The 63569-nt window shown below is 42.2% G+C and overlaps 1 protein-coding gene, 1 long non-coding RNA gene and 1 pseudogene across 3 annotated transcripts; 2 read left to right on the forward strand and 1 right to left on the reverse strand.

Moving 5' to 3' along the window:
• Positions 1-7112: 7112 nt before the first annotated feature.
• LOC115546974 (tripartite motif-containing protein 35-like) lies at positions 7113-9119 on the forward strand (annotated as a pseudogene).
• A 3712-nt stretch (positions 9120-12831) lies between these two features.
• LOC115546977 (uncharacterized) lies at positions 12832-25440 on the reverse strand. The gene is made up of 4 exons (XM_030360858.1): positions 25319-25440; positions 16680-17428; positions 13732-13892; positions 12832-13404 (listed from the first exon to the last, which is right to left on the reverse strand). The coding sequence occupies exons 2-4, from the start codon at positions 17395-17397 to the stop codon at positions 13258-13260; spliced, it is 1026 nt and encodes a 341-aa protein (XP_030216718.1). The 5' UTR covers positions 17398-17428; positions 25319-25440; the 3' UTR covers positions 12832-13257.
• LOC115546989 (uncharacterized) lies at positions 20376-21398 on the forward strand. 2 transcript variants are annotated; one of them, XR_003977318.1, is made up of 3 exons: positions 20376-20928; positions 21025-21089; positions 21214-21398. It is a non-coding gene; the product is annotated as an uncharacterized LOC115546989 (long non-coding RNA). The 2 variants fall into 2 exon arrangements; XR_003977319.1 differs by having other exon boundaries at positions 21036-21089.
• Positions 25441-63569: the final 38129 nt, after the last annotated feature.

A 63569-nucleotide genomic window follows, 5' to 3' on the forward strand; every position in this document is an offset into this window, starting at 1 on the left:
CCATTTACTGAAGGGAAATGTAAAGAATTAGCTTTTTACACTTAAATGCAGCAATTCATTCAACGTATATAACATGTGTTCCTTAAATGTATGTGAATTAAGTAATACTAACTTAAATGCCTCTTGTATTGCTAAATCTTTTTACTTAAGTATAATCAACTTTGTCTTCCAACTGAAATAACTTATTACATTCTAGTTGTGACAACTTAAAATTAATTTTGTCTGCTCAATTCATTTGAGGAAACCGATTGCCTTAAACCAATCAAGTTAAATGAACACAATGAATTCACCAATCTCTGATCCAACTTAAATTATTTATTAAGCTGAATGCTGAACATTCATAACATTTCCATGTTCATTTCAAGTAGTCATTTAAACAGCTTTACTAATTATTATTATTTTTAAACATGCCATTTCTTTATGGCAATATAACACGAGAAACACACTAAACTAAACGCATAGTCCCTTGAAAGGAAGAATGTTAGGCAAAACAGCTTTATACTCAAGGCCGTCCCGTCCATCGAAACATGTTAACACGGCTCAACAACGGTACAGCCAGCGGGACTCGAGTATGAGGGGCCGTTTAGGACATAACTAATTGAGACACTCTCACACACATACCTATGAAACACTCTTACACTCACTACTGAAACGCTCACACACTCACTAGTGAAACACTCACACATACATACATACTCTTCTGAAACACTTACACATACATATGAGAAACACACACGCATACATACATACCTCTGTGGCATATACACATACATATGAAATGCTTACATTCATACAAGTGAAACATTTATACGTATCTATCTGAAACACTCATGCAAGCACATATTTGTATAAATGTTTCAAATGTATGAATACGTTTTTCAGTTATATGTATGTATGCTCTTACATGAGGATGTGCAAGCGTTTCACATGTAGTATTCATACCAGTAATTTCAGTAGTGACGGTGAGAGCGTTTCAATAGTGAATGCATGAGTGTTTCATAGGTATGTGTGCATGAAATTCCAAGGTCAAGGTCGGCATTTAAACCGGAAGGCGGGAACAAAGAGTGCATTTTTGAACAGCCAGAGCGCGCCAATCTGAGTCACGCTCTTCACCGTTGGCTTAGATTGGCTGAAATGTCACGCTCTTCACCGTTGGCTTAGAAACCGGCACTCTTTGTTCCCGCCTTCCGGTTTAAATGCCGACCTTGACCTTGGAATTTCATGCACACATACCTATGAAACACTCTTACATTCACTATTGAAACGCTCTCACCGTCACTACTGAAATTACTGGTATGAATACTACATGTGAAACGCTTGCACATCCTCATGTAAGAGCATACATACATACAAATGAAAAACGTATTCATACATTTGAAACATTTATACAAATATGTGCTTGCATGAGTGTTTCAGATAGATACGTATAAATGTTTCACTTGTATGAATGTAAGCATTTCATATGCATGTGTATATGCCACAGAGGTATGTATGTATGCGTGTGTGTTTCTCATATGTATGTGTAAGTGTTTCAGAAGAGTATGTATGTATGTGTGAGTGTTTCACTAGTGAGTGTGTGAGCGTTTCAGTAGTGAGTGTAAGAGTGTTTCATAGGTATGTGTGTGAGAGTGTCTCAATTAGTTATGTCCTAAACGGCCCCTCATACTCGAGCGGACAATAAAACTTCCTGCACACTTGCTAAGTATCACTAATTAGAAAAAAATCACAAAGCTTCAGTCCCTCTGAACCTTGACCGAAAGGTTGTGATTTTTGGAATTTTTAAGAACTATTTATCAGGAACAATAATAAAAAAAAAAGATCTTGATAATTTACTCCAGCTCATTTCTCAATGCCTGCAACTTTGGCTTGAGCCGCTTTCTACGACGTCTTTCTGTTGGTGTCGGGTCAGCCATCTCTTCTTCGTTCGTTACCAGACTCCGTCTGCATTGTGGGATATAGTGTTCCAATACCCGTACTGTCCGTAGGCCGATATATGCTCTGTTATAGACGTAACGCGTAAGCACGTAAGATACATAACCCCCCCTTGCGCGGTAAAATATCCCCCCTTACGTGCTTAAGTGCATCGCTCAAAATTCCTGACTATGCAACAAAACACTACGGCCCTACGCAGCTCGCAAAGACTGTGATTGGCCAGCTAACCACATCCTTTCAGGAGTCTCACATTTCCGGTTTTACAGCATAATAGCGCCATTTTTAAAAGGCCGTGACAGAAGCGAATGAAGAATTTTGAAGAAGGAGAAGAAGAAAACACAAGAACGAATTATGATAATTATAAATATAAACAAGCCAGCGATTTCCACATCCACGCCCACAGATTCGTTCGTTGCTCCCCCTACTGTTCTGGCGGAGAATCCCCTTGCAACACGTGCAATCCTTAAAGAACCTTAAAGGCACCCAGTGCAACTTTATGTAAACATTCAATGAAAAATAAACATTCAATTTCTAGTCTTTTTTACACGTAGTAAGTTTCAATAACTCCATACCATTACATATCGACATTCAAGGAGCAAAGATGAGACGTCGTTGTATGGTGAGAACTGATAGAAAATCGTAAACAACAACAATCGCCGGTGGGGAGAAGGCATTTTTCCATTGACTAGAAGCCTGCTTTATTTATTGTAGGTTACAAAAAATAAAGAAAATGGCGGCATTGTTGTTATCGATTTTCTATCAGTTCTAGACAGTGCGGATAGTATATTGTAGACAGTGCGGATAGTATACTTCCTTTAAGTATACTCATGGAAGTACGGGTATAGGAATACGGCTGGTTTACTTTGGCGGTAGCACGCATTCGGAAACGTCTTCCGTACTACACAATGCGTACTGAGCATTCGGACGCGCTATATTTTTTGGCGTACTACAAAATGCATACTATATAGTAGTCAAGTATGAGTATTCGGATTCAGCCGTTTTTGATAAATGGGTTTCCCAAATATAAAGAGCTAGCGCCTGTTAAAAGACACACAAGCTGTTTGAGACACAATCAAAAAAAGTCGAACGAAAATGTGTGTCATAAGCTTATTTATTTATGCCAATATTCTGTGATTAACTTTAAATCTTTACACTGTGATCATTGAAATTATGTCACAGTAATTATTTGTTTTAATTGGGCATTGCATAATCATCAGAAATAATTATAAATAATAGAGATAGCAATAAAAACTAATTAAACAAAGTGTAGCTTATATAGTCTAATGAAAATGATATAGCTACACTTAAGTTAAATAAGTCAATGGAACACACTGGAATAAATAAGTTAGACTTAAAATGTTCCATATTTGAGCAGCACTCAAAACAAAAGAGTTATTACATCAATTATTGATTCTTAAGTTCTGTTCATTCAGGTGAATGAGTAACCCCAACGATTTTTGAGATTTAAGTTACGTCTACTTAGTTCTTTTAGTAAGATGTACTGTTAGGTGACAGATATTTTTTCGCGCCCTCCCTGTATTGATATAGCCTACTATTGCGAACCTGCTAATATTTATTTATTTAGATTAATAATATTTGCGGAGATAACATCTGCAACAATTTAAAACAATTTCCAAGTTCAGTTTATTAACTCAATTTGTAACATTTAAACAAGACTGCTAAGTCTATGTGAATCTCAAAACAGAGAAACAAGAGCATATCATTCACTGGGGCTTGCATTTAATTAAAAATATTTTTAAACAGTAAACCTTGGTCACTTGTCAGCTTCATCAGCTTATACCCTTTCAATTTTTTTTATATATTCATGCATCGATTGTTGGGAGCTATTGTTGACAGGGGGGGGGGGTGTGTATGGGGCGACCGATTTTTTTTTTTTTTTTTTTTGCCTCTAGGGGGCCCCCCCCCGTGGCCCGGGGCCCCCAAACAATTGCGGGGCCCCAGGCAGTTGCCTGGTATGCCTAATGGGATGCGGCGCCTCTGCCCCCCCCCCCCACACCTTTTATAAGCTGAGGGCGTTTTCATGAGTCTCATAGCATTAGAACATGCGGTACTTGTTGATTAGCTCAGTTGTTATGGCAATGAATACGCCCTCAGCTGATAAAATAATGCCAGCGTTTTATTTCAACTGAAAATTAGCACCCATGTCAACTTTTTCTGCTCCTTGCACCTTATCATGCTTATCAGGCTACGCAGCATTACAAGCCCCTTCCGACTAAAACATGAAGCAATTCAAGAGGAGGCATAAATAGAATCGCCTTGTGGTCAACTGTCATTTAATAGTCTTCTGACAGATTATGTCAAGGTTAGCAAGTCTTTTTGAGGACTTAGCAAGTCCTCAAATCTAATATTCTACCTTTTTTTTTACACAAGCAATGAGAGAATAGATGCTGTACACTAATGAACAGGCACAAATGGGCTAGTGAAATCGAGCGCAAGCTTCCTGCAGGAATCTCTAACCTCTGATAACCTCTCATAATCCGTCAGATGACAATTAAATGACAGTTGACCACAAGGCAATTCTATCAATGCCTCCTCTTGAATTGCTTCATGTTTTTGTCGGCAGGGGCTTGTAATGCTGCGTAGCCTGATAAGCATGATAAGGTGCAAGGAGCAGAAAAAGTTGACATGGGTGCTAATTTTCTGTTGAAAAAAAACGCTGGCATTATTTTATCAGCTGAGGGCGTATTCACTCATGAAAACGCCCTCAGCTTATAAACGAGCAGCAGACGGGACTGTGTCTTATTTATTTATTTATTTATTTAAATTAGTTACTTCTTTTATTTTAAATAAACATCATACCAAGGGTCAGAAGTTGTACAAGAATTTTGATAGTACAAAGTCATGACAGAGGGACTTGGTGTCTTTATTCATGCTTGAAAGATGCATGAATATATATATATATTTTAAAGGGAATAAGCTGATGAAGCTGACAAGTGACCAATGTTTACTATTTAAAAATATTTTTAATTAAATGCAAACCCCAGTGAATCATATGCTCTTGTTTCTCTGTTTTGAGATTCACACAGACTTAGCAGTCTTGTTTAAATGTTACAAATTTAATAAACTGAACTTGGAAATTGTTTGAAGTTGTTGCAGATGTTATCTCCGCTAATTTTATTAATCTAAATAAATAAGTATTAGCAGGTTCTCAATAGTAGGCTATTTCAATACAGGGAGGGCGCAGAAATGTATTTAAATTTATGTGTGTGTACTTTTAACATGTTTGGTTGGGAAAATAAATATGTTGTAAATTCAAATCAGAGCGTCTTCCGTGTCTGGAATGGATGTATTCTTGAGTCTATAAGCTAACAATAGCTACGTTTCCATCTAAAAGGTGATGTGAATCTTTAGAAAGTTCGCAAAAAAGTAATTCGAATGAGGTGCGTTTCCATCAAGTGGTTGGAGCGGAATAGGGTGATGACGTTACATGTTGATGTCGGCAGGGTTGCTATGGCCGTTCGTTATGCGGAAATCGGAAAGACTGTCAGTCCTGTTGTTCAAAGTTCGCTACGTCACAGCTGTTTTGAAAAGCGTGTTTCCATCTCCCATTTTGCGAATTTACTCTCTTTCGCATTTCTCAAAAACCACGTCAAGCGAGCGGATAAACCTTTTTGCGAATTAGAGGATTTTTATGCAAATTTTGGTGTTTCCATCATCGTTTACTGATTCGATACCTCAAAGTTCGCATAAAATCATGGGGATGGAAACGCACCTATTAACATAATAATAAGATTACCTTGTTTGAATTGTGAAATGGGTTTGGCTAAATAAAAATGTTTGTTTGTCTATACTACTAGGTACTTATACTATGTTGACTGAGTTAAATAGAATTGCATTATTAAAAATAAACTAAAATATGATTTTATTTGACTAAAACTAGACTAAAATAGTGATGGATAAATCTGACTAAAATAAGACTAAAATGCTCAGACTTTTAGTCAACTGAAACTTGACTAGACTGAAAAGAGTAAGAACTTGACTAAAACTAATAAAAACTAAAATTAGAGCTAAAATGAAAGCTTGACACAAAGACTAGACTAAAAAACAACCGCCAAAAACAACTATAGTAGGGTATGTATTCTATTTTTTTCACATGGGGCTTCGTCCACGTCACTTGACTGTCATGGTTGCTATGGTGGTTGCTATGGACCGTCCCCTCTAATCCTTACATGGCTCTAAAAACCACGCGGCAAAGGAGCTGCCGTCAATTGTATTGTTTTTGTCGTAAACTAGGGTCCGATGGATAAAAAATAGACAGATATTCCAAGGTATCCTTAAAAGGCACGTTAGATGTTTTAATTTTCTGCAGTTTAGACTTCGTCCATCACCTATTTTTGAAAGCAAAACACCAAGCTCATTGATTTAATGAGGCAGGGTTATTTGAAACAATTAATTAAATATGTGTGTGAGGTCAGTCCTCCTGAGTTTGCTTCCTATTTATGTCTAGTGTACACCCCTACTGTCCACAAGCACCCCCCCCCCTCCCCATATGGATTTAGAGAATTGTTGCCACGTCCCAGTGGTGGAGGTATCATAGATATGAAAGAGGGCATTAAATTATACTACAATGATCAATTAGGAGGCCGGAGCCCTAAAGGAAGTGATGCAATAGGTGACTGAGTCGAGAACAAGTAAGCTATACCTTGGGTCTTTTATGTATCAAAGGGGGTCTCAAAGGCCGCATACGCTTCAACCTGTGGCTCCAGCCCTACAGGAAATGACTCAGCAAGTGCTCCATCTCGTTGCACCTCACCCAGAGGCTCGCTTGCAAGATTCTGGCCTGAAGTTCTTCCCAGACCTACACCCTAGCCATCCAACATGCATATCTGAGAATCGGGCCTCTCTTTAATAATGACAAAAAGCACACCTTAAGCCACAAATGTACACCTCCGTCTAGAAACTAACCTCTGTCTTATGTACATTGACTGTACTGTTGGAGGTCAGGGGGCGGTCGATAGCAACCACCATAGCAACCATGACGGTCAAGTGACTGGATGCAGCCCCGGTGAAAAAAATAGAATACCACCCTACACACTCAGGAGATTAATGATATTTAAATTATTATGACCATGAAGTCTTTATTTGCATGGGTGTACATTTCGTTCTGTGTAGCATGGAAAAATCTGAGAAACACTCCCATTCAGAATGCATTGGTTTACATTTCGTTCTTTGGAGCACGGTTATTTTTATTTATTTATTCATAAATAAACACAAGGCCTCACATAGCTGTCTGATCAGTCATTTTGGATTCACTCTGTGACTACAATGGCGTACACATCCTCCCTAGTTGACGATCTGTCCTGCTCGGTTTGCTGTGACATCTTTTAAGACCCTGTTATCCTAACGTGTAGTCACAGTTTCTGCAAAGGCTGTCTACAGACATGGTGGACGCAAAACCAGGAACAGAACTGTCCACTTTGCAAGAGGAGATCTTCAAAGACCGAACCACCCAGGAACATCGCTCTGAAGAACCTGTTGGAGGCCTTTCAGCGGGAGAACGCGGATCTCTGCCCTCTGCACGGTGAGAAACTCAAGCTCTTCTGTCTCGATGACCTGGAGACGGCGTGTCTCATCTGTCGAGATTCGGAAAAACACGCCAACCACAGAATCCTTCCTGTGGACGAAGCTGCCCCGAGCCGCAGAGAAGAAATTCAGAAATTACTAAAACCCGAGAAGGAGTAGTTAAACGACTTTGTTGAGACCAAGAGAAAGTGTGAGGACATAGCAGCGCACATTGATGTCCAGACCGCGCACACCGAGAGACAGATTCAAAAGGAGTTTGAGAAGCTTCACCAGTTTCTCAAAGATGAAGAGAAGTCCAGGATCACTGCGCTGAGAGGCGAAAAGAAGTTGAAAGGTCAGAAGATGAAGAAGGAGATTGAGGAGCTGTCGAAGCAGATAGAAACCATTTCGCACACAGTCACTGAGACGGAGCAGCAGCTGGGGGCTGGAGACATTTCCTTCCTGAAGAAGTTCAAGGCTACAAGAGAGAAAGTAGCCCAGCCCCCACCCTCGCCAGCTCTACCCGAGGGAGCGCTGCTGGACGTGGCCAAACACCTGGGCAACCTGGCCTACGCAGCCTGGAAGAAGCTGGAGGAGAACGTCTCCTACTCTCCTGTGATCCTGGACCCCAACACCGCTGGCCCTGATCTCCACCTGTCTGAGGACCTGACCAGCGTGAGACGTGGAGCGAGACAGCAGCTCCCTGAGAACCCAGAGAGGCTGAAGTATGGCATGCTGGGATCTGAGTCACTGAGTCACTTACCTGTGAGGTAGAGGTGGAAGACAGCGCTCAGTGGGAGCTGGGTGTAAAAAAAATTCTTTGCCGCAGCAGCGTTGTTCATTATTGTAAGATAGGATTACATAACGGTAGATACAGATCAGAATCATCACATCAATATGGAGAACGGGTTGATCTCCCAGCGAAGCAGAAGTTACAGAGGATCAGAATGAAGTGGGGTCCGACCACTGAAATATCCTTCAGTGATCCTAAAACCAACCAGACATTCCACTCATGGAAGAAGACCATATCATTGGAGAAATCGAAGGTTTTACCATTCATCAATTCCACTGATACAGTTCCTTTGAAGGTTTCCCCAGGGAAGGAGCTGTAACAGTGGGTTCTGGAGTTAGGAACCATGTGAGTTTACCTGTACTGCTCTTTATTTCTGTGTTGTAAACCATATTCTGTATTGTCCTTGTTGATCCGTAAGCAATGGAAAAAAGAACAAGGATTTGAATAATGCAAATAATAATGTTAAGACATGCATGTTTTCTTGTCAGGTGGTCAGAGATTAATGTTGTGGTTTCCTAATTATGTAAGATCATGTTATAGTTTTAATTTGTAAAATTATGGATTATTACTTAATAAATTTAACAGGATTACGTATTGCGTGAATGTGGGACATAACCAAGTATTAGTATTAGTTTCTAAATCGATCAGGGTGATTGTTGGGGGAGCTTCACAGGTAATTGGAAGGCCTGATTGTCAGTTTGATTTTGAAATCAATAATGTTTCTTTTGGTATGTGAACAGGATTGAGAGATTATTTAAAAATAAATGGGGTCAAATGGTGTTTGCAAATGTGATCACGTACATCCTACAGTTACATACAGCGGCCACTAAGGGGCAGCAAAACATTTGTGATGAGGGCGTGTTGGTTCGGAGTCCTCTCCCCAGAGAGCTTAACTGACCTGGGACCTTTCTGACTTAGTTAAAGTAATAGGCTCAGTTAGGCATTGTCACCATAGCCTACTTTTAAACGGCATTAATACATATATGCTAAAAGGCTACCGACCATCTCTTTCCAAAGGTCATTTCACCATGGGTGCAGGTACTCTTAAGATAAGTTAAGATAATCCTTCATTAGTCCCACAGTGGGGAAATTGGCAGGGTTGCAGCAGCAAGGAGGATAGTGCAAATAACCGATAACAGTAGTGCAAAATAAAATAAGAAAATACAAATACAAAATATAACCGCAAGCGGTGATTAACTCTGAGCAAAATGAAAAGTCCAGAACACACAAATGGAAGATATATAAATATAACACATTGTCATATTTAAGTAAAGATGTTCCAGTTATAAACCTGAACTGCAGCCTCATTCACATGGTCAAAATGTCTATTGATAAGCACACAACATCCAGAAAACTCCAAGCACACATTTCTCAAGTGAATGAAGGGCTTTCTTAAATGAAAATACCTGAAAAATCTTTGAGATTCTGGGGAAATAAAATTTGTTGTCAAGAACACTAGCGGAATAAATATAAGTATGACAGAGTTCATTATGAAGGAAAAATGGTTAACGAAGAAGTTCCCCTTAATGCCATACTGTGTCTTGGCAGTCAGATTCTTGGAAACTAATGAGCCTGATGAATTTCAGGTGCTGTTCAAAGTTGTGTTCTTAAACGAGTGGCAATGACGCTCTATACAGGATTCAAACTATCAACCTAAGGATCACCTGTACACAGGATTATCCCTCTGAGCCACTGACATTCTTGTACTGCATCAAGCCTCATTCACATGGTGAATATGTCGATTGATTGGCACACAACATCGAGAAAACTCCTAGCACACAGTGACTTCTTTCAGACTGGATCAAAGCTTCGTGGGTGTGTTTCAAATGTGTCTGGAGCAGACAAATTACAGCAGTCAATCCGTTGTGTTCTTCTCTGCCTCACAGGGTCTGGCAAAAAGTGTGTGTGAGCACGTAGTGATCCCGAAAGACTATTGGATATGTTTATATTGAACCTCCTGACCAATCATTCATAACGGTACACAATTATTTCACTAAGTGGGCGTGGCCTATCAGCGTTTACGCTGGACAATGGAAAGCGTTCCTGTCCCGGGTCACACTTGTTAGTCTGTGACCTGGTGAAGAAAACCTTGTCTGCCCCTCATTGAATATCAAGACTAAAAAGCCTTCATCTTGTGTACCTCGGCCATAGCAGTGTGTTATTTGCTTTAGCCACGTGAATATGCGAGTAGCGGGTCGTAGCTGTTCGTATAACAGTTGATGTCATGAAGCCGGACGTTTGATTCTACATTTTATAGGAGCTTACTTCGCTGCTGCCCAGTATTTATGTGCAATCTTAATAGAGTACACCGTTTTATTCCGTAACCTGAAATCTTTTTCTTATATTTTAATTTGTTTAATTGAAAAGTTGTGAAGGGTGATGCATTGTGGGGTGGGTGATGGAAGGGCCCCAGATGCAGTTCATCGTCTTGAACTTTTTTAAGTTGTCGGGGAAAGGTTTTAGTACTTTTTCTGAACGGTTCCATCTACTCCTGTGATCAAGAGAAGCAGAATCTGGTCCTGGTGATGGGACGAGTGCTCATCAACACACACACACACACACACACACACACACACACACACACACACACACACACACACACACACACACACACACACACACACACACACACACACACACACACACACACACACACACACACCAATATTGTAAATGATACCTGCAAAATAACATTGCTTTTAAAAACCTCCTTGTTGCGTGTAGTTGTTGTGTTGTAAATTATAAGATTTATTTTCCAGACAAACTATATATTCAATAAGTGCTACCAAGTTGTGCATCTAGTAAAGGACATGTTTGAATTTGATTGTGTGCTTCAGAAGGTTTTTTGTAGGACGTAAGATGCCGACATATGGTGTAGGGGAAGGGGAACTGAGGAATCTTTTGAGACGATTGCTGTTTTTCTGGAGAGTAATAGTTGGACTTCTATTTATGTACAGGTATATGAGCTTTCGAATTCATATTTTGAATGCCATTAGGTATTGCCCTATTAATTCTGAATAAATAAATCGTGTAGAGTACAAATACAACACGACTGATTTTTGTTTTTGTGCAGTTGGTCTCTCTTGGGGTCCCTAGATACGGAAAAGGATAGGGCCACATGTGATTATTTTTTCGGAGTTCTGAATTGTTACTCTCAGAAAAACGATTTCTAACTTAAATCAGATTTCTGTTATTAAAAAAAGTTTTAAAACAACACTACATCCTACAGTGACATACAGCGGCCACTAAGGGGCAGCAACCCATTTGTGACGAGAGCGGTGTGGGCTTTTATTATCGTCTTTGTGTGTGTGGCTGCGTAAACTGCATAGGGCTATTATAGCCTCGACAACAACAAGGACAGCATATTGTTTCTAGGAAAGAAAAATGTGTTTAGTTTTTGATAGCATTTCTGGTCTGTTTGACTATGAGGTCGGTTGAGGTCAAACGGTGGAGACCAATGCCCCTCCAGTAGATCTGCTCTGGCGCCAACAGTGGGACCTAGGAGTTAGGAACCATGTGAGTACTGCTCTTTATTTCTGTGTTGTGAACCATATTCTGTATTGTCCTTGTTGATCCGTAAGCAATGGAAAAACACCCCCACCCTCCTCTTTGACCCGCCTTTCTCCCCCTCATTTGCATTAAAGCTAAAGACACCGAAACGGTGCACTTGGGGAAAGCTCAAAGTGCGACTGGCTCGTAGTGGCTGTAATTCTGCACAACGGCTGAATTTCGGGAACGTCTTCAAATACTGTATTAGAGGCCCACTAATATCTATATTAAAGCATCCATAAAGAAGCATGCCGTGGGACCTTTACCTGGTTATCTAGGGGCCCTTTAATGTCTTGTTTCAACAGGGAGAGGTGAACGCAAACCAAACTGTTATAAAGACTTCCAATGGTTTTTATTCCCGCTCTCTTAATGTGTTGCCTATATGTGGTGTTGTTTATTTTTTCCCCTTTTGTTTGATTGTCTGGACTGTCTGTATGTATTCCTTTCTTATTTGTAAAGCGTATTTGAGTAGGTACTTAGAAAAGTGCTATAAAAAACGGATACATTTTTTTTTTATTATTATTCATGAGCCACATTTACAACATAGGCCTATGCATATTAAGACAGACGTTCAATACCATCTTTAGTGTCGCAGCTCAGAAGGTGTTTTAAGGACAGCTTTGGCTACTAGGTTAAGTGTGAAATAAAATGTCTCATTACCAAAAGGTGTTTCCTGGCAGGTGTTTCTGTAATGAAAAGGCATTGCCTTTTCATTACAGAAACGATTCAAAAGGAGGTTACATTTTGAATTTGTTTAAATTAGGACAATAAAATAAAAAGGCAGCAACAATTCAGTGTGAAATGCAGTAGTGACATCTCTACCAGTAAGTTATAATGGTTCAGAATTGTTTTATTTTCTATTTGATCGTCCAAATGGATTACGGCATCTTCATTAAGCTGTTCCATCATCAATACATTCCAATGGGAATTTATGAGATCCTTAATAACCAGAATAAGACAAACTATTTATTATGGCGTGTGGTTTTGTCTTCAGCCATTTAAAACCTGATTAACGATGGAAGTCGGAAGAAAAGTCGATCAAAATTCTTGTTTTATTGTTTCTTTATTGTTATTATTATTGTTTCTGCTTGGTTGCCTTAACAACCATAACATTTTATGACATTGACATATTTAGCCATGTTCACCCTTTACTATTAAACACTGCACACCCCATAATATCATATTGTGTAATCATAGTGCACCATTTTTAGTTTGCTTATGGCATTGATTATGGCATTGATTCATGAGTTAAAGTAGACATTTGTTTCAGATCATTTAGATCCAAAAAGTATAGAGCTGTTTTCTTAAAACGAGTCAAACTGAGCAAAGTCTCAAACAACCATCTGGTTTTATGTTGATGTCGTTGTTGCGTCCCTGAACAGTCAGCGAGCTTACGTTTCAGGCCAAAAAAAAGAAACAAAAAGAGTAGAGAAGGATGTGTGATAAAAGAGGAGAGCGGCCTACATGTAGGAATCGGTCCACTCCTTGATGGCCTTGTGGCAGTCGTATTGCTGTTTATTATTCGCCCCGCATGTGTTGTGCAGCCAGCGATTGAAGCGCACCTCGTCCTTCCCCAGCACATTGTAATGACCCACCACCATGGAGGCCTGAGACAGACAGACAGACAGACAGACAGACAGACAGAGACACAGAGAGAGGATACAACAAACATGTTATCAGACCATCCTATCAGGCAGTAACTGAGCTGATTGGTGACCGTGTCCCCAGCAGCAGGGCTAACATATAGTCTCCCCTCATTGTTAATTCTAAAGGCATAAATACATGTCCCTCATAGTATTGACAACATGCCTCTAACGGCCCCCTGACTGAACACACACCGCCTCAGAGCGGTGTGTGTAGCTCCTGCACTTTCAAAGCCCCTTGAATTCCCAACCCGTCCCTTGGCCTCAGAGTGGTGTGTGTAGCTCCTGCACCTTTTCAAAGCCCTTCGACGCCAGCCTCTGTCCGAGAATTCTTCCGATGCCGGGCAGAGCGTCTGACCTCTTCCTGCCCAATGGCTCAGACACGAGGTCAGCGTGTTTCTTTGTGGTCGTCGCCATGTTCACTAGGAGGTCGTGGTGAGGGGTCACCCGATCTGAATCAAAATATGACAGATTAATACATAATATTCATTATTAAAACCAACTTGACTTCATCTGTTAATATGCCTTCACCTATGTGGACACATTAGTGCCATCTAGCACTAATGTGATAAAACATGCATTAGGGCGCATTATATTATTTCACAAGCGTAGATATTAACTGCGAGCGTGCAAATTATCTCTGCACGCGCGCACTCAGAGCACTGAGAAGCTGCGAGCGGAGCCCAATAAATGTTCTCCTGCTGGACCCCAGTCACAAAGACCTAAGTCACAGGGCACATCAGACTAAAGAATCCCAAATTCTCCTAAGAGCACGCAAAGCGATGATCAAGGAAAATAAATCGTGTCTGTAACTTCTGACTCAACCCGTATTACAGATTAATAGATAATATTCATCATTAAAACCAACTTGACTTCATCTGCATACCTTCACCAGGTAGAGATTCAACCATAGACTTCAAACCAAACCACTAGTAGATTCACAAACCTGCCAGGTCAGAATCAAAGCGTTGGCATTTTAAGGTTGGGCCTTTCTGGTATGAACGTTTAAATATGACTCACATCAAATAGTTTAGCTTAATAAAAAAAAGTCCCCGCACCCACAGATAAACCCTAGAACCGAGATCCACCAGATCAACCAGATCAACCACGTTTAACAAGCCTGTCACTACACAACAATGGGACACACAAGCCCTAATTATATATAGCAGATATATAAGCTTCTTTTGTCAAAAAAGACATCTTTTGTACAGTTTTTAATGTTGATAGATCATTTAAATCTATTATGCAGCCTCACTTTTTGACTTATCCATGTCAAAACACATAGGGTGAACTCAGCTAACAGCCCTACACATAACACAAAGCTTATTTTCTCCAGAAAAAAACCCTTTGATTTCATAAGATTTTAAATGTTAAATGCTATAAATCGATTATGCAGCTTGGCCTTCTGACCTACAAAACACATCTGGTGAACTGAACTTACTGCCCCACACATAACACAAAGCTTATTTTCTCAAAAACCCCACCCTTTAATTGGATACTATTTTTTCATGTTAAAAAAGGCTATAAATCTATTATGCGGCTTCAGGGGCGGATTTAGAAAAATATTCATGGGGTGGCAAGAGGGGGACAGGAGATTTTGAGGGGTGGCACCCTATGGCAGAAGTATATACAGTATGCCGATTTAATTAAAGCCATATCAATCAATATTTACTTGGAAAGCCCCCACATTTAGATATTTTGACTCAATAACATTATATTTAATTGATTGTGGGATGAGTAAAGCCTTACATTTAAACATAAAAGGTTTCAGACAAAATTTAATAAATTATTACTGAATAATTACAAAATCAACCTGCCTTACAACAAACACCTGCACTATTACACCAGCAGGGGCATGGGGCTAAAAATATATGCAAAGAGAGCTGCAATATGTACTTTAGTTAACAATAAGTCGGTATTTGTCCATGAGATATTCCTATCAGATGTCAATCATCAGTCCAACTTGAGTGCAAATATCACTTTATTCACCGATTCCAATAATTTACATACAATGCCACCCTCAAAGCGCGGTGACATAGAATAACTCCCAAAGTAGAGTGTATTACCTGCATGCTTGGAAGAGCCAAATGGGGATTCAGGGGAAGTGCTATCAAAGATTTCCCTGTCTTTCTTTTTTTATATCTGACTGTGGTAGGAGTAGCGAGAAGTCAGTGTAGCGTTTTCGCGGCGAGATTTTGTAGAAGATATACAATGTCCTCGTTTATGGCGCCCCCTAATGGCGAAATTTTCCGAAATTTTTATGGAACGACATTAAGGTTAGCACCAACAGGTGTGTAAAATTTGAACTCGATCCGATGTCTAATTTTTTATTTTTTGGGATTTTTTATTTTCCACGTCTAATTTAGCTAATAAACCAATATTCAAAACGCTACTGTTTCGTCGTCGAAGGTCGGATCCAAAAAAAGTTCAATAATTTCTTTGCGTGTGCGTCTGAAGATGTCGTGTGCAAAGTTTGGTGTTGATTGGTCAAGAAATGTGGGAGGAGTAGGGAAAACACAGTTTTGCGGTTTTCGCGATTTAGCGAAAAATATTCATTGACGCAAATGGGCGTGGCCTAGGCCAAAAGATGCAGCAGACTCCAGTGAATATGTGGGTACAAGGTTTTGACTGTGGGAGGTTCGGTGTGGGAGTTATAGCCCCAAACGCGTTTTCCCTTGGTATAGCGCCACCTAGTGACCGGCGTGTCTGGATTTTGTCGTCTGCGTAGTCCGAAGAGATCTGGATCTAGTCATGCAATTTGCGTCTCTGCACCATTTACGCTTTGGGCTGTGGTACCACTTTTAGGGAGGTACAAATAATAAAAATAAACACTACAAAAACAATAGGGATCCAACCTGTTGGCTTGGACCCCTAAAAATCCTTACAAAAACAATAGGGATCCAACCTGTTGGCTTGGACCCCTAAAAATCCTTACAAAAACAATAGGGATCCAAGTATACTTTTTCTAAGTACACATACGTACAATTTACAATACACTTACAATAAAGTACACTTTTTATAAGTACAATGCAATACCACTTTAAGTATTTCAGAATTAGTGTACTTTTTTTTCAGTACATTAAAGTGGAACTTAATGACATTTATTGCGAAGTACACTTTTGAAAAGTACATACGTTAAACATACTTTAATTTAAGCACAAAAAGAAAAAGTTTACTTGTAATAACTTTTGTATACTTCAATTATATTTGCAATACACTAAAGTATACAACTTCTTCACCTGGGGGGGTTTGGCCCGGGGAAGTCCCCTGGCTCGAGGCGGCACCCAGAGCCCATGCATGGGGGGACACGGTGTCGGAGTGGGCCGCCGTGATCCAGGCTTCCTGGCCGTCAGCCTCCTCAGCCACAGCCAACCAAGGCAGCCTACCCTCACGAGGGTAGCGGGGGTTAAGGCCCGGGGGCTTGGCCTCAGCAGGGGGAGGGAGGACGATCCTCTCATTGCTGCCACCAGCTGGGGCAGCCAACCAGGGGTGCCTATCCCTAAGATTGTAGCGGGGGTTAAGGCCCGGGGGCTTGGCCTCAGTAGGGGGGGTTTGGCCCGGGGAAGTCCCCTGGCTCGAGGCGGCACCCAGAGCCCATGCATGGGGGGACACGGTGTCGGAGTGGGCCGCCGTGATCCAGGCTTCCTGGCCGTCAGCCTCCTCAGCCACAGCCAACCAAGGCAGCCTACCCTCACGAGGGTAGCGGGGGTTAAGGCCCGGGGGCTTGGCCTCAGCAGGGGGAGGGAGGACGATCCTCTCATTGCTGCCACCAGCTGGGGCAGCCCACCAGGGGAGCCTATCCCTAAGATTGTAGCGGGGGTTAAGGCCCGGGGGCTGGGCCTCAGTAGGGGGGGCGGGGACAAGCCTGGTCATCTCGGTGTAGGACTCCCTGTCCGCCATCATGATGGAAGCAGGGGTCAGTTGAGTCCGCAAAGAAAACAATGTCTTCCTGTCCATCGTCGCTGTTCGATAATCTCTCTATGAGTCTCTGTAATAAAAATATATTTAATTTATATTCATTAATGGAGTCTTTACCACATACATAGATTGGACCACTGCTTGGGTCTGAAGCATACTCATCCAATTTTGATTTCTGGTAGCCTACAAGAAACTAAGTCTGTGAGTGATGGCGTATTGAGAAAAAAAATTGAAAAGAGAATAATACAGCATGAGTTGTACGCTCCTATCACGGTGTCTCATTAAGTTTACAACAACATTACTTGCATTGGAAGTCAATAAAGACACCGAATAATTTGGTATAAGTCACGGTTCAACACTGAAAAGTTGAACCAACCACGAGTGTGAGTACAGCGCATACCGAACCGTGTACTAACATAAACGTCAGTAGCCACTAGCTAGTAAGAGAGTGAGCTAATGCAGTCGTTAAAACACCTCCAGCAGCAGCATTGCTTCAGATATCACCCTCATTAAGTGCGATGGCGTGAAAACATGCAGCAAGAACGTTCCACAAATGTACCGATCTGTTTATATTCATGCGGTATTACGGTTATGGCTTTCGACTTTATGGTTATGGGGACAGAAGGTTACGACAATTAACGATAAATCAATCAGTGTTTTCACCGTGAAAAACCATTTACAATAACATACATAATTGTTTAGCATTATCGATCAGTTAGATGACTTTCTAAAATTACATTGAACTTTGAGAGGAGGCAAGGGCCTTTTGGTGTTTGGAGAGCGAGGTGAGAGAGGCCGTGGAGGGCCCGAGGTCCACGACGCTCCGAGCAAGGTTTAACCTTATTTCAATCGAGCAAAATGTGGCATCTTTTACACTTCGATAAATGTATAATTGACATGTAATAATGTGCCATGGACGGATTTATAATAGCATTGACATAAAATGGGACCACTTTAGTACTTAGAGCTATAGTTCATCATGACTTACCTCTACTTGGCGTCAAAGGGCGAATGAAAACTTTAGAACTTGAGCAGATACTTGATTGACACGAGACATTATGACGAGTCCAGCTTCCCGAAGCTATCATTGAGCGCATTATGACCTCACAGTAATTTGTGTGTGTTTTAATACAAAGCCTGCCTACAGGATACCCCAGATCTTAAAACAAAAATATCACAAAACAATGATGCTTTGCATCATTGCGTATGCATGCTGCTGATACAGAAAATTGCCCCAGGTATCATGTGACCGTGTGAGGATTAAACCAACCCGAGATTGACATTAGTGAATCACACATATGAATGCATGCGTTCACATGCATGTGCATATGAACATTGCACAGTATAATATTCAACCTTTCCACATTCAATCATCATAAAATATCTGATTGCCTAAACTACTACGCTACTACGCATTACAATGAATGGTTTGGCAGCAGGTGAGTAGTTAATACTTACCACCACTTGGGTAGGTTTATGAAAATATCAACGTCCGGTTGGGGGGAGGGGGGGTGGTGGGGTGTTTATGACAGCACTTCCGGTTGGTGTTGTTATATCAATGACTTATTGCTATGCTGTGTATTTTAATATAGGGGTCTACGTTCTCCTCTCCTTATGGGTCGGCTAGAGTGCGAGCCTGCTAGGTGTAGTGTGAAGCGTTTTAATGGCATGCCTCTTCCTCTCTTTTAGTGTGTTAGTGTTAGTGTTTAGTGTTTCAGGCAATGTTTATGTGTATGGTGTTGTTCTATGCCCCTCTGGCTAGCGTCGCCAATAACCGGAGGGTTACATGTTTACCATCTGGTAGACAACCACATCCTCCATAAGCCAGCCTAAGTGTGTGTGTGTGTGTGTGTGGGTGTGGGTGTGGGTGTGGGTGTGTGTGTGTGTGTGTGTGTGTATGTGAGGTGTTCACCATAAGAGGGTCCGTTTGTGGATCACTTAGACAACATATTAGGAGTTACGACTCCTAATGGGGTATGGTGTTGTTCTATGCCCCCTCTGGCTAGCGTCGCCAATAGCCAGAGGGTTACATGTTTACATCTGGTAGACAACCATAAGCCATCCTAAGTGAATTTGTGTGTGTGTGTGTGTGTGTGTGTGTGTGTGTGTGTGTGTGTGTGTGGGTGTGTGTCTGTGTGTGTGTCTGTGTGTGTGTCTGTGTGTGTGTCTGTGTGTGTGTGTGTGTGTGTGTGTGTGTGTGTGTGTGTGTGTGTGTGTGTGTGCGTGCGTGTGTGTGTGTGTGTTTTGATATAATAAAGCGTTGAATATTATTATACGTAACCTCTTAATACACATATATATATATGTATATATATATATATATATATATATATATATAGTGGGCGTCGTATTATAGGGATGAGAATACGGTAAACAAGCCCATAATCTCCTGTATAGTAATATGCCTACATATAAATAAAGCATATCAGGGTTAAAAAGTGGTGTTCACCATAGGAGGGTTCGTTTGTGGATCACTTAGAAAACATATTAGGAGTTATCATGATACTATTATCTGATGTTCTAATAATTTCATTTATTATAAGGGGGTCTACGTTCTCCTCTCCTTATGGAGTCAACTAGAGTGCGAACCTGCTAGGGTCGTGTGAGGCGTTTTAATGGGATGCCTCATCCTCTATTTGCATGTGTTGTCTTAAGGCACTTAAGGCACTTAAGACACAGCTTTCAGGCAATGTTTATGTGTATGGTGTTGTTCTATGCCCCTCTGGCTAGCGTCGCCAACAGCCGGAGGGTTACATGTTTACATCTGGTAGACAACCATAAGCCATCCTAGGTGAAAGTGTGTGTGTGTGTGTGTGTGTGTGTGTGTGTGTGTGTGTGTGTGTGTGTGTGTGTGTGTGTGTGTGTGTGTGTGTGTGTGTGTGTGTGTGTGGGTGTGTGTGTTTTGATATTATAAAGTGTTGAATATTATTATATGTAGCCTCTTAATACATACCTATATATATATATATATATATATATATATATATATATATATATATATATATATAGTGGTCGTCGTATTATAGGGATGGGGATACGGTAAACAACCCCATAATCTCCTGTATAGTAATATGCTATATATATACATATAAATAAGCATATCAGGGTTAAAAAGAGGTGTTCACCATATGAGGGTCCGTTTGTGGATCACGTAGACAACATATTAGGAGTTATCATGATACTATTAAAGGATGTTCTATTAATTGCGTTTATTATAAGATATATGTATTAACCTACGTATCATTAGTAGATAGTCTATTGTGTGAATGAGTAGGCGTAGGCCAATGGTATCTAGGCATGCGCACTAACGGCGTGTCTATTGGTCAGGAGGTCATAACACTGGGGGGTAGGTGTGTCGGGTATTCTGTGGATCACCTATAGGGGATATATATCGAACCAGTGCAGAATGAAGATAACCCTGATCCTCCAAACACCCTGATCCTCCAAACACCCTGATCCTCCAAACGTCTGAGCGCTAGGCTAAGCTAGTAGACTCGTCATAGCGGCTGCAGAAGAAAGGAGAAGAAAGAAAAACAGCTACTACAACCTGCACAACTATGCCTACTGACTGTAAGTATTCATATGAGTGTAATATGTTATTATTATTATTATTATATCATGACTATGACCATGTGTATACGCGGCCCATATCTGATTGATACATAGTTTTTCCGTAGTGATTTCTGACGTCGGCTATGAGAGCGTGAAAAGGCATCAGGTTCCACGCGCACGTAAGATGATTTTATAGCAACGTATAATATATAGATCCCTCACACTCTCTATCATTATTATTATTATCGGCTATAAATATATGCACATAGAATAACCGCTAAACCGTATGTTTCTGTCGTGTAGCAGGTGCTGATATTCGGTTGAATAATCAAAGATCGATACTCGGTGATCGGACCAATGTGGGGGCCAGCAGTAGTTATGGTGAGTTATTAGTACACACGCTATTATCATACATGTATTACATCTATTTTATTGGGCATTTAATAATGAATAAAAAAAATAATAAAAAAAACCAGAACTGCAAGCAGTTATGCAGGGGTCCAAGAAGTGTGCATTTCGCCGGCACAACGCGAAGCATGTGTTCAAAACGCTTCCCTGAACCTGTGGATACAAAGGATTTGACTGTGGTAGGAGTAGCGAGAAGTCAGTGTAGCGTTTTCGCGGCGAAATTTTGTAGAAGATATACAATTTCCTCGTTTATTGCGCCCCCTAATGGCGAATTTTTCCGAAATTTTTATCGAACGTCATTAAGGTTAGCCCCAACATGTGTGTAGAATTTGGACTCGATCCGATGTCTAATTTTGGATTTTTTTGGATTTTTAATTTTCCACGTCTAATTTAGCTAATAAACAAATATTCAAAACGCTACAGTTTCGTCGTCGTCGTCTTTGCGTGTGCGTCTGAAGATGTCGTGTGCAAAGTTTGGTGTCGATTGGTCAAGAAATGTGGGAGGAGTAGGGAAAAAACTGTTTTGCGGTTTTCGCGATTTAGTGAAAAAATTTCATTGACGCAAATGGGCGTGGCCTAGGCCAAAAGATGCATCAGACTCCAGTGAATCTGTGTGTACAAGTTTTTGGACTCTGGGAGGTTCAGTGTGGGAGTTATAGCCCCAAACGCGTATTCCTTGGTATAGCGCCACCTAGGGACCGGCGTATCTGGATTTTGTTATCTGAGTAGCGGTGCCGATTTTGGATCTAGTCATGCAATTGGCGCGTGTGCACCATTTACGGTTTGGGCTGTGGTTCCACTTTCACGGGGAGGTAGTATAACAAGAAGTGTGCATTTCGCCGGCACAACGCGACAAGAAATGTGCATTTCGCCGGCACAACGCGAAGCAAGTATTCAAAACGCTACCGTGAACAACATGTGGATATAAAGGTTTTGACTGTGGGAGCTTCGGTGTGGGAGTTATAGCCTAAAACGCGTTTTCAGAACATTCCATTGGCCAAATAGGAGATAGACAATGTCGTTGTTTTTTGGCGCCGCCCTGTGGCGAAATTTTCCAAAGACAATTTTCCTTTGCCAAATAACTCCCGCCCACATTAATAATTCTTGGCCATATTTTCTATATAGACTCGGGATTGCCCCTTGATGGTTTCCCTTGAGTTTGAAGAACATTCCTTTGGCCAATTAGAAGATATACAATTTCCTCGTTTATAGCGCCCCCTTAGGGCGTAATTTTCCGAATTTTTATTCGAACGCCGTTAAGGGTAGCGCTAACATGTGTGTAAAATTTGGACTCGTTCCGATGTCTACTTTTGGATTTTTTTGGATTTTTGATTTTCCACGTCTAATTTAGCTCATAAACCAATATTCAAAACGCTACTGTTTCGTCGTCGAAGGTCGGATCAAAAAAGTGTCTATGGTTTCTTTGCGTGTGCGTCTGAAGATGCCGTGTGCAAAGTTTGGTGTCGATTGGTCAAGAAATGTGGGAGGAGTAGGGAAAAGGCAGTTTTGCGGTTTTCGCGAAAAAAAATTCTAGACGCAAATGGGCGTGGCCGATGCCAAAAGATGCAGCAGACTCCAGTGAATATGTGCGTACAAGGTTTTGACTGTGGGAGGTTTGGTGTGGGAGTTATAGCCCCAAACGCGTATTCCTTGGGATAGCGCCACCTAGTGGCCGGCGTGTCTGGATTTTGTTATCTGAGTAGCGGTGCCGTACCTGGATCTAGTCATGCAATTGGCGTGTGCACCATTTACGGTTTGGGCTGTGGGCACAGTTTCAGGGAGGTAAGTATAATAATAGGAAAAATCCTTACAAAAACAATAGGGATCCAACCTGTTGGCTTGGACCCCTAATAATAATAGGAAAAATCCTTACAAAAACAATAGGGATCCAACCTGTTGGCTTGGACCCCTAATAATCCTTACAAAAACAATAGGGATCCAACCTGTTGGCTTGGACCCCTAATAAAAAGAATAATCCTTACAAAAACAATAGGGATCCAACCTGTTGGCTTGGACCCCTAATAATAATCCTTACAAAAACAATAGGGATCCAACCTGTTGGCTTGGACCCCTAATAATAATCCTTACAAAAACAATAGGGATCCAACCTGTTGGCTTGGACCCCTAACTAGAACTGCAAGCAGTTATGCAGGGGTCCAAGAAGTGTGCATTTCGCCGGCACAACGCGACAACAAATGTGCATTTCGCCGGCACAACGAGAAGCATGTGTTCAAGATGCTACCGTGAACAACATGTGGATATAAAGGTTTTGACTGTGGGAGGTTCGGTGTGGGAGTTATAGCCTAAAACGCGTTTTCAGAACATTCCATTGGCCAAATAGGAGATAGACAATGTCTTCGTTTTTTGGCGCCGCCCTGTGGCGAAAGTTCCAAAGACAATTTTCCTTTGCCAAATAACTCCCGCCCACATTAATAATTCTTGGCCATATTTTTTATATAGACTCGGGTTTGCCCCTTGATGGTTTCCTCATAGTTTGAAGAACATTCCTTTGGCCAATTAGAAGATATATAATTTCCTTACAAAAACAATAGGGATCCAACCTGTTGGCTTGGACCCCTAAAAAAAAAAAAATGAATTTGGCACTGCCAACTGGGGTGGCAGCTGGGGTGGCAAGGCTTTTTTTAGGGTGGCAGTTGCCACCCTATGCCACCCCAGTAGATCCGCCCCTGTGCGGCTTGACCTTTTGACCCTACCCATATCAAAGCACATCTGGTGAACTCAGCTAACTGCCCCACACATAACACAAAGCTTATTTTCTCAATAAACCCACCCTGAAGTGGCAAACCCTTTGTTTGCCCTATTTGTTCCTAAGGCAGAGATGGTCCGACACACATTTCTTCGGAAGCACGCATAGAGAGTGTTTAACTTTGTGTTGATTCATTTATTAAGCAATAACTCCGGTTGGCTATCCAGGAAATAACGAAACATAAAGACTCCAAACAATGTAACTGTTTTTGCGGCCAAAACAGGGTTCTTAGTATTGTACAAAAAAGGACTTTCAATGTAAAATAATATGTCAAATAATGCGTCCAATATTGTGTCCAATAATGCGAAATAATGAGTACAGAAAACTGTTGGCCCCCTGCCAGCCAAAACCTGAGCAACAGTAATAAGCCTGCCCTATGAGGGCCTCCGGCTCCAGGTAGAGCGTGACACACCTATTTCCCCAGGTGACACAAAGGACTAATCACCACATCATCACAAAATTCATAAATATACATATGAATGAAAATTAGATTAATATTTCATATACTTTATAATACATAACTCATACTTTTAGCCTGAGACTCAAAATATATTTACTTAGAAATATTCAACACAAAAGACCTCTAAATGACTCCAACACACCCTATTTTTTACTCAAAAAAAGGCTATAAAACTATTATGCGGCTTGACATTTTGACCTACCCATATCAAAACACATGCAGGTCTAAAGTCTATCACGTCACCGACGTCATCATATTGTCTTTGGCTATACTCGTGCATTTTTTGCAGCCTAATTAAGTGTCTCTTACTTATAATAACTCCTTGCCTAACAGCAAGTGACTTTAGAATGTCATTGTAATTCATTCTGAGGTTAAAATAGAACGATAACTCTTCTATCTTGTCCATAGCCGACATGCGTCTGACCCATGCTGCAACAATAGACAACACAGCCACACTCCTTTTATAATTGTTAATTCGTGCCCGCAACATAAGTATCTCGTTCCAACGAATTATTAAACTGTTGCCACAAAATAATGATCTTGTTCCCATGAATTATTAAACTGTGGCGTCAAAGTTATAATCTCGTTCCCGCATTTAATTATATTGTGGCCACAGATTATTAAATCATGCAAACAGATCACTAAATCGGGAAAACTGATTATTAAATAGGGAAAACAGATCACTAAATCGGGGAAACAGATTATTATTATTTTCCCAGATGTCACCAGAGGGGCTCCGTAGGTTTTCACTGGATAGTGACGTTTTACCGTACCTTTGGTGAGAATGAAAGGTGTGTTAGCCCAGTAGCGCCGCTGCCGCTGTTTAGCCGGACCCAGAGTGATAGAGATAACGATAGTTATGTTATTATAACTCTAGTTCTAAGATTGTAGGCGTAGCCGTCTGGCTTCGCCCTATGCTCTTGTCCCGTGCGCGTGCTTGCGCGCACTGAAAATGTGAGCTATGCACCAATCAACGTTGGCACCGCCAACATTCCCCACGGCAGCGTGTATATAGGCCTAAAGTGGCGCAGAGCAGCGTTCGTCCTCCATGCTATTCTTTCAGCAATTGGAGAGAACAGCAGGTGGGTAACTAGACGGCTACACCTACAATCATAGAACTAGAGTTATAATAACATAACTATTGTTCTATTTCATGTAGGCTACGCCAGACCCGTCGCCAGACCACTGAGTCTTAAGGGGGGCATATGAAATGCATAGGGGGGCACAATTATTATTAGCCTACAGTACGTAGGCCTATATTTCCTCTATTCGCGCAGCACATAATCATCACGTTAAACATAACCAACAGCAATATGACCCGGTAGCCTATAGCCTACAATATCACATCATTCCTCATCATTTAAAGCAATAGGCCTACATTAGGCCTACATAGAAGCAATGCAATGAGTATATGTCCATAAAACACTGGACTATACAACGAATTAGGTGTTAAAGCAGTTAACAGAGATATGCATTGCCATTAGACACACACACACACACACACACACACACACACACACACACACACACACACACACACACACACACACACACACACACACACACACACACACACACACACACACACACACACACACACACACACACGGTTACTTTGCGTGGAGTCAGCGCTGTCCTCCCTCCCTCCCTGTCCTCAGCGGGAGGCGGCGTTACTCCGAGCTGAACCTCCTCATCAACATATCCTTCCACTCAGACGTAAACTTATGGGTCAGGTCCTTTTCAAAACCAAGCTGAATCAGCTGGGCCTTGCGTCTGTGCAGCATACCGCGCCGATGCTCTGAGAAGACGTTTTTCAACGTGGAAAATTAGTTTTCCCACATTGCTGTAGAAGCTCCTAAAGTTAGGGCAAGGTGTAGGCTGTGAGAACAGTCGGCATAGCCTGAGTCCACAGTTGAATGTGCTAAGGATGTTTGCTATTGTCCATTTTCCGTCTTCGGGGGGAATCGGGGTGTCATTAATTTTCTTGCAGGAACTCACGAGCCACAGTATTCAGATTCAGACACATCAGTTCCAGCTAATAGCAGGAGAGGGGTTACCTTTGATGGGTCCAGGAAATGTTCGTACTGATTGTTAGACTGCTGGTGGGCTTTTCAACCACTTCCGAATATCCAACATCCATAGAAATTAAAGTAAGCAGGGGCGATTCTAGGTCCTGTCCAATATTTTTTTATTCCACAGCCTTTATTTTATTAGTATGCTGTTGTATGTTTAAGCCAAAAGCTGGCAGTGTCAGCTAAATAATGCAGTTCTGAATCACTAAAGTGATGAAAGGAAAAAAGACTATTTGGATGAAGGAATAATCAATGGATGTGAACTGTCATAACAAATTTTAGGTATATTAAATTTCCTTTGTGTAAGTTTCACTAAAAAATGACCATATTTCCCCCCTTTTATTTTTTATTTTTTACAGTCACTGAAACACATTGGTACAACATGTACGAGATTAATAATATGAGAAACATACCACTATTTCGGGAGCAATAAACTGCACTGGAAAAAGCCTTCTGTTGAACCAATTAAAAAAATCTAGGGTAATGGTTCACATCTATATTACATAACTTGAGCCAATGACAAATATATAGCTTGCCTCAAACAATATTTCCTATATTCAGAAAAACGAAATAATACAATTTAGCACCAAGTATAATTCTATTCTTTGAATGAAGTTAATACACTTAAATCGTATGTTATATCCTAAACAAAAAAATATTGATTCACTCCAACAATTGTTTCTCATTTAAGAAATATCTATCAGAAATAATTTGTTTTATCCAATCAAAAAGATTAAAATGTAATCAAACAATTGTTTCTCATTTAAACATGAACATTTTTAAACATAACATATTTTTGTATACAATATATATTAACAATCTAAATGGCAGGGTTAGGCCTACTCCAGACCTCCCTCCAGACACAGACAGGCTGTGCTAGCTCACAGAACCAGTGGGTCATCGTCACTCTGGTCAAGGCTCTCTACTGCAGGTTCAGCTGTAGGTGCTACCTTGAATGAATAAGCAGCCGATGTTCCAAAAAGCTTCAAATCATGATCAGGCAGCTGGTGCTCAAAGCAAGCATCACCTTACAGCTTTAATCCATATCGGATGTATAGGATGGAGTTTAAGGTCTGCAAGGACATCCGGTTCCTGAGTTTGCTTTTTACCACGAGGACTGAGCTGCCTGTAAGTGCGTTGAGACGGGGGAGGGGCCGCGCAGGTACCAGGTGCTCGTTGTGAAGAGGTAATAGCGATAGTGCTTTCACCTCAAAAAGTCGCCAAAAGTCACCAATAGCAGCTGAAAAAGGAGCTAGATTTGTCACTTGTCGCTGTTTTGAAAAAAAGTCGCCAAAGGGGTCTGAAAAGTAGCTAAATATAGCGTCAAAATCGCTAAGTTGGCAACACTGCGATTTGGTCCAGTAGTCGTAAGCGTCTTTGTATTTAATGCGCATGCGCAGGCTTGTAGGTAACCTTGAAATTGTACATTTGTCTAAACAAATATTTTTAAATTGAGCTCCTAATCAAATATAACTGTTTTAGGAAGAAAACAAAAAATGTTTATTAGGATTGAATGACAAAATTATTAATCAGTTGAATACACAACCTTACCACACAATCCATTTGTACATTTGTCAAAATGGATATTTCTTAATTGAGCTCCTAATTAAAAATATCTATATTTCACAGTATTTTGAAATAAAAAAAAGTTATTTTAAAAATAAAACAATTTTTTTTTATTTGAATTGAATTACAAAATAATAATCAGATGAAGTACGGCTTAAAAACCTTTTTCGAGTGTACGTTGTCTCACTTTCAGGGACCCATACATTTTTACAAAACCGCTGGCATTATTTTATCAGCTGTGGGCGTTTTCATTGCCATAACAACGTGAGCTAATCAACAAGTACAATATGTTCTAGACCAGTGGCTCTCGGAAGCGGTTGAAAAGCCCACCAACAGTCTAATAATCAGTACGAAAATTTCACCCTACACTGTAAAACCTGACAAGTTAGTTCAACTTAAACTATTTGAGGAAACCGATTGCTTTGAACTATTTAAGTTTACTAACTCAAATAAATTAAGTAGCCTACCAGCAATTATTTTATGTAAGCAAAGATAACTATTATATCTAGAGTTATTGTGACATGTGTATTATGAGTTAGCATTACTAATTCCATTTACTGAAGGGAAATGTAAAGAATTAGCTTTTTACACTTAAATGCAGCAATTCATTCAACGTATATAACATGTGTTCCTTAAATGTATGTGAATTAAGTAATACTAACTTAAATGCCTCTTGTATTGCTAAATCTTTTTACTTAAGTATAATCAACTTTGTCTTCCAACTGAAATAACTTATTACATTCTAGTTGTGACAACTTAAAATTAATTTTGTCTGCTCAATTCATTTGAGGAAACCGATTGCCTTAAACCAATCAAGTTAAATGAACACAATGAATTCACCAATCTCTGATCCAACTTAAATTATTTATTAAGCTGAATGCTGAACATTCATGACATTTCCATGTTCATTTCAAGTAGTCATTTAAACAGCTTTACTAATTATTATTATTTTTAAACATGCCATTTCTTTATGGCAATATAACACGAGAAACACACTAAACTAAACGCATAGTCCCTTGAAAGGAAGAATGTTAGGCAAAACAGCTTTATACTCAAGGCCGTCCCGTCCATCGAAACATGTTAACACGGCTCAACAACGGTACAGCCAGCGGGACTCGAGTATGAGGGGCCGTTTAGGACATAACTAATTGAGACACTCTCACACACATACCTATGAAACACTCTTACACTCACTACTGAAACGCTCACACACTCACTAGTGAAACACTCACACATACATACATACTCTTCTGAAACACTTACACATACATATGAGAAACACACACGCATACATACATACCTCTGTGGCATATACACATACATATGAAATGCTTACATTCATACAAGTGAAACATTTATACGTATCTATCTGAAACACTCATGCAAGCACATATTTGTATAAATGTTTCAAATGTATGAATACGTTTTTCAGTTATATGTATGTATGCTCTTACATGAGGATGTGCAAGCGTTTCACATGTAGTATTCATACCAGTAATTTCAGTAGTGACGGTGAGAGCGTTTCAATAGTGAATGTATGAGTGTTTCATAGGTATGTGTGCATGAAATTCCAAGGTCAAGGTCGGCATTTAAACCGGAAGGCGGGAACAAAGAGTGCATTTTTGAACAGCCAGAGCGCGCCAATCTGAGTCACGCTCTTCACCGTTGGCTTAGATTGGCTGAAATGTCACGCTCTTCACCGTTGGCTTAGAAACCGGCACTCTTTGTTCCCGCCTTCCGGTTTAAATGCCGACCTTGACCTTGGAATTTCATGCACACATACCTATGAAACACTCTTACATTCACTATTGAAACGCTCTCACCGTCACTACTGAAATTACTGGTATGAATACTACATGTGAAACGCTTGCACATCCTCATGTAAGAGCATACATACATATAACTGAAAAACGTATTCATACATTTGAAACATTTATACAAATATGTGCTTGCATGAGTGTTTCAGATAGATACGTATAAATGTTTCACTTGTATGAATGTAAGCATTTCATATGCATGTGTATATGCCACAGAGGTATGTATGTATGCGTGTGTGTTTCTCATATGTATGTGTAAGTGTTTCAGAAGAGTATGTATGTATGTGTGAGTGTTTCACTAGTGAGTGTGTGAGAGTTTCAGTAGTGAGTGTAAGAGTGTTTCATAGGTATGTGTGTGAGAGTGTCTCAATTAGTTATGTCCTAAACGGCCCCTCATACTCGAGCGGACAATAAAACTTCCTGCACACTTGCTAAGTATCACTAATTAGAAAAAAATCACAAAGCTTCAGTCCCTCTGAACCTTGACCGAAAGGTTGTGATTTTTGGAATTTTTAAGAACTATTTATCAGGAACAATAATAAAAAAAAAAGATCTTCATAATTTACTCCAGCTCATTTCTCAATGCCTGCAACTTTGGCTTGATCCGCTTTCTACGACGTCTTTCTGTTGGTGTCGGGTCAGCCATCTCTTCTTCGTTCGTTACCAGACTCCGTCTGCATTGTGGGATATAGTGTTCCAATACCCGTACTGTCCGTAGGCCGATATATGCTCTGTTATAGACGTAACGCGTAAGCACGAAAGATACATAACCCCCCCTTGCGCGGTAAAATATCCCCCCTTACGTGCTTAAGTGCATCGCCCAAAATTCCTGACTATGCAACAAAACACTACGGCCCTACGCAGCTCGCAAAGACTGTGATTGGCCAGCTAACCACATCCTTTCAGGAGTCTCACATTTCCGGTTTTACAACATAATAGCGCCATTTTTAAAAGGCCGTTACAGAAGCGAATGAAGAATTTTGAAGAAGGAGAAGAAGAAAACACAAGAACGAATTATGATAATTATAAATATAAACAAGCCAGCGATTTCCACTTCCACGCCCACAGATTCGTTCGTTGCTCCCCCTACTGTTCTGGCGGAGAATCCCCTTGCAACACGTGCAATCCTTAAGGAACCTTAAAGGCACCCAGTGCAACTTTATGTAAACATTCAATGAAAAATAAACATTCAATTTCTAGTCTTTTTTACACGTAGTAAGTTTCAATAACTCCATACCATTACATATCGACATTCAAGGAGCAAAGATGAGACGTCGTTGTGTGGTGAGAACTGATAGAAAATCGTAAACAACAACAATCGCCGGTGGGGAGAAGGCATTTTTCCATTGACTGGAAGCCTGCTTTATTTATTGTAGGTTACAAAAAATAAAGAAAATGGCGGCATTGTTGTTATCGATTTTCTATCAGTTCTCACCACACAACGACGTCTCATCTTTGCTGCTTGAATGTCGGTATGTAATGGTATGGAGTTATTGAAACTTACTACGTGTAAAAAAGACTAGAAATTGAATGTTTATTTTTAAGCCTCGAGAGTTGCACTGGGTGCCTTTAAAGGAACCGTAAATCAAAACTTGTCTAAAACAAGTCCCTTGTGTAAATTACGTGCTTACGTCTCTGCGTCTAAAACGACTAGCCAAAATTTGAGTACGCAGTACGTTCCAATTCAGATCCGGCGAAAAGAAGTATACTTCAAGGACCCGGATGCCGTACTCAAAACGGGCTAATCATGAAGTGTGGATCGAAGGACACTCCCCGGCTGTTTCCCAAAGTGTAGGCTGCAGCCTTGCTAGGACGCATCCTTGCTAGTCGCATCCTATGGAGATGAGACTAGAGTGCTAGCTCGAGTGCTTCCTAGCGTTTGTAACGTTCAGACTTTGGAACCACATCTCTCTTTCGTGTATCGTCTTCATATGTCCAACTTCGTGTCGTGTAGCCACTCCCTCGTCTCAGGTCCCACTTGGAAGAGGCCCTCCTCTGAGGGTGGTCTATGCCGGGGACAGGTGGTGATGATGTGGTCGGCAGTCTGCTCAGGCTCCCCGCACTCACACGCTGCACTGTCTGTTAGGCCCCACTTCTTCATGGACGCTTTGAAGCAGCCAACCCCTGTGCGAAGGCGGTTCAGGAGGGTCCATTGCCGGCGAGGTAGATCTTCTCCCTCAACGCCACCTCCAGGATCCTGGATGTAATGGTGTAGGCGTGTCTGTCCTGCTGACTCCCACTCCTGCTTCCATGCCGCTGCCAGCCAGGCTTTGGTTGTCAAATCCTCCGGGATGGAAATAAGCATCTCTTGTGCGGCCAGATTGTATGGGTGGCGGGACTTGAGTCTGCTTGGAGGTGTTGCCATGGTGGTGGTTTCATGGAGGAGGTGCCAGCTGTGTTCCTGGGCTTTCCTTGCCAGGGCGAGGGTAGCGGCCTCTCGCCGTAGGCCGGCTGGCGCTATTCCTGCTAGGACTGGCAGGTAGAACACGGGGGTGGGTTTCAGGCAGCCACTTATGATCCGGAGGGCATTGTTGATGGCCGTATCGACCTTCTTGGCATGTGGGCTTCTACTCCAGGTTGGGGCACAGTACTCAGCTGCAGAGAATACGAGGGCTTGTGTGGAGATACGTAGAACCTTGGCCGAGGCCCCCCAGGTTGTACCAGCTAGGCGCCGGATGAGTGAGACCCTTGCTGTTACTTTAGCCCTCACTTCATCCAAATGCTGTTTGTAGGACAGTGTCCTGTCCAAGCGTACGCCCAGGTACTTTGGGGCCTGCTGGAACTCCAGGGGTTTGTTGGCTAGATTATTTGCTTTAACATGATGAATCTATAAAAAGCAATACGGCACAAAATATTTCTGAAAGCTAATATAACCTCACTATTTGAACGTGTACTGCTCTGCCATTTTCAAGAACCCGCCCATTGAACGCAGAGGATTGTGGGTAGTTTTGGCTCGTCTGCAGCGATGCATCCTTGAAAAACCTCAGAATTCTCAAAAACAAAGGACGCAAAAATGGCGCGCCTTTCAAGTGTCCTCAACATTGGAACAGTGCTTGTCGGCGTTCTATGACGTAGCGTCCTTAAAAGCGCGGCCGTTGAGCATGCTTCCTTGACATTGGGAAACAGCCCCCGTACCAGAGAATGTCTAATATGAGCGTGAGAATGTCTGAGAATGAGCGTGAGAATGTCTAATATTGAGTACTCAACGGCAGCCATCTTAGCTACGCAGCGGAAGAGGCGGAGCCAGGCTGAGCCAAAGTCGGCGCATTTTCCTCATAGCCTGCATTAATAGAGTCATTTTGTAGTTTTTATAGTTTTTAATAGCTTTTTATAGCTGCTAGGCGTGAAGAGTTCAACGTTCAATGTTTATTGCGGGGGAGGAGTCACGGCGGCAGTCGTGATCGTAATTTCCGCTTAGTGCACCACGGAGTAGGGCCTACTCGATTTGGAACAGCACCCACATCTGAAAAATGTACGTAGTAGACATAAGCCGCGTTTACATGGACACATCTATGCCGCATAGATTTCTATGCGGCATAGAAAATGGTCATGTATACGCCTCATTCGGAATACAATTATCTGTGCGGCATAGATTCTATGCCGCATAGAATATGTGGTGTAGTCCGTTTTAAATCGCCATGTATACACTTATTCCGCATAGATTGGGGTTTAATTTAGAGCAGCCGCAGTAGTTCACTGAGCTCCGTCGGTACTTTTAAGCACACCGAACTTCACCGCTGTCAAGGAAAGTGGATTTATTGCCTGATTCACGTCTTTGTTATCACTCCGTAAAAGTAGTCCGGTAAGCGTGTTCGGTTGCTAAGCGACGGGACATGGCTGTTTATTAATGAGGTGTCCGCGCGCGTCCGAGATAACTGTAAATGAGTAGGCTACTACTAGTACTTTTGCAGGCTGAACGTTAAAATACTTCTTAACTTAGAGAGATGGCAGCTGCAGTAGTGCGCAATTGGACCTTCGAGGATTCCTGGTCACTAAATTCCCGTAAGACCACTCTCTCCCACCAGTCTTGGCTGCGGACTCGCATCCAACTTCCTCTTGTTTGCAGCGGCGCTTAGGGTAAACATAAAGATCTGACGAGAAATTGACGTTGCTGCGCTGTCCTCCTCCTTCTTAATTGAAGGAGCAGGCAGAGAAAAGCTCTATCCTGCTGTGCTTTCATTAAAATCAAATTTAAAATCCCCGATAGTGATAAGACATCCATTATGTCGCCGCCGGTCCAGAGACGTGTCAGGCGTGCGCGAGAGACATAACGGACACTTTTGTTACTAACATGTATACAGTTCATTCGGAACACATTTCGGAACAGATCTATGCCGCATAGAAATCTATGCGGCATAGATCTGCCATGTAAACGCGGCTAGTGCGGATAGTATACTTCCTTTAAGTATACTCATGGAAGTACGGGTATAGGAATACGGCTGGTTTACTTTGGCGGTAGCACGCATTCGGAAACGTCTTCCGTACTACACAATGCGTACTGAGCATTCGGACGCGCTATATTTTTTGGCGTACTACAAAATGCATACTATATAGTAGTCAAGTATGAGTATTCGGATTCAGCCGTTTTTGATAAATGGGTTTCCCAAATATAAAGAGCTAGCGCCTGTTAAAAGACACACAAGCTGTTTGAGACACAATCAAAAAAAGTCGAACGAAAATGTGTGTCATAAGCTTATTTATTTATGCCAATATTCTGTGATTAACTTTAAATCTTTACACTGTGATCATTGAAATTATGTCACAGTAATTATTTGTTTTAATTGGGCATTGCATAATCATCAGAAATAATTATAAATAATAGAGATAGCAATAAAAACTAATTACACAAAGTGTAGCTTATATAGTCTAATGAAAATGATATAGCTACACTTAAGTTAAATAAGTCAATGGAACACACTGGAATAAATAAGTTAGACTTAAAATGTTCCATATTTGAGCAGCACTCAAAACAAAAGAGTTATTACATCAATTATTGATTCTTAAGTTCTGTTCATTCAGGTGAATGAGTAACCCCAACGATTTTTGAGATTTAAGTTACGTCTACTTAGTTCTTTTAGTAAGATGTACTGTTAGGTGACAGATATTTTTTCGCGCCCTCCCTGTATTGAAATAGCCTACTATTGCAAACCTGCTAATATTTATTTATTTAGATAAATAATATTTGAGGAGATAACATCTGCAACAATTTAAAACAATTTCCAAGTTCAGTTTATTAACTCAATTTGTAACATTTAAACAAGACTGCTAAGTCTGTGTGAATCTCAAAACAGAGAAACAAGAGCATATCATTCACTGGGGCTTGCATTTAATTAAAAATATTTTTAAACAGTAAACATTGGTCACTTGTCAGCTTCATCAGCTTATACCCATTCAATTTTTTTTATATATTCATGCATCGATTGTTGGGAGCTATTGTTGACAGGGGGGGGGGGTGTGTATGGGGCGATCGTTGACGGGGGGGGGTGGACTGATTTTTTTTTTTTTTTTTTTGCCTCTAGGGGGCCCCCCCCGTGGCCCGGGGCCCCCAAACAATTGCGGGGCCCCAGGCAGTTGCCTGGTATGCCTAATGGGATGCGGCGCCTCTGCCCCCCCCCCCACACCTTTTATAAGCTGAGGGCGTTTTCATGAGTCTCATAGCATTAGAACATGCGGTACTTGTTGATTAGCTCAGTTGTTATGGCAATGAATACGCCCTCAGCTGATAAAATAATGCCAGCGTTTTATTTCAACTGAAAATTAGCACCCATGTCAACTTTTTCTGCTCCTTGCACCTTATCATGCTTATCAGGCTACGCAGCATTACAAGCCCCTTCCGACTAAAACATGAAGCAATTCAAGAGGAGGCATAAATAGAATCGCCTTGTGGTCAACTGTCATTTAATAGTCTTCTGAAAGATTATGTCAAGGTTAGCAAGTCCTTTTGAGGACTTAGCAAGTCCTCAAATCTAATATTCTACCTTTTTTTTTACACAAGCAATGAGAGAATATATGCTGTACACTAATGAACAGGCACAAATGGGCTAGTGAAATCGAGCGCAAGCTTCCTGCAGGAATCTCTAACCTCTGATAACCTCTCATAATCCGTCAGATGACAATTCAATGACAGTTGACCACAAGGCAATTCTATCAATGCCTCCTCTTGAATTGCTTCATGTTTTTGTCGGCAGGGGCTTGTAATGCTGCGTAGCCTGATAAGCATGATAAGGTGCAAGGAGCAGAAAAAGTTGACATGGGTGCTAATTTTCTGTTGAAAAAAAACGCTGGCATTATTTTATCAGCTGAGGGCGTATTCACTCATGAAAACGCCCTCAGCTTATAAACGAGCAGCAGACGGGACTGTGTCTTATTTATTTATTTATTTAAATTAGTTACTTCTTTTATTTTAAATAAACATCATACCAAGGGTCAGAAGTTGTACAAGAATTTTGATAGTACAAAGTCATGACAGAGGGACTTGGTGTCTTTATTCATGCTTGAAAGATGCATGAATATATATATATTTTTTAAAGGGAATAAGCTGATGAAGCTGACAAGTGACCAATGTTTACTATTTAAAAATATTTTTAATTAAATGCAAACCCCAGTGAATCATATGCTCTTGTTTCTCTGTTTTGAGATTCACACAGACTTAGCAGTCTTGTTTAAATGTTACAAATTTAATAAACTGAACTTGGAAATTGTTTGAAGTTGTTGCAGATGTTATCTCCGCTAATTTTATTAATCTAAATAAATAAGTATTAGCAGGTTCTCAATAGTAGGCTGTTTCAATACAGGGAGGGCGCAGAAATGTATTTAAATTTATGTGTGTGTACTTTTAACATGTTTGGTTGGGAAAATAAATATGTTGTAAATTCAAATCAGAGCGTCTTCCGTGTCTGGAATGGATGTATTCTTGAGTCTATAAGCTAACAATAGCTACGTTTCCATCTAAAAGGTGATGTGAATCTTTAGAAAGTTCGCAAAAAAGTAATTCGAATGAGGTGCGTTTCCATCAAGTGGTTGGAGCGGAATAGGGTGATGACGTTACATGTTGATGTCGGCAGGGTTGCTATGGCCGTTCGTTATGCGGAAATCGGAAAGACTGTCAGTCCTGTTGTTCAAAGTTCGCTACGTCACAGCTGTTTTGAAAAGCGTTTTTCCATCTCCCATTTTGCGAATTTACTCTCTTTCGCATTTCTCAAAAACCACGTCAAGTGAGCGGATAAACCTTTTTGCGAATTAGAGGATTTCTATGCAAATTTTGGTGTTTCCATCATCGTTTACTGATTCGATACTTCAAAGTTCGCATAAAATCATGGGGATGGAAACGCACCTATTAACATAACTAGAACTGCAAGCAGTTATGCAGGGGTCCAAGAAGTGTGCATTTCGCCGGCACAACGCGACAAGAAATGTGCGTTTCGCCGGCACGACGCGAAGCAAGTATTGAAAACGCTACCGTGAACAACATTTGGATATAAAGGTTTGACTGTGGGAGCTTCGGTGTGGGAGTTATAGCCTAAAACGCGTTTTCAGAACATTCCATTGGCCAAATAGGAGATAGACCATGTCGTCGTTTTTTGGCGCCGCCCTGTTGGCGAAATTTTCCCAAGACAATTTTCCTTTGCCAAAAACTCCCGCCCACATTAATAATTCTTGGCCATATTTTCTATATAGATTCGGGTTTGCCCCTTGATGGTTTCCCTTGAGTTTGAAGAACATTCCTTTGGCCAATTAGAAGATATACAATTTCCTCGTTTATTGCGCCCCCTAATGGCGAAATATTCCGAATTCTTTATTGAACGCCATTAAGGGTAGCACCGACATGTGTCTAAAATTTGGACTTGATCCGATGTCTAATTTTGGTATTTTCTGAATTTTTGCGTATCGACGTAAAACGTAGCTAATAAACAAATGTTCAAAACGCTACCGTTTCGTAGTCGAAGGTCGGATCAAAAAGTGTTTGAGTTTTTCTTTTCGAGTTCGTCTGACGATGTCGTGTGCAAAGTTTGGTGTCGATTGGTCAAGAAATGTGGGAGAAGTAGGGCAAAAACAGTTTTCCAGTTTTCGCGATTTTGCGAAAAAAAATTATAGACGCAAATGGGCGTGGCCTATGTCAAAAGTTGCAGCAGACTCCAGTGAATATGTGCGTACAAGTTTTTGACTGTGGGAGGTTCGGTGTGGGAGTTATAGCCCCAAACGCGTCTTTCCTTGGTATAGCGCCACCTAGTGGCCGGCGTGTCTGGATTTTGTCGTCTGAATAGTCTTCACGGACCTGGATCTAGTCATGCAATTGGCATGTCGGCAACATTTACGGTCTGGGCTGTGGTACCACTTTCTTGGTAGGAAGTATAAGAATAATAACTAGAACTGCAAGCAGTTATGCAGGGGTCCAAGAAGTGTGCATTTCGCCGGCACAACGCGACAAGAAATGTGCATTTCGCCGGCACAACGCGAAGCAAGTATTCAAAACGCTACCGTGAACAACATGTGGATATAAAGGTTTTGACTGTGGGAGCTTCGGTGTGGGAGTTATAGCCCAAAACGCGTTTTCAGAACATTCCATTGGCCAAATAGGAGATAGACAATGTCGTTGTTTTTTGGCGCCGCCCTGTGGCGAAATTTTTAATTTTCCAAAGACAATTTTCCTTTGCCAAATAACTCCCGCCCACATTAATAATTCTTGGCCATATTTTCTATATAGACTCGGGTTTGCCCCTTGATGGTTTCCCTTGAGTTTGAAGAACATTCCTTCAGCCAATTAGAAGATACACAATTTCCTCGTTTATTGCGCCCCCTAATGGCGAAATTGTCCGAAATTTTTATCGAACGACATTAAGGTTAGCACCAACATGTGTGTAACATTTGGACTCGATCCGATGTCTAATTTTGGATTTCTTTGGATTTTTGATATTCCACGTCTAATTTAGCTAATATACCAATATTCAAAACGCTACCGTTTCGTCGTCAAAGGTCGCATCAAAAGAGTGTTTCGTGCATTCTTTGCGTGTGCGTCTGAAGATGTCGTGTGCAAAGTTTGGTGTTGATTGGTCGAGAAATGTGGGAGGAGTAGCGAAAAAACAGTTTTGCGGTTTTCGCGATTTTGCGAAAAAAAATTCTAGACGCAAATGGGCGTGGCCTATGCCAAAAGATGCAGCAGACTCCAGTGAATATGTGTGTACAAGGTTTTGAATGTGGGAGGTTCGGTGTGGGAGTTATAGCCCCAAACGCGTCTTTCCTTGGTATAGCGCCACCTAGTGGCCGGCGTGTCTGGATTTTGTTATCTGAGTAGCGGTGCCGGACCTGGATCTAGTCATGCAATTGGCGTGTCGGCACCATTTACGGTTTGGGCTGTGGGCCCACTTTTAGCGCGGGAAGTATAATAACTAGAACTGCAAGCAGTTATGCAGGGGTCCAAGAAGTGTGCATTTCGCCGGCACAACGCGACAAGAAATGTGCGTTTCGCCGGCACAAAGCGAGGCATGTATTCAAAACGCTACCCTGAACCTGTGGATACAAAGGATTTGACTGTGGTAGGAGTAGCGAGAAGTCAGTGTAGCGTTTTCGCTGCGAAATTTTGTAGAAGATATACAATTTCCTCGTTTATTGCGCCCCCTAATGGCGAAATTTTCCGAAATTTTTATCGAACGACATTAAGGTTAGCACCAACATGTGTGTAAAATGTGGACTCGATCCGATGTCTAATTTTGGATTTCTTTGGATTTTTGATATTCCACGTCTAATTTAGCTAATAAACCAATATTCAAAACGCTACCGTTTCGTTATCGACGGACGGATCAAAAAAGTGTTTCGTGCATTCTTTGCGTGTGCGTCTGAAGATGTCGTGTGCAAAGTTTGGTGTCGATTGGTCAAGAAATGTGGGAGGAGTAGGGAAAAAACAGTTTTGCGGTTTTCGCGATTTTGCGAAAAAAAATTCCTGACGCAAATGGGCGTGGCCTATGCCAAAAGATGCAGCAGACTCCAGTGAATAAGTGGGTAAAAGTTTTTGACTGTGGGAGGTTCGGTGTGGGAGTTATAGCCCCAAACGCGTATTCCTTGGTATAGCGCCACCTAGTGGCCGGCATGTCTGGATTTGGTCGTCTGCCGTCATCTCACGTTCCTGGATCTAGTCATGCAATTGGCGTGTGTGCACCATTTACGGTTTGGGCTGTGGTCCCACTTCTACGGGGGAATAATAACAAACACTACAAAAACAATAGGGATCCAACCTGTTGGCTTGGACCCCTAATAAAAATCCTTACAAAAACAATAGGGATCCAACCTGTTGGCTTGGACCCCTAATAAAAACTAGAACTGCAAGCAGTTATGCAGGGGTCCAAGAAGTGTGCATTTCGCCGGCACAACGCGACAAGAAACGTGCATTTCGCCGGCACAACGCGAAGCAAGTATTCAAAACGCTACCGTGAACAACATGTGGATATAAAGGTTTTTACTGTGGGAGCTTCGGTGTGGGAGTTATAGCCTAAAACGCGTTTTCAGAACATTCCATTGGCCAAATAGGAGATAGACAATGTCGTCGTTTTTTGGCGCCGCCCTGTGGCGAAATTTTCCCAAGACAATTTTCCTTTGCCAAAAACTCCCGCCCACATTAATAATTCTTGGCCATATTTTCTATATAGATTCGGGTTTGCCCCTTGATGGTTTCCCTTGAGTTTGAAGAACATTCCTTTGGCCAATTAGAAGATATACAATTTCCTCGTTTATTGCGCCCCCTAATGGCGAAATATTCCGAATTCTTTATTGAACGCCTTTAAGGGTAGCACCGACATGTGTCTAAAATTTGGACTTGATCCGATGTCTAATTTTGGTATTTTCTGAATTTTTGCGTATCGACGTAAAACGTAGCTAATAAACAAATATTCAAAACGCTACCGTTTCGTAGTCGAAGGTCGGATCAAAAAGTGTTTGAGTTTTTCTTTTCGTGTTCGTCTGACGATGTCGTGTGCAAAGTTTGGTGTCGATTGGTCAAGAAATGTGGGAGGAGTAGGGAAAAAACAGTTTTGCGGTTTTCGCGATTTTGCGAAAAAAAATTATAGACGCAAATGGGCGTGGCCTATGTCAAAAGATGCAGCAGACTCCAGTGAATATGTGGGTACAAGTTTTTGACTGTGGAAGGTTCGGTGTGGGAGTTATAGCCCCAAACGCGTATTCCTTGGTATAGCGCCACCTAGTGGCCGGCATGTCTGGATTTTGTCGTCTGCATAGTCCGAAGAGACCTGGATCTAGTCATGCAATTGGCGTGTCGGCACCATTTACGGTTTGGGCTGTGGGCACACTTTTAGGGAGGTAAGTATAACTAGAACTGCAAGCAGTTATGCAGGGGTCCAAGAAGTGTGCATTTCGCCGGCACAACGCGACAAGAAATGTGCGTTTCGCCGGCACAACGCGAAGCATGTGTTCAAAACGCTACCCTGAACCTGTGGATACAAAGGATTTGACTGTGGTAGGAGTAGCGAGAAGTCAGTGTAGCGTTTTCGCGGCGAAATTTTGTAGAAGATATACAATTTCCTTGTTTATTGCGCCCCCTAATGGCGAAATTTTCCGAAAATTTTATCGTACGACATTAAGGTTAGCACCAACATGTGTGCACAATTTGGACTCGTTCCGATGTCTAATTTTGGATTTCTTTGGATTTTTTATTTTCCGCGTCTAATTTAGCTCATAAACCAATATTCAAAACGCTACCGTTTCGTCGTCAAAGGTCGCATCAAAAAAGTGTTTCATGCATTCTTTGCGTGTGCGTCTGAAGATGTCGTGTGCAAGGTTTGGTGTCGATTGGTCAAGAAATGTGGGAGGAGTAGGGAAAAAACAGTTTTGCGGTTTTCGCGATTTTGCGAAAAATATTTCTAGACGCAAATGGGCGTGGCCTAGGCCAAAAGATGCAGCAGACTCCAGTGCATCTGTGTGTACAAGTTTTTGGACTCTGGGAGGTTTGGTGTGGGAGTTATAGCCCAAAACGCGTATTCCTTGGTATAGCGCCACCTAGTGGCCGGCATGTCTGGATTTTGTCGTCTGCGTAGTGTTCACGGACCTGGATCTAGTGATGCAATTGGCGCGTATGCACCATTTACGGTCTGGGCTGTGGTACCACTTCTAGCCGGGAATAATAATAAGAAAAATCCTTACAAAAACAATAGGGATCCAACCTGTTGGCTTGGACCCCTAAAAATAATAATCCTTACAAAAACAATAGGGATCCAACCTGTTGGCTTGGACCCCTAACTAGAACTGCAAGCAGTTATGCAGGGGTCCAAGAAGTGTGCATTTCGCCGGCACAACGCGACAAGAAATGTGCATTTCGCCGGCACAACGCGAAGCAAGTATTCAAAACGTTACCGTGAAAAACATGTGGATATAAAGGTTTTGACTGTGGGAGCTTCGGTGTGGGAGTTATAGCCTAAAACGCGTTTTCAGAACATTCCATTGGCCAAATAGGAGATAGACAATGTCGTCGTTTTTTGGCGCCGCCCTGTTGGCGAAATTTTCCCAAGACAATTTTCCTTTGCCAAAAACTCCCGCCCACATTAATAATTCTTGGCCATATTTTCTATATAGAATCGGGTTTGCCCCTTGATGGTTTCCCTTGAGTTTGAAGAACATTCCTTTAGCCAATTAGAAGATATACAATTTCCTCGTTTATTGCGCCCCCTAATGGCGAAATATTCCGAAATCTTTATTGAACGGCATTAAGGGTAGCACCGACATGTGTCTAAAATTTGGACTTGATCCGATGTCTAATTTTGGTATTTTTTGAATTTTTGCGTTTCGACGTAAAACGTAGCTAATAAACAAATATTCAAAATGCTACCGTTTCGTAATCGAAGGTCGGATCAAAAAGTGTTTGAGTTTTTCTTTTCGTTTGCGTCTGACGATGTCGTGTGCAAAGTTTGGTGTTGATTGGTCGAGAAATGTGGGAGGAGTAGGGAAAAAACATTTTTGCGGTTTTCGCGATTTTGCGAAAAAAAATTCTGGACGCAAATGGGCGTGGCCTATGTCAAAAGATGCAGCAGACTCCAGTGAATATGTGGGTACAAGTTTTTGACTGTGGAAGGTTCGGTGTGGGAGTTATAGCCCCAAACGCGTATTTCTTGGTATAGCGCCACCTAGTGGCCGGCATGTCTGGATTTTGTCGTCTGCCGTCACCTCACCGACCTGGATCTAGTCATGCAATTGGCGTGTCGGCACCATTTACGGTTTGGGCTGTGGTACCACTTCTAGCTGGGAATAATAATAATAGGAAGAAAAATCCTTACAAAAACAATAGGGATCCAACCTGTTGGCTTGGACCCCTAACTAGAACTGCAAGCAGTTATGCAGGGGTCCAAGAAGTGTGCATTTCGCCGGCACAACGCGACAAGAAATGTGCGTTTCGCCGGCACAACGCGAAGCAAGTATTCAAAACGCTACCGTGAACAACATGTGGATATAAAGGTTTTGACTGTGGGAGCTTCGGTGTGGGAGTTATAGCCTAAAACGCGTTTTCAGAATATTCCATTGGCCAGTTGGGAGATATATTATTTCGTCGTTTTTTTGCGCCCCCTTGTGGCTAAATTTTCCAAAGACAATTTTCCTTTGCCAAATAACTCCCGCCCACATTAATAATTCTTGGCCATATTTTTTATATAGACTCGGGATTGCCCCTTGATGGTTCCCTTATAGTTTGAAGAGCATTCCCCTGGCCATTTAGAAGATATACAATTTCCTCGTTTATTGCGCCCCCTTATGGCGAAATTTTCCGAAATCTTTTTCGAACGCCACTAAGGGTAGCACCGACATGTGTGTAAAATTTGGACTTGATCCGATGTCTAATTTTGGATTTCTTTGGATTTTTGATATTCCACGTCTAATTTAGCTCATAAACCAATATTCAAAACGCTACCGTTTCGTTATCGAAGGACGGATCAAAAAAGTGTTTTCATGCATTCTTTGCGTGTGCGTCTGAAGATGTCGTGTGCAAAGTTTGGTGTCGATTGGTCAAGAAATGTGGGAGGAGTAGGGAAAAAACAGTTTTGCGGTTTTCGCGATTTTGCGAAAAAAAATTCCAGACGCAAATGGGCGTGGCCTATGCCAAAAGATGCAGCAGACTCCAGTGAATATGTGTGTACAAGGTTTTGAATGTTGGAGGTTCGGTGTGGGAGTTATAGCCCCAAACGCGTCTTTCCTTGGTATAGCGCCACCTAGTGGCCGGCGTGTCTGGATTTTGTTATCTGAGTAGCGGTGCCGGACCTGGATCTAGTCATGCAATTGGCGTGTCGGCACCATTTACGGTTTGGGCTGTGGGCCCACTTTTAGCGCGGGAAGTATAATAACTAGAACTGCAAGCAGTTATGCAGGGGTCCAAGAAGTGTGCATTTCGCCGGCACAACGCGACAAGAAATGTGCGTTTCGCCGGCACAACGCGAAGCATGTGTTCAAAACGCTACCCTGAACCTGTGGATACAAAGGATTTGACTTTGGTAGGAGTAGCGAGAAGTCAGTCTAGCGTTTTCGCGGCGAAATTTTGTAGAAGATATACAATTTCCTCGTTTATTGCGCCCCCTAATGGCGAAATTTTCCGAAATTTTTATCGAACGACATTAAGGTTAGCACCAACATGTTTGTAAAATGTGGACTCGATCCGATGTCTAATTTTGGATTTCTTTGGATTTTTGATATTCCACGTCTAATTTAGCTCATAAACCAATATTCAAAACGCTACCGTTTCGTTATCGAAGGACGGATCAAAAAAGTGTTTTCATGCATTCTTTGCGTGTGCGTCTGAAGATGTCGTGTGCAAAGTTTGGTGTCGATTGGTCAAGAAATGTGGGAGGAGTAGGGAAAAAACAGTTTTGCGGTTTTCGCGATTTTGCGAAAAAAAATTCTAGACGCAAATGGGCGTGGCCTATGCCAAAAGATGCAGCAGACTCCAGTGAACATGTGTGTACAAGGTTTTGAATGTGGGAGGTTCGGTGTGGGAGTTATAGCCCCAAACGCGTCTTTCCTTGGTATAGCGCCACCTAGTGGCCGGCGTGTCTGGATTTAATTATCTGAGTAGCGGTGCCGGACCTGGATCTAGTCATGCAATTGGCGTCCCGGCACCATTTACGGTTTGGGCTGTGGGCCCACTTTTAGCGCGGGAAGTATAATAATAATAATAAAAATCCTTACAAAAACAATAGGGATCCAATCCTGTTGGCTTGGACCCCTAAAAACTAGAACTGCAAGCAGTTATGCAGGGGTCCAAGAAGTGTGCATTTCGCCGGCACAACGCGACAAGAAATGTGCGTTTCGCCGGCACAACGCGAAGCATGTGTTCAAAACGCTACCCTGAACCTGTGGATACAAAGGATTTGACTGTGGTAGGAGTAGCGAGAAGTCAGTGTAGCGTTTTCGCGGCGAAATTTTGTAGAAGATATACAATTTCCTCGTTTATTGCGCCCCCTAATGGCGAATTTTTCCGATTTTTTTATCGAACGACATTAAGGTTAACACCAACATGTGTGTACAATTTGGACTCGATCCGATGTCTAATTTTGGATTTCTTTGGATTTTTGATATTCCACGTCTAATTTAGCTAATAAACCAATATTCAAAACGCTTCCGTTTCGTCGTCAAAGGTCGCATCAAAAAAGTGTTTCATGCATTCTTTGCGTGTGCGTCTGAAGATGTCGTGTGCAAAGTTTGGTGTCGATTGGTCAAGAAATGTGGGAGGAGTAGGGAAAAAACAGTTTTGCGGTTTTCGCGATTTTGCGAAAAATATTCCTAGACGCAAATGGGCGTGGCCTAGGCCAAAAGATGCAGCAGACTCCAGTGCATCTGTGTGTACAAGTTTTTGGACTCTGAGAGGTTCGGTGTGGGAGTTAAAGCCCCAAACGCGTATTCCTTGGTATAGCGCCACCTAGGGACCGGCGTGTCTGGATTTTGTCGTCTGCGTAGTCCGAAGAGATCTGGATCTAGTCATGCAATTGGCTTGTCGGCACCATTTACGGTTTGGGCTGTAGTACCACTTTTAGGGAGGTAAGAATAATAGGAACAAGAAGTGTGCATTTCGCCGGCACAACGCGACAAGAAATGTGCGTTTCGCCGGCACAACGCGAAGCATGTGTTCAAAACGCTACCCTGAACCTGTGGATACAAAGGATTTGACTGTGGTAGGAGTAGCGAGAAGTCAGTGTAGCGTTTTCGCGGCGAAATTTTGTAGAAGATATACAATTTCCTCGTTTATTGCGCCCCCTAATGGCGAAATTTTCCGAAATTTTTATCGTACGACATTAAGGTTAGCACCAACATGTGTGCACAATTTGGACTCGTTCCGATGTCTAATTTTGGATTTCTTTGGATTTTTGATTTTCCACGTCTAATTTAGCTCATAAACCAATATTCAAAACGCTACAGTTTCGTCGTCAAAGGTCGCATCAAAAAAGTGTTTTCATGCATTCTTTGCGTGTGCGTCTGAAGATGTCGTGTGCAAAGTTTGGTGTCGATTGGTCAAGAAATGTGGGAGGAGTAGGGAAAAAACTGTTTTGCGGTTTTCGCGATTTTGCGAAAAATATTCCTAGACGCAAATGGGCGTGGCCTAGGCCAAAAGATGCAGCAGACTCCAGTGCATCTGTGTGTACAAGTTTTTGGACTCTGAGAGGTTCGGTGTGGGAGTTATAGCCCCAAACGCGTATTCCTTGGTATAGCGCCACCTAGTGGCCGGCATGTCTGGATTTTGTCGTCTGCCGTCACCTCAAGGACCTGGATCTAGTCATGTAATTGGCTTGTGTGCACCATTTACGGTTTGGGCTGTAGTACCACTTTTAGCTGCTGGAATAATAAGAACTAGAACTGCAAGCAGTTATGCAGGGGTCCAAGAAGTGTGCATTTCGCCGGCACAACGCGACAAGAAATGTGTGTTTCGCCGGCACAACGCGAAGCATGTGTTCAAAACGCTACCCTTAACCTGTGGATACAAAGGATTTGACTGTGGTAGGAGTAGCGAGAAGTCAGTGTAGCGTTTTCGCGGCGAAATTTTGTAGAAGATATACAATTTCCTCGTTTATGGCGCCCCCTAATGGCGAAATTTTCCAAATTTTTTATCGTACGACATTAAGGTTAGCACCAACATGTGTGTACAATTTGGACTCGTTCCGATGTCTAATTTTGGATTTCTTTGGATTTTTGATATTCCACGTCTAATTTAGCTAATAAACCAATATTCAAAACGCTACCGTTTCGTCGTCGAAGGTCGCATCAAAAAAGTGTTTCGTGCATTCTTTGCGTGTGCGTCTGAAGATATCGTGTGCAAAGTTTGGTGTTGATTGGTCAAGGAATGTGGGAGGAGTAGGGAAAAAACAGTTTTGCGGTTTTCGCGATTTTGCGAAAAAAAATTCAAGACGCAAATGGGCGTGGCCTATGCCAAAAGATGCAGCAGACTCCAGTGAATATGTGGGTACAAGTTTTTGACTGTGGGAGGTTCGGTGTGGGAGTTATAGCCCCAAACGCGTATTCCTTGGTATAGCGCCACCTAGTGGCCGGCATGTCTGGATTTTGTCGTCTGCGTAGTGTTCACGAACCTGGATCTAGTGATGCAATTGGCGCGTGTGCACCATTTACGGTTTGGGCTGTGGTACCACTTCTAGATGGGAAGTATAATAAAAATCCTTACAAAAACAATAGGGATCCAACCTGTTGGCTTGGACCCCTAACTAGAACTGCAAGCAGTTATGCAGGGGTCCAAGAAGTGTGCATTTCGCCGGCACAACGCGACAAGAAATGTGCGTTTCGCCGGCACAACGCGAAGCATGTGTTCAAAACGCTACCCTGAACCTGTGGATACAAAGGATTTGACTGTGGTAGGAGTAGCGAGAAGTCAGTGTAGCGTATTCGCGGCGAAATTTTGTAGAAGATATACAATTTCCTTGTTTATTGCGCCCCCTAATGGCGAAATTTTCCGATTTTTTTATCGAACGACATAAATGTTAGCACCAACATGTGTGTAAAATTTGGACTCGATCCGATGTCTAATTTTGGATTTCTTTGGATTTTTGATATTCCACGTCTAATTTAGCTAATAAACCAATATTCAAAACGCTACCGTTTCGTCGTCAAAGGTCGCATCAAAAAAGTGTTTCGTGCATTCTTTGCGTGTGCGTCTGAAGATGTCGTGTGCAAAGTTTGGTGTCGATTGGTCAAGAAATGTGGGAGGAGTAGCGAAAAAACAGTTTTGCGGTTTTCGCGATTTAGCGAAAAATATTCCTAGACGCAAATGGGCGTGGCCTAGGCCAAAAGATGCAGCAGACTCCAGTGCATCTGTGTGTACAAGTTTTTGGACTCTGGGAGGTTCGGTGTGGGAGTTATAGCCGCAAACGCGTATTCCTTGGTATAGCGCCACCTAGTGGCCGGCGTGTCTGGATTTTGTTATCTGAGTAGCGGTGCCGATTCTGGATCTAGTCATGCAATTGGCGCGTGTGCACCATTTACGGTTTGGGCTGTGGTTCCACTTTCACCGCGGGAAGTATAATAACTAGAACTGCAAGCAGTTATGCAGGGGTCCAAGAAGTGTGCATTTCGCCGGCACAACGCGACAAGAAATGTGCATTTCGCCGGCACAACGCGAAGCAAGTATTCAAAACGCTACCGTGAACAACATGTGGATACAAAGGATTTGACTGTGGTAGGAGTAGCGAGAAGTCAGTGTAGCGTTTTCGCGGCTAAATTCTGTAGAAGATATACAATTTCCTCGTTTATTGCGCCCCCTAATGGCAGAATTTTCAGATTTTTTTATTGAACGACATTAAGGTTAGCCCCAACATGTGTGTAGAATTTGGACTCGATCCGATGTCTAATTTTGGATTTTTTTGGATTTTTAATTTTCCACGTCTAATTTAGCTAATAAACCAATATTCAAAACGCTACCGTTTCGTCGTCAAAGGTCGCATCAAAAAAGTGTTTCGTGCATTCTTTGCGTGTGCGTCTGAAGATGTCGTGTGCAAAGTTTGGTGTCGATTGGTCAAGAAATGTGTGAGGAGTAGCGAAAATACAGTTTTGCGGTTTTCGCGATTTTGCGAAAAAAAATTCTAGACGCAAATGGGCGTGGCCTATGCCAAAAGATGCAGCAGACTCCAGTGAATAAGTGGGTACAAGTTTTTGACTGTGGGAGGTTCGGTGTGGGAGTTATAGCCCCAAACGCGTATTCCTTGGTATAGCGCCACCTAGTGGCCGGCATGTCTGGATTTGGTCGTCTGCCGTCATCTCACGTACCTGGATCTAGTCATGCAATTGGCTTGTGTGCACCATTTACGGTTTGGGCTGTGGTCCCACTTCTACGGGGGAATAATAACAAACACTACAAAAACAATAGGGATCCAACCTGTTGGCTTGGACCCCTAACTAGAACTGCAAGCAGTTATGCAGGGGTCCAAGAAGTGTGCATTTCGCCGGCACAACGCGACAAGAAATGTGCGTTTCGCCGGCACAAAGCGAAGCATGTGTTCAAAACGCTACCCTGAACCTGTGGATACAAAGGATTTGACTGTGGTAGGAGTAGCGAGAACTCAGTGTAGCGTTTTTGCGGCGAGATTTTGTAGAAGATATACAATTTCCTCGTTTATTGCGCCCCCTAATGGCGAAATTTTCCGAAATTTTTATCGAACGACATTAAGGTTAGCACCAACATGTGTGTAAAATGTGGACTCGATCTGATGTCTAATTTTGGATTTCTTTGGATTTTTCATATTCCACGTCTAATTTAGCTAATAAACCAATATTCAAAACGCTACCGTTTCGTTATCGAAGGACGGATTAAAAAAGTGTTTCATGCATTCTTTGCGTGTGCGTCTGAAGATGTCGTGTGCAAAGCTTGGTGTCGATTGGTCAAGAAATGTGGGAGAAGTAGGGAAAAAAAAGTTTTGCGGTTTTCGCGATTTTGCGAAAAATAATTCTAGACGCAAATGGGCGTGGCCTATGCCAAAAGATGCAGCAGACTCCAGTGAATATGTGTGTACAAGGTTTTGAATGTGGGAGGTTCGGTGTGGGAGTTATAGCCCCAAACGCGTCTTTCCTTGGTATAGCGCCACCTAGTGGCCGGCGTGTCTGGATTTTGTTATCTGAGTAGCGGTGCCAGACCTGGATCTAGTCATGCAATTGGCGTGTCGGCACCATTTACGGTTTGGGCTGTGGGCCCACTTTTAGCGCGGGAAGTATAACTAGAACTGCAAGCAGTTATGCAGGGGTCCAAGAAGTGTGCATTTCGCCGGCACAACGCGACAAGAAATGTGCGTTTCGCCGGCACAAAGCGAAGCATGTGTTCAAAACGGTACCCTGAACCTGTGGATACAAAGGATTTGACTGTGGTAGGAGTAGCGAGAAGTCAGTGTAGCGTTTTCGCGGCGAAATTTTGTAGAAGATATACAATTTCCTCGTTTATTGCGCCCCCTAATGGCGAAATTTTCCGATTTTTTTATCGAACGACATTAACGTTAACACCAACATGTGTGTAAAATTTGGACTCGATCCGATGTCTAATTTTGGATTTCTTTGGATTTTTGATATTTCACGTCTAATTTAGCTAATAAACCAATATTCAAAACGATACCGTTTCGTCGTCAAAGGTCGCATCAAAAAAGTGTTTCATGCATTCTTTGCATGTGCGTCTGAAGATGTCGTGTGCAAAGTTTGGTGTTGATCGGGCGAGAAATGTGGAAGGAGTAGGGAAAAAATTTTTTTGCGGTTTTCGCGATTTTGCGAAAAACAATTATTGACGGAAATGGGCGTGGCCTATGCCAAAAGATCCAGCAGACTCCAGTGAATATGTGCGTACAAGTTTTTGACTGTGGGAGGTTCGGTGTGGGAGTTATAGCCCCAAACGCGTCTTTCCTTGGTATAGCGCCACCTAGTGGCCGGCGTGTCTGGATTTGGTTATCTGAGTAGCGGTGCCGGACCTGGTTCTAGTCATGTAATTGGCGCGTGTGCACCATTTACGGTTTGGGCTGTAGTCCCACAAGTACGGGGGGAAGTATAATAATAATAATAGGAAAAATCCTTACAAAAACAATAGGGATCCAACCTGTTGGCTTGGACCCCTAATAAAAATAATAAAAATCCTTACAAAAACAATAGGGATCCAACCTGTTGGCTTGGACCCCTAACTAGAACTGCAAGCAGTTATGCAGGGGTCCAAGAAGTGTGCATTTCGCCGGCACAACGCGACAAGAAATGTGCGTTTCGCCGGCACAACGCGAAGCATGTGTTGAAAACGCTACCCTGAACCTGTGGATACAATGGATTTGACTGTGGTAGGAGTAGCGAGAAGTCAGTGTAGCGTTTTCGCGGCGAAATTTTGCAGACGATATACAATTTCCTCGTTTATTGCGCCCCCTAATGGCGAATTTTTCCGATTTTTTTATCGAACGACGTTAAGGTTAACACCAACATGTGTGTAAAATTTGGACTCGATCCGATGTCTAATTTTGGATTTCTTTGGATTTTTGATATTCCACGTCTAATTTAGCTAATAAACCAATATTCAAAACGCTACCGTTTCGTCGTCAAAGGTCGCATCAAAAAAGTGTTTCGTGCATTCTTTGCATGTGCGTCTGAAGATGTCATGTGCAAAGTTTGGTGTCGATTGGTCAAGAAATGTGGGAGGAGTAGGGAAAAAACTGTTTTGCGGTTTTCGCGATTTTGCGAAAAAAAATTCTAGACGCAAATGGGCGTGGCCTAAGCTAAAAGATGCAGCAGACTCCAGTGCATCTGTGTGTACAAGTTTTTGGACTCTGGGAGGTTCGGTGTGGGAGTTATAGCCCAAAACGCGTATTCCTTGGTATAGCGCCACCTAGTGGCCGGCATGTCTGGATTTTGTCGTCTGCGTAGTGTTCACGGACCTGGATCTAGTGATGCAATTGGCGCGTGTGCACCATTTACGGTTTGGGCTGTGGTACCACTTCTAGATGGGAAGTATAATAAAAATCCTTACAAAAACAATAGGGATCCAACCTGTTGGCTTGGACCCCTAACTAGAACTGCAAGCAGTTATGCAGGGGTCCAAGAAGTGTGCATTTCGCCGGCACAACGCGACAAGAAATGTGCATTTCGCCGGCACAACGCGAAGCATGTGTTCAAAACGCTACCCTGAACCTGTGGATACAAAGGATTTGACTGTGATAGGAGTAGCGAGAAGTCAGTGTAGCGTTTTCGCGGCGAAATTTTGTAGAAGATATACAATTTCCTCGTTTATTGCGCCCCCTAATGGCGAAATTTTCCGAATTTTTTATCGAACGACATTAAGGCTAGCCCCGACATGTGTGTAAAATGTGGACTCGATCCGATGTCTAATTTTGTTTTTTTTTGGATTTTTGATTTTCCACGTCAAATTTAGCTAATAAACCAATATTCAAAACGCTACCGTTTCGTCGTCGAAAGTCGGATCAAAAAACTGTCTGAGGGTTTCTTTGCGTGTGCGTCTGAAGATGCCGTGTGCAAAGTTTGGTGTTGATTGGTCGAGAAATGTGGGAGGAGTAGCGAAAAAACAGTTTTGCGGTTTTCGCGATTTTGCGAAAAAAAATTCTAGACGCAAATGGGCGTGGCCTATGCCAAAAGATGCAGCAGACTCCAGTGAATCTGTGTGTACAAGGTTATGAATGTGGGAGGTTCGGTGTGGGAGTTATAGCCCCAAACGCGTATTCCTTGGTATAGCGCCACCTAGTGACCGGCGGGTCTGGATTTGGTTATCTGAGTAGCGGTGCCGGACCTGGATCTAGTCATGCAATTGGCGTGTCGGCACCATTTACGGTTTGGGCTGTGGTACAACTTCTAGGGGGAGGTAGTATAACTAGAACTGCAAGCAGTTATGCAGGGGTCCAAGAAGTGTGCATTTCGCCGGCACAACGCGACAAGAAATGTGCGTTTCGCCGGCACAACGCGAAGCATGTGTTCAAAACGCTACCCTGAACCTGTGGATACAAAGGATTTGACTGTGGTAGGAGTAGCGAGAAGTCAGTGTAGCGTTTTCGCGGCGAAATTTTGTAGAAGATATACAATTTCCTCGTTTATTGCGCCCCCTAAGGGCGAAATTTTCCGAAATTTTTATTGAACGACATTAAGGTTAGCACCAACATGTGTGTAAAATGTGGACTCGATCCGATGTCTAATTTTGGATTTCCTTGGATTTTTGATATTCCACGTCTAATTTAGCTAATATACCAATATTCAAAACGCTACCGTTTCGTCGTCAAAGGTCGCATCAAAAAAGTGTTTCATGCATTCTTTGCATGTGCGTCTGAAGATGTCGTGTGCAAAGTTTGGTGTTGATCGGGCGAGAAATGTGGAAGGAGTAGGGAAAAAACAGTTTTGCGGTTTTCGCGATTTTGCGAAAAAAAATTATAGACGGAAATGGGCGTGGCCTATGCCAAAAGATCCAGCAGACTCCAGTGAATATATGCGTACAAGTTTTTGACTGTGGGAGGTTCGGTGTGGGAGTTATAGACCCAAACGCGTCTTTCCTTGGTATAGCGCCACCTAGTGGCCGGCGTGTCTGGATTTGGTTATCTGAGTAGCGGTGCCGGACCTGGTTCTAGTCATGTAATTGGCGCGTGTGCACCATTTACGGTTTGGGCTGTAGTCCCACAAGTACGGGGGGAAGTATAATAATAATAATAATAGGAAAAATCCTTACAAAAACAATAGGGATCCAACCTGTTGGCTTGGACCCCTAATAAAAAGAAAAATCCTTACAAAAACAATAGGGATCCAACCTGTTGGCTTGGACCCCTAAAAATCCTTACAAAAACAATAGGGATCCAACCTGTTGGCTTGGACCCCTAACAAGAAGTGTGCATTTCGCCGGCACAACGCGACAAGAAATGTGCGTTTCGCCGGCACAACGCGAAGCAAGTATTCAAAACGCTACCGTGAACAACATATGGATATAAAGGTTTTGACTGTGGGAGCTTCGGTGTGGGAGTTATAGCCTAAAACGCGTTTTCAGAACATTGGCCAAATAGGAGATAGACAATGTCGTAGTTTTCTGGCGCCGCCCTGTGGCGAAATCTTCCAAAGACAATTTTCCTTTGCCAAATAACTCCCGCCCACATTAATAATTCTTGGCCATATTTTCTATATAGACTCGGGTTTGCCCCTTGATGGTTTCCCTTGAGTTTGAAGAACATTCCTTCAGCCAATTAGAAGATATACAATTTCCTCGTTTATTGCGCCCCCTAATGGCGAACCTTTCCGAAATTTTTATCGAACGACATTAAGGTTAGCACCAACATGTGTGTAAAATTTGGACTCGATCCGATGTCTAATTTTGGATTTCTTTGGATTTTTGATATTCCACGTCTAATTTAGCTAATATACCAATATTCAAAACGCTACCGTTTCGTCGTCAAAGGTCGCATCAAAAGAGTGTTTCGTGCATTCTTTGCGTGTGCGTCTGAAGATGTCGTGTGCAAAGTTTGGTGTTGATTGGTCGAGAAATGTGGGAGGAGTAGCGAAAAAACAGTTTTGCGGTTTTCGCGATTTTGCGAAAAAAAATTCTAGACGCAAATGGGCGTGGCCTATGCCAAAAGATGCAGCAGACTCCAGTGAATATGTGTGTACAAGGTTTTGAATGTGGGAGGTTCGGTGTGGGAGTTATAGCCCCAAACGCGTCTTTCCTTGGTATAGCGCCACCTAGTGGCCGGCGTGTCTGGATTTGGTAATCTGAGTAGCGGTGCCGGACCTGGATCTAGTCATGCAATTGGCGTGTCGGCACCATTTACGGTTTGGGCTGTGGGCCCACTTTTAGCGCGGGAAGTATAATAATAAAAATCCTTACAAAAACAATAGGGATCCAACCTGTTGGCTTGGACCCCTAATAAAAATCCTTACAAAAACAATAGGGATCCAACCTGTTGGCTTGGACCCCTAATAAAAATCCTTACAAAAACAATAGGGATCCAACCTGTTGGCTTGGACCCCTAATAATAATAATAACTAGAACTGCAAGCAGTTATGCAGGGGTCCAAGAAGTGTGCATTTCGCCGGCACAACGCGACAAGAAATGTGCGTTTCGCCGGCACAACGCGAAGCATGTGTTCAAAACGTTACCGTGAACAACATGTGGATATAAAGGTTTTGACTGTGGGAGCTTCGGTGTGGGAGTTATAGCCTAAAACGCGTTTTCAGAACATTCCATTGGCCAAATAGGAGATAGACCATGTCGTCGTTTTTTGGCGCCGCCCTGTTGGCGAAATTTTCCCAAGACAATTTTCCTTTGCCAAAAACTCCCGCCCACATTAATAATTCTTGGCCATATTTTCTATATAGATTCGGGTTTGCCCCTTGATGGTTTCCCTTGAGTTTGAAGAACATTCCTTTGGCCAATTAGAAGATATACAATTTCCTCGTTTATTGCGCCCCCTAATGGCGAAATATTCCGAATTCTTTATTGAACGCCAATAAGGGTAGCACCGACATGTGTCTAAAATTTGGACTTGATCCGATGTCTAATTTTGGTATTTTCTGAATTTTTGCGTATCGACGTAAAACGTAGCTAATAAACAAATATTCAAAACGCTACCGTTTCGTAGTCGAAGGTCGGATGAAAAAGTGTTTGAGTTTTTCTTTTCGTGTTCGTCTGACGATGTCGTGTGCAAAGTTTGGTGTCGATTGGTCAAGAAATGTGGGAGAAGTAGGGCAAAAACAGTTTTGCGGTTTTCGCGATTTTGCGAAAAAAAATTATAGACGCAAATGGGCGTGGCCTATGCCAAAAGATGCAGCAGACTCCAGTGAATATGTGCGTACAAGTTTTTGACTGTGGGAGGTTCGGTGTGGGAGTTATAGCCCCAAACGCGTATTCCTTGGTATAGCGCCACCTAGTGGCCGGCATGTCTGGATTTTGTCGTCTGCATAGTCTTCACGTACCTGGATCTAGTCATGTAATTGGCGTGTGTGCACCATTTACGGTATGGGCTGTAGTAGCACTTTTAGTGCTGGAATAATAACTAGAACTGCAAGCAGTTATGCAGGGGTCCAAGAAGTGTGCATTTCCCCGGCACAACGCGACAAGAAATGTGCATTTCGCCGGCACAACGCGAAGCATGTGTTCAAAACGCTACCCTGAACCTGTGGATAAAAAGGATTTGACTGTGGTAGGAGTAGCGAGAAGTCAGTGTGGCGTTTTTGCGGCGAAATTTTGTAGGAGATATACAATTTCCTCTTTTATTGCGCCCCCTAATGGCGAAACTTTCCGAAATCTTTTTCGAACGTCACTAAGGGTAACACCGACATGTGTGTAAAATTTGGACTTGATCCGATGTCTAATTTTGGTATTTTTCTGGATTTTTGATTTTCAACGTAAAACGTAACTAATAAACAAATATTCAAAATGCTACCGTTTCGTAATCGAAGGTCGGATCAAAAAGTGTTTGAGTATTTCTTTTTGTGTGCGTCTGAAGATGTCGTGTGCAAAGTTTGGTGTTGATTGGTCGAGAAATGTGGGAGGAGTAGGGAAAAAACAGTTTTGCGGTTTTCGCGATTTTGCGAAAAAAAATTCTAGACGCAAATGGGCGTGGCCTATGCCAAAAGATGCAGCAGACTCCAGTGAATATGTGCGTACAAGTTTTTGACTGTGGGAGGTTCGGTGTGGGAGTTATAGCCCCAAACGCGTATTCCTTGGTATAGCGCCACCTAGTGGCCGGCGTGTCTGGATTTTGTCGTCTGCGTAGTGTTCACGGACCTGGATCTAGTGATGCAATTGGCGCGTGTGCACCATTTACTGTTTGGGCTGTGGTACCACTTCTAGATGGGAAGTATAATAATAATAATCCTTACAAAAACAATAGGGATCCAACCTGTTGGCTTGGACCCCTAACTAGAACTGCAAGCAGTTATGCAGGGGTCCAAGAAGTGTGCATTTCGCCGGCACAACGCGACAAGAAATGTGCGTTTCGCCGGCACAGCGCGAAGCATGTGTTAAAAACGCTACCCTGAACCTGTGGATACAAAGGATTTGACTGTGGTAGGAATAGCGAGAAGTCAGTGTAGCGTTTTCGCGGCGAAATTTTGTAGAAGATATACAATTTCCTCGTTTATTGCGCCCCCTAATGGCGAAATATTCCGAAATTTTTATCGAACGTCATTAAGGTTAGCACCAACATGTGTGTAGAATTTGGACTCGATCCGAGGTCTAATTTTGGATTTTTTTGGATTTTTAATTTTCCACGTCTAATTTAGCTAATTAACAAATATTCAAAACTCTAACGTTTCGTCGTCGAAGGTTGGATCAAAAAACTGTCTACCATTTCTTTGCGTGTGCGTCTGAAGATGCCGTGTGCAAAGTTTGGTGTCAATTGGTCGAGAAATGTGGGAGGAGTAGCGAAAAAACAGTTTTGCGGTTTTCGCGATTTTGCGAAAAAAAATTCTAGACGCAAATGGGCGTGGCCTAGGCCAAAAGATGCAGCAGACTCCAGTGCATCTGTGTGTACAAGTTTTTGGACTCTGGGAGGTTCGGTGTGGGAGTTATAGCCCCAAACGCGTATTCCTTGGTATAGCGCCACCTAGGGACCGGCGTGTCTGGATTTTGTTATCTGCGTAGTGTTCACGGACCTGGATCTAGTCATGCAATTGGCGTGTGTGCACCATTTACGGTTTGGGCTGTAGTACCACTTCTAGGGGGGAAAAATAATAAAAAAAATCCTTACAAAAACAATAGGGATCCAACCTGTTGGCTTGGACCCCTAATAACTAGAACTGCAAGCAGTTATGCAGGGGTCCAAGAAGTGTGCATTTCGCCGGCACAACGCGACAAGAAATGTGCATTTTGCCGGCACAACGCGAAGCAAGTATTCAAAACGCTACCGTGAACAACATGTGGATATAAAGGTTTTGACTGTGGGAGCTTCGGTGTGGGAGTTATAGCCTAAAACGCGTTTTCAGAACATTCCCTTGGCCAACTAGGAGATAGACAATGTGGTGGTTTTTTGGCGCCGCCCTGTGGCGAAGTTTTCCAAAGACAATTTTCCTTTGCCAAATAACTCCCGCCCACATTAATAATTCTTGGTCATATTTTCTATATAGACTCGGGTTTGCCCCTTGACGGTTTCCCTTGAGTTTGAAGAACATTCCTTTGGCCAATTAGAAGATATACAATTTCCTCGTTTATTGCGCCCCCTAATGGCGTAATTATCCGAGATTTTTATCGTACGACATTAAGGTTGGCACCAACATGTGTGTACAATTTGGACTCGTTCCGATGTCTAATTTTGGATTTCTTTGGATTTTTGATTTTCCACGTCTAATTTAGCTCATAAACCAATATTCAAAACGCTTCCGTTTCGTCGTCGAAGGTCGGATCAAAAAACTGTCTCACGATTCCTTTGCGTGTGCGTCTGAAGATGTCGTGTGCAAAGTTTGGTGTCGATTGGTCAAGAAATGTGGGAGGAGTAGGGAAAAAACAGTTTTGCGGTTTTCGCGATTTTGCGAAAAAAAATTCTAGACGCAAATGGGCGTGGCCTATGTCAAAAGATGTAGCAGACTCCAGTGAATATGTGGGTACAAGTTTTTGACTGTGGGAGGTTCGGTGTGGGAGTTATAGCCCCAAACGCGTATTCCTTGGTATAGCGCCACCTAGTGGCCGGCATGTCTGGATTTTGTCGTCTGCCGTCACCTCACGGACCTGGATCTAGTCATGTAATTGGCTTGTGTGCACCATTTACGGTTTGGGCTGTAGTACCACTTCTAACGAAGGAAGTATAACAAGCAGTTATGCAGGGGTCCAAGAAGTGTGCATTTCGCCGGCACAACGCGACAAGAAATGTGCATTTCGCCGGCACAACGCGAAGCAAGTATTCAAAACGCTACCGTGAACAACATGTGGATATAAAGGTTTTGACTGTGGGAGCTTCGGTGTGGGAGTTATAGCCCAAAACGCGTTTTCAGAACATTCCATTGGCAAATTAAGAGACATACAATGTCGTAGTTTTTTGGCGCCGCCTTGTGGCGAAATTTTCCGAACACAATTTTCCTTTTCCAAATAACTCCCGCCCACATTAATAATTCTTGTCCATATTTTCTATATAGACTCGGGGTTGCCCCTTAATGGTTTCCCTCGAGTTTAAAGAATATTCCTTTGGCCAATTAGAAGATATACAATTTCCTCGTTTATTGCGCCCCCTAATGGCGAAATTTTCCGAAATTTTTATCGAACTACAATAAGGTTAGCACCAACATGTGTGTAAAATTTGGACTCGATCCGATGTCTCATTTTGGATTTCTTTGGATTTTTGATATTCCACGTCTAATTTAGCTAATAAACCAATATTCAAAACGCTACCGTTTCGTCGTCGAAGGTCGGATCAAAAAAGTGTTTCATGCATTCTTTGCGTGTGTGTCTGAAGATGTCGTGTGCAAAGTTTGGTGTCGATTGGTCAAGAAATGTGGGAGGAGTAGCGAAAATACAGTTTTGCGGTTTTCGCGATTTTGCGAAAAAAAATTATAGACGCAAATGGGCGTGGCCTATGCCAAAAGATGCAGCAGACTCCAGTGAATATGTGCGTACAAGTTTTTGACTGTGGGAGGTTCGGTGTGGGAGTTATAGCCCCAAACGCGTATTCCTTGGTATAGCGCCACCTAGTGACCGGCGTGTCTGGATTTTGTCGTCTGCGTAGTCCGAAGAGATCGGGATCTAGTCATGTAATTGGCGTGTGTGCACCTTTTACGGTTTGGGCTGTGGTACCACTTTTAGGGGGGTAAGTATAATAATAATAGGAAGAAAAATCCTTACAAAAACAATAGGGATCCAACCTGTTGGCTTGGACCCCTAACAAGCAGTTATGCAGGGGTCCAAGAAGTGTGCATTTCGCCGGCACAACGCAACAAGAAATGTGCATTTCGCCGGCAGAACGCGAAGCAAGTATTCAAAACGCTACCGTGAACAACATGTGGATATAAAGGTTTTGACTGTGGGAGGTTCGGTGTGGGAGTAATTGCCCAAAACGCGTTTTCAGAACATTCCATTGGCGATTAGGAGATGTATTATTTCGTCGTTTTTTTGCGCCCTCTTGTGGCGAAATTTTGCAAAGACAATTTTCCTTTTCCAAATAACTCCCGCCCACATTAATAATTCTTGACCATAATCTTTATATAGACTCGGGTTTGCCCCTTGATGGTTCCCTCATAGTTTGAAGAACATTCCTTTGGCCAATTAGAAGATATACAATTTCCTCGTTTATGGCGCCCCCTAATGGCGACATTTTCCGAAATTTTTATCGTACGACATTAAGGTTAGCACCAACATGTGTGTAAAATTTGGACTCGTTCCGATGTCTAATTTTGGATTTCTTTGGATTTTTGATTTTCCACGTCTAATTTAGCTAATAAACAAATATTCAAAACGCTACCGTTTCGTCGTCGAAGGTCGGATCAAAAAAGTAATGCAGCATTTCTTTTCGTGTAGGTCTGAAGATGCCGTGTGCAAAGTTTGGTGTCGATTGGTCAAGAAATGTGGGAGGAGTAGGGAAAATACAGTTTTGCGGTTTTCTCGATTTTGCGAAAAAAAATTATAGACGCAAATGGGCGTGGCCTATGCCAAAAGTTGCAGCAGACTCCAGTGAATATGTGTGTACAAGTTTTTGGACTGTGGGAGGTTCGGTGTGGGAGTTATAGCCCCAAACGCGTTTTCCCTTGGTATAGCGCCACCTAGTGGCCGGCGTGTCTGTATTTTTGTGGTCTGCGTAATGTTCACGGACCTGGATCTAGTCATGCAATTGGCGTGTCGGCACCATTTACGGTTTGGGCTGTGGGCCCACTTCTAGAGGGAAATAATAACTGCAAGCAGTTATGCAGGGGTCCAAGAAGTGTGCATTTCGCCGGCACAACGCGACAAGAAATGTGCGTTTCGCCGGCACAACGCGAAGCAAGTATTCAAAACGCTACCGTGAACAACATGTGGATGTAAAGGTTTTGACTGTGGGAGGTTCGGTGTGGGAGTTGTAGCCCAAAACGCGTTTTCAGAACATTGGCCAAATAGGAGATAGACAATGTCGTCGTTTTTTGGCGCCACTCTGTGGCGACATTTTCCAAAGACAATTTTCCTTTGCCAAATAACTCCCGCCCACATTAATAATTCTTGGCCATATTTTCTATATAGACTCGGGATTGCCCCTTGATGGTTTCCCTTGAGTTTGAAGAACATTCCTTTGGCCAATTAGAAGATATACAATTTCCTCGTTTATTGCGCCCCCTAATGGCGAAATATTCCAAATTCTTTATTGAACGCCATTAAGGGTAACACCAACATGTGTCTAAAATTTGGACTTGATCCGTTGTCTAATTTTGGTATTTTCTGAATTTTTGCGTATCGACGTAAAACGTAGCTAATAAACAAATATTCAAAACGCTACCGTTTCGTAGTCGAAGGTCGGATCAAAAAGTGTTTGAGTTTTTCTTTTCGTGTGCGTCTGAAGATGCCGTGTGCAAAGTTTGGTGTTGATTGGTCAAGAAATGTGGGAGGAGTAGGGAAAAAACAGTTTTGCGGTTTTCGCGATTTTGCGAAAAAAAATTCTAGACGCAAATGGGCGTGGCCTATGCCAAAAGATGCAGCAGACTCCAGTGAATATGTGGGTACAAGTTTTTGACTGTGGGAGGTTCGGTGTGGGAGTTATAGCCCCAAACGCGTATTCCTTGGTATAGCGCCACCTAGTGGCCGGCGTGTCTGGATTTTGTCGTCTGCGTAGTGTTCACGGACCTGGATCTAGTGATGCAATTGGCGCGTGTGCACCATTTACTGTTTGGGCTGTGGTACCACTTCTAGATGGGAAGTATAATAATAATAATCCTTACAAAAACAATAGGGATCCAACCTGTTGGCTTGGACCCCTAATAATAATAATAATAATAATCCTTACAAAAACAATAGGGATCCAACCTGTTGGCTTGGACCCCTAACTAGAACTGCAAGCAGTTATGCAGGGGTCCAAGAAGTGTGCATTTCGCCGGCACAACGCGACAAGAAATGTGCATTTCGCCGGCACAACGCGAAGCAAGTATTCAAAACGCTACCGTGAACAACATGTGGATATAAAGGTTTTTACTGTGGGAGCTTCGGTGTGGGAGTTATAGCCTAAAACGCGTTTTCAGAACATTCCATTGGCCAAATAGGAGATAGACAATGTCGTCGTTTTTTGGCGCCGCCCTGTTGGCGAAATTTTCCCAAGACAATTTTCCTTTGCCAAAAACTCCCGCCCACATTAATAATTCTTGGCCATATTTTCTATATAGATTCGGGTTTGCCCCTTGATGGTTTCCCTTGAGTTTGAAGAACATTCCTTTGGCCAATTAGAAGATATACAATTTCCTCGTTTATTGCGCCCCCTAATGGCGAAATATTCCGAAATCTTTATTGAACGGCATTAAGGGTAGCACCGACATGTGTCTAAAATTTGGACTTGATCCGATGTCTAATTTTGGTATTTTTTGAATTTATGCGTTTCGACGTAAAACGTAGCTAATAAACAAATATTCAAAATGCTACCGTTTCGTAATCGAAGGTCAGATCAAAAAGTGTTTGAGTTTTTCTTTTCGTTTCCGTCTGATGATGTCGTGTGCAAAGTTTGGTGTTGATTGGTCGAGAAATGTGGGAGGAGTAGGGAAAAAATTTTTGTGGTTTTCGCGATTTTGCGAAAAAAAATTATAGACGCAAATGGGCGTGGCCTATGCCAAAAGATGCAGCAGACTCCAGTGAATATGTGCGTACAAGTTTTTGACTGTGGGAGGTTCGGTGTGGGAGTTATAGCCCCAAACGCGTATTCCTTGGTATAGCGCCACCTAGTGGCCGGCATGTCTGGATTTTGTCGTCTGCGTAGTGTTCACGGACCTGGATCTAGTGATGCAATTGGCGCGTGTGCACCATTTACTGTTTGGGCTGTGGTACCACTTCTAGATGGGAAGTATAATAATAATAATCCTTACAAAAACAATAGGGATCCAACCTGTTGGCTTGGACCCCTAAAAATCCTTACAAAAACAATAGGGATCCAACCTGTTGGCTTGGACCCCTAATAATAAGATTACCTTGTTTGAATTGTGAAATGGGTTTGGCTAAATAAAAATGTTTGTTTGTCTATACTACTAGGTACTTATACTATGTTGACTGAGTTAAATAGAATTGCATTATTAAAAATAAACTAAAATACGATTTTATTTGACTAAAACTAGACTAAAATAGTGATGATAAATCTGACTAAAATAAGACTAAAATGCTCAGACTTTTAGTCAACTGAAACTTGACTAGACTGAAAAGAGTAAGAACTTGACTAAAACTAATAAACACTAAAATTAAAGCTAAAATGAAAGCTTGACACAAAGACTAGACTAAAAAACAACCGCCAAAAACAACTATAGTAGGGCTTGACTGTCATGGTTGCTATGGTGGTTGCTATGGACCGTCCCCTCTAATCCTTACATGGCTCTAAAAACCACGCGGCAAAGGAGCTGCCGTCAATTGTATTGTTTTTGTCGTAAACTAGGGTCCGATGGATAAAAAATAGACAGATATTCCAAGGTATCCTTAAAAGGCACGTTAGATGTTTTAATTTTCTGCAGTTTAG

This window comes from Gadus morhua, chromosome 7 (assembly GCF_902167405.1).
Source record: "Gadus morhua chromosome 7, gadMor3.0, whole genome shotgun sequence".
NCBI lineage: Eukaryota > Metazoa > Chordata > Actinopteri > Gadiformes > Gadidae > Gadus > Gadus morhua.

Bases quoted from the DNA above. Each gene is read 5' to 3' on its own strand.
- LOC115546977 (XM_030360858.1), bottom strand. From the start codon at position 17,397: ATGGACAGGAAGACATTGTTTTCTTTGCGGACTCAACTGACCCCTGCT. The intron at 13,893-16,679 runs GTGAAGAAGTTG...ATTTTGATTCAG, and splicing joins CCCGGGCCAAACCCCCCCAG to ATCGGGTGACCCCTCACCAC. The intron at 13,405-13,731 runs GTGCAGGAGCTA...TGTCTGTCTCAG, and splicing joins CGTCGAAGGGCTTTGAAAAG to GCCTCCATGGTGGTGGGTCA.